The sequence below is a fragment of the Nicotiana sylvestris genome, chromosome 5 (genome assembly GCF_000393655.2).
Source record: "Nicotiana sylvestris chromosome 5, ASM39365v2, whole genome shotgun sequence".
Taxonomy (NCBI): Eukaryota; Viridiplantae; Streptophyta; class Magnoliopsida; order Solanales; family Solanaceae; genus Nicotiana; species Nicotiana sylvestris.
Window position 1 is genome coordinate 93,262,215 of NC_091061.1, and position 72,089 is coordinate 93,334,303.

The following is a 72,089-nucleotide window of genomic DNA, read 5'->3' on the forward strand; positions in this document are numbered from 1 at the left end:
ACAAAGGCTATATTTATACTCAGAAGCAACCGTAAAAAAAGGTGTAATAATGGAAACGTCATGATGGAAACTATCACTTTGTAATTGGTGTAGCCGCAAAAAAAGCCCTAAAAGACGCTGAAGAGTTGCAGATCCAATCAGAAGATGCCACGTGTCACGAGCATTAAATGAAAGTGACATATGAAGTGTCAGTTCTGGAGAGGGTATAATGGCGGCAAAAAATCCCGCTTTAATGAGATTCACTTCCCAAATATTCTATTGTTGAATAAATGGCAAGTGGGGGGACTATCTGTATTGGGAAAAATCAAGTTAATATATCGAATTAATTATGTGATAATGTGTCATGACACGTGGATCAGTAAAGGAATGACAGTTGGCGAAGAATAGATGAAGAGGCACGAGCTTTAACAGAAAAGGGCAAAGATCCAAGAAAATCAGAAGGAATGGGTACTCGAACCTCTTGATAATTTGAAGAAGCATCGGAAGAATGAACCTAGATAGCAAAAGAGTATAGATACGTATTATATGTAGTTAATGAGCATTAATTACAGGAAACGTTATAGAATCTGTTCTGAACAGTTACGATTGCCAATTATAATGTTACATTAAATGTCATTAATTGCTCATAATAACTCCATTCTGGAAGAAAAAAAACGTATTATTTAGAAATAGCTATAAAAGGTGAGGGATAAACATTTGTAAAGACACGAAATACTATTGGAATACACTGATTTACTTTGCTTTCTATCCAGCTATCTTTTATATCAATTATTCTTATTTCTATTTGATTATTAGTAACCCGAGTTCTTCTAAAAATAAGCTTTAACCGAAATTCTTATCTTCTGATTAAACATTTATGTTATTTTAATTAGTTACCCCACTAGCTAGTTCACTCTCCCAGGACTCATTGTAGAACATACCTTGAAAGAAAATTGATTATCATTTTCTCTGCATTTTCTTTCTTTTTAAATTTTTGCTTTCTATTTTCGTGGCAATTCCAACGTGGGATTCGTTACACCCTCCTACCATAATCATCTTCTTCCACGTTATGGTAATTGCTATTAAAACTAAGAGGGGTTTTCCGTATCTACCAATGCTTCTCCTCAAGTAAGTACAGTTGTAATTAGGAGGAACGAGAAATCATTCTAAGGCAAACCTGTGACCTGCGCTGCTACCTGTAGGACTAGGAGTATAAACTAAGCTACAAACTATCGCCTACTTTATGGGTCGTTTCCATATCTTCACGGTTTTGTTGATGGGTTAAAGCGCTGCAGTTACATCAAAATCCATTGTTATTATTCTTTTTCTGCCTTTGAAAAATCTGCAAATGGGTACGACATCATTTCCAACAACACCAATAGTTTGACGCTCGTTCGGTAGTTCTCAACTAAAAAGAATAAACCCTCGCAAAACCTTGAGAGATTCAACCACGTAGCTCACTTTTTTCGTCACGGGATCGATTAGTGAGGAATTGAGATATCCTTGGTTGCTGGAAAGAAAGAAAGAACCATGAAGAAGAGAACGAAGGGGAGAGGGAAGGTATACTATTTTGTGTTAATTTTTCTTTTGGTATTTTACACGTGTCACTTATTTATTGGTTCCTCTTTAATATTAGAGCGCTTAGTATTCACTCGCTTCATTATTATAGCTGAGGTGTTTAATAGACACATTTTGACGAGAGTTAAAGTGTCTAACAGTCACTAAGGCTCGTTTAAGTGCCTAAACGAGAAAACTTAGTTTGGTTGGAATATGATTTATGCCGGTATAAATTATATTGGGATAAATTATACTGGGATTAGTTATATTGGAATTGTTATTTATTCATTGTTTGGTATGCTATATTAAGAATGACAATTGCATAATTTCTAAAAAGAAGATATAAGTTATACTAGTGTTAATAATCTCACCTTATATAAGGTACTCCCTCCGTTTCAATTTATGTGAAACCATCTCACTGGGCACGGAGTTTAAGAAAAGAGAGAAGACTTTTGAACTTGTGGTGTAAAATGAGGCACATATATTTTGTGTGGCTATAAATCATTACATAAAAGTAAATTGTTTCCAAATAAGGAAATGGGTCATTCTTTTTTACACGGACCAAAAAGAAAATAGGTTCACATAAATTGAAACGGACGGAGTATGAGTTATCCCGGTGTTAAAATTAACACCGGGATAACTTACACCTGGTTTGCTAACCAAACAGAGTATTAAGATGGTATTAAATTTTTATACCACCCTTATACCTTCTCATACCTTATACCAAACGATCCCTTAAGGGGTTAACTGTTTATGTATTTGGCAGCCCTTTAACCACTCGTATATATTTATACTATATGCTGGTTTGCATGTACAGCCTAATATGACCCCAAAATGTTGATGGACAAACACGACAGACATATAAGTCAATAACGAATCCGAAATATGGTAAACCCTTTATAAAAAATCCACATCAATATGTTAGGAAAGATCATGAAAAACTAGATTACATCTCATACGAATGGAGCTAACATTATTGCACAACATACAAACTGGAAGAAAATGCCAAGTTAATGGCATCTATGACGAATCCAAGACGTCATAGCAACAATAAACACAATGACCCTATACTTAGCCTCTACAGAGGATTTAGAAATTGTTGGTTGCTTCTTCATATGCCAAGTGATAAGATTAATGTTATTAATTAAGGGTAGACTCGAAAAGTTATAGATTCATTAAATGAGCTCAATTTGCCACCATTTTCATGTTATGATGCATTCATTACCTATGAAATTTCACCTATTTCTTGATATTTGGAATATAGTTCAACAAATGATAGAATGATATAGCAGACAAAAAACAGTTATAATAACAGCTTCTACTGGCCGAAAGTCCAATGCCAACCTACAAAGAGTGAACTTCTAGGTTAAATTGACAAAAATCATGCCCTATTACATCCTACAAAAGTAAGTCTCATATAAATATTTGTCACACAAAGGGATGGTGAGCCTAAAGTTCCAAGTAGGCTAAAAAATAAGCCTATAAGGTACAGGAATACACCGATAATACAACCGAACTAAGTCAAGATGATGGACCTTGCTCTTTATTAGATTCTTCTCCACGCATAGAAATATTGTTTACTAATGCAGAGATTCTTGAGCTATGTATGGAGTTCAGTGATACCGTGTTATCCACAGGAAAGGGAGTAGAAGAAGTAAAATTGTGACTTGGCCTATTGTAAGCTTCAGTAGTTCGTTCTTCATAAACGGAAGTAGTTGCAGGAATAGCAGCGAAAGTAGTTGCATGCTCGAACCTCTGCTTCTTGGGCTCCTGCTCTTGCTGGTGACCAGGAATAAAGCTCCCAATAACAACCTGATCAGTTCAAGATGTTCAGATTGTATTTCAAATAATGTTGAGTTAAAGTCATGGAGTACTGTTAAAGAAATGAATCTTGGGCCTAACTCAATCTCAAAAGCTAGCTCATGAGGGAAGGATTGTCCAAGCCATATAAAGAGACCACCAATCCCTCTATAGACCGATGTGGGACTTTTCAACGCCCCTCTCACGCCCAGGGCTGGACATCTGAAGCGTGGGCAATTTAATATGGGGCCCAACATCGAGAAAGAGAATTGGAATGGGTCATGCTCTGATACCATGATAAATGAACTTTGGGCTTAGCTCAACCCCAAAAGCTAGCTCATGAAGAGAAAATTACCCAATACCATATAAGGATACCCATTTGTTAACTCCCTCCCGAAGTGGGACTCAACACCCCCTCTCACGCCCACGACTGGACATATAGAGCGTGGACAATGTAAATAGGGACCCAACATCGTGTAATTGCAATGAAATTGATACTATGTTACAGAAATAGACCTTGGGCCTAACTGAATCCAAGGAGCTAGCTTTTGGGATTGCTCAAGCCATATAAAGAGACTACCCATCCCTTTATGGATCGATGTGGGACTCTTCAACAAGTACTTAGATACCGACCTGAATAGGACCAGCTGCTATCAACATGCCGGCAAGTCCACCTCCAATAACTCGACCGTCAGGGCCTGAGAGGGACACACTCATCCCACCAGTTCTGGTTTTTGTTACTCCATTATCACTAGACATATACGATCCTGTCAGAGAGAGAATTTCAAATCGACCCTGCAAAAAGCATGAATGATAAGTTAGATTACTAGGCATTATCTAAGGAAGAAAGATTACCCATAACTATTTCATTGGATTGGTTCGACGGGGATAAAGGAACAATACTTCTCTATGCATACTATAGAAATTAGACAACATGTCTCACCAAAGATGAGTGAACTCTATATTTTACATGTCAATGACAAACATCAATACAAGAATGTTCAAACTAAAAGGGAAATGATACAGAAGCGGCAAAGTGCCTTCGCACAATAATAAATTTAATCCATATCGACCTGGATGTCAAAGCTTCAAAACAGCCTTATTATAATGCCGCACAAGGCTGTATGTTTCGAAGAATTCGCAGAAATGCAAACATCTAGAGTATTTCGCTTCCCTTTTTAAGACGAGGAGGAGATCAAGCAGAATGCCAATAGCTCTTTTCTATAAGAAGAATGCAGAGAATATACAATATATGCAAACAGTTGACTACGAATGAAGTAGATGCATACATGCAAATCAAATTTCTCAAAGTAAAGTGTCACACCTCATAGGTCAGAGTTCCACCAGATGAATTTGGCTGACCAAGTGTAACATTTGAAATTGCGCCATTGGCAGCCAACACACAAATAGCTCTAGACCCTTGCTGAGCAAATGAAATGATTTTCATTGCGACATCCTGATACATAAAATTCAAGAATGAAACAGTTTGGATTTTAAATTCACTCACAGAAGTAGAAAATCCATGAAAGAACAGTAAATCGACTTTCAATCAAATAAACACATCTAGCTGCAAGAATACTGAGCTGCCAGAATGTTTGCCAACAACAAGTTGACATTTTTCTTGTATACAGGGCATAATTCGTTAAGCGTGTTTTCATCAAGTAGATAGTTGAGCGTGGATCTTATCACCCACACACCTAATGCCCAAAGTCAAACGAGAAAGGGATAGAACTCCCAAATTTTCTGAATGACAACCATCAACCTAAAGCACCACTGCAACAAATGCACATGGTAAATACAGATAATGATTACAAATTTCCAGGTAGTTACAAACTTATTATTATTTTGATAAGCAGGTAGTTACGGGGTTGTTGTTGTTGTTGTATAAGCAGGTAGTTACAAAATTAACAAAGTTAACAAACGTGAGAATTAGGAAATAAGTGCAGTAATGGTGTTATTTAGGGGTGGCATTTTCAGCCCAAGCCCAACTAACCCGCCCAACTAACCCAGCAAATAATGGGTTGGGCTGAAACAATTTTATTAATGGGTCATTCTGGGCTAAACCCATTTCAACCCGTTAAAATAGTTAGCCCAACTCTAACCCGTTTAGGTGCCCAAACAAACCCGTCAAACTCCCAAAACCTAAACACAAGACAGACGCTTTCTCTTCCACTCTCTGTGCACTCAAAAGAACGACCAGTTTCTCTCTGAACTTCAAATACGATCTCGGGTCTCTGTCTTTTTTCCGGCGACTTCCATTTCTCCGACGTATTCCTTCTCTCCGGCGAACTCTTTGCTGGAGATTTCACTGGATCTCGAATTTTCACGCATAATGTATTGATCATAAATTGTACTATCATCTTTGTTACTTGGTTGGTGTCCTTATGTTTATTTGTGTCCATGGTTATATAATAAGCATCAAAATACACCGACACTCATACATCAGAGACTATTTGGGATTTTTTCTCATTTCTACAACGTGCATTTATTTTGTTTCAAACGTTTGTCCTTTCTGCTCCAACAATAGCATTATTTCTCTTTATTTTAGGATTCTATTGTTGTTTCATAGTTTATGAGCTATTTAAACTGAATTAGAAACTAAATGTATGGTATTTAATCTACTGTAGGATCTCATTGTGTAAGAAGATGTCGATAGAGCATGATGATGTAGAGTCCAATGAAATAAGTGTTTCAAGTTCAAAAAGACAACGTAAAACTACTTCTGTTGTGTGGGATTTCTATGAGAAGTTGCCATTGGATATGGATCCTGATAATAGACTTAGAGCTAAATGTAAGAAATGCGGAATAATATTTTTGGCTGACTCAAAAGCTGGAACAACAAATTTAAAGCGACATCTAGCTAAACACAAGATTGAAGCATCAAAGCAAGGTACGTCAATTGATCATAAAGAATATCGTGAAGTTGTAGCCAAGGCTATAGTTAGACATAACCTGCCATTTAGTTATGTAGAATATGAAGGGATTAAAGAAGTGCATACGTTCTTGAATCCTACGGTTAAAACCATTTCAAGAAATACCGCAAAAGTTGATGTGCTTAAATTATATCATGATTAAAAAGAGATGGTAAAAAAAATGAGCTTGAAGCTATTCCAAATAGAATCAGTTTGACATCTGATTTATGGTCATCAATCACGTCAAATGGATATATTTGTGTTACTGCGCACTATGTTGATTTGGATTGGATTTTACAAAAGAGAGTTTTAATCTTTCGTCATGTGGCTCCTCCTCATAGTGGTGCTATTTTGGGTCCAAAGTTGATTAATCTGTTGAAAGAATGGGGAATTGAAAAGAAAATATTTTCTATAACTTTAGATAATGCAAGTTATAATGACGGTGTTGTGGGTTGCTTGATTGAGCATTTTAAGCTGATGGATTCTTTGCTTTGTGATGGAGACTTTGTCCATATCAGGTGTGCAAATCATATTTTGAATTTGATTGTTAAAGCAGGTTTGAAAACAATAGAGAGTGCTATTTTTAACATTAGAGAAAGTATAAAATATATTAAAGGTTCTGAGTCAAGGATTGTAAAATTTGTTGAGTGTATCAAGAATCTTGGTTTAAAGTTAACAGGAAAAGTGCGCCAAGATGTGTCTACAAGGTGGATTATACATATTTGATGCTTGATAGCGCTTTTCCTTATCGTCGAGCATTTTCTGACTTCAAGATACTTGACAAAGATTTTACATGTTGCCCTTCAGATGAGGATTGGGTTAAAGCTGAAACAATTGCTAAGTTTCTAAGGCCTTTTTATGAAATCACTACACTATTTTTTGGGAGCCGTTATCCTACAGCCAATTTATATTTTCATAAAGTTTGGAAAATCCATATGTTGATAAGGGAAGAGATAGGTAGTGAGGATCCTAATATTAAGGCGATGGCTATGGAAATGGAGAAGAAGTTTACAAAATATTGGCAAGACAACTATAGTCCAATTGCTTCTATGGCGGTCGTACTTGATCCTCGATATAAGTTAAAATTGATAAAGTTTTGCTTCTCAAAACATGATCCTTTGACTTGCAATGAAAAAGTTAAGATTGTTGAGGATAATTTGCATAGGTTGTTTAAAGAATACATAACAATATCTGATGTTGGGATTGTTGGAAGTAGTAGTCATGGATGTTATGATGAAACAATGGACGAAATGAATGAATTTGACATGTTTGAAAGTCCGTCTGAGTATAGTTCAGAAAAGACACAGTTGGATTTATACTTGGAAAAGCCTGTATTAGTTCGCAAAGGAAATGAAAATTTAGACGTGCTTACATTTTGGAAAGATAATAGGAGTAAGTATCCTGAACTCTCATTGATGGCTCGTGACCTGTTAAGTATACCTATCAGCACAGTTGCATCCGAGTCAACTTTTAGTGTTGGTGGTCGAGTTATTGGCAAATTCCAGAGTTCTATTTTACCGGAGAATGCAGAAGCTAAGTTGTGTTCTAGAGATTGGATTTATGGACATCAAGGTACACTATAATTAGTATCATGTGATTTTTATTTTATGAACTTTCTTGTAGTTTGACAACTTTTTAAATTTTCTTATTTTTAGCTTGTGATGATTCTGAAGAGGAGGACATTGCAATAGATGTGGAGAAAATTGCTGCTACACTTTCAAAAAAATTGAATCTTGGTATGGTTCAGGTTTTTCACCTGATTGTATATTAAGTTCTCCATTTATGCACACCTTCCAAAATTGTGATTTCTCATTTTACTTCTGCTGTGTGATGCTTTGACAGGATAATTGTGGTGCTAGAAAAAGGAAGAGGAAAAGTTTGTGTTGAAGAAGATGTTGACTTGAATCTTTACTTGGAACTGCAATTAATTGTATGCACGGCAATTAATTTGTTGATAGTAGTTTAGATAATCACTCATCTAGTATACACTAATTCGTTGTAATGAATTTGATAACCACATGTAAATGGGTTTAGTGCATCCCAAATTGGAACTGGGTAATGGAATATCAAATCCTTACTTGGGAAATACTCTGTTACATGATATTTGGCAAGATATCTTTGCATATGAGATAGATCTAAAGTTTATTCTAAACCATTGGTAGTTGATACTTGATAAAACACTTATGTATTTAAACAGGGAAATTCTTATAAATTTACTAAGCAAGATGAGTCAGGTACTTTGTATATATCAATTAGTTACCATGATTCCCTTGTACAAGTTTTGTCACGTGAAAAACTAGTAAGACTTAAAAAAATAAAAAATGAAAGAAAAAAGAAAGAATCTCAAATTCTCAATCTAGCTGAGAAAGCAGAAATAACTTATCATATGTCAAACATATCACGAAACAGATTTGCAGGAGTCACACAAATTTTCTATTTTATGCAAGTATTTGAATGTGAAGAAACAAAATATTTGGGTCAAGTTGGGCGGGTTGGGATATGACCCATTGTTTAGCCCATCTTGACCCAGCCCATCTTGACCCAAGTAAAATTTAGGTTGGGTTGGGCATTGACCCAATTATTAGTGCAGCCCATCTTGGCCAACCCAAACTCAGCCCAAACAACCCATTTGCCACCCCTAGTGCTATTAGCTTCTGGTTCTGCCTAATCCAGTGTTTCATTTATTGCCAGTATGATGCTCCACAAACAAGGAGGAATGAACATTCCATCAATTAATATGAAATCTCCCATTCCACCCAAATTTCAAACTCAAACTTTTGTATTGACTATCCTATTTAGGTTCCTGGATACCACAAAATTACATTAGAATATACATAAAATAAAGAATATATACAAACTCTTGATTAAACTTCTGGTATACTAGTTCCAGATTGAAGAATAATTGTTGTTGTTGTAGATTGAACAATTGGATTATCACAAGATGCCTATCTCCAACTTTTATGAGATTGAACCTAGTGTCTTCTTACCTCAAGGTTGTACTTCAAAAACCTCCCATGAGGAAATAATTAAATTAGACTTTAGCAACCACACGCTAGTTCCATCTTAAAAAAATAGAAATCAGCAATAAAAACCAGCTTCTTTACAACCTAAGAACAATGTCCACTTCCACATGTTAAGATATCTACCAGTTGTACATCTAACTGCTCAGTCTGATAATATAAGAGCATTCCTATTATATATGCAGATGCATAATTGAGAAAAGTAGAAAACTTACTTTTTGATGATAGCAGCCAGAGTTAAGCACAAGTTAGTTATTTAATTATCAATTGTGATATGCTATCACCAATAACAAACACAAAGTAATAACCACTGTTAGAGTATCCATTTTTTTGATAAGGCACTGTTAGAGTATCCATTAAAAGTTTAACACTACCGCTCCTAACTTTTTGTCCTCTTCGACTTTACCTTTTCCTAAAAGTTGGCATTTTCGGCAATATTTTTCTAGAGGAATCTAGGCGTGTCCACTCTATTAGGCTTAAAATGAAAAGTACCAATATATTTCATTCCAGTTCAGCAGTGTAAAATCACCATCACAATCCAGGTACAGCCTAAAGGGCCCAAAGCTGGCATTGCAAGTTGCAACAAGGTAAAAATCATAAAATTTGTCTGAATTTAACTTATGCCTTAACAGAAAAGGGCATTTTACATCACACTTCATATTGCTTTGTGCATAAAGACAGACGCAGAAACTGGGCTTGCTGGAGTCTGAAGAACTTTCATCCTTGGATGAGAACATCTGTAAGAGATGAAATATTAACTACAGAATCTACTTATAACATGCGAGTATTATTGTCCTCTACAAAGAGGCAGCCATGTATATTGGTTCTAGTAGAGAATGTCAGCTGTCAGTATGCTACTTTACATTTTTGTCCCCAATGCATTTGAAGAAGCCATGGAAGCTAAACGTGCAATCATTGCTACAACAAAATAACTACATCCAAATTACTTTGAGGTTTAACAGGTAACTTAACGGCAGGGATAGGAGCAATTTCGTCTCTTCGCGGACATGGTGAATTAAATTTATGCTGTGAAGCTGCCAAATATAAAGCAAGCTTTTCAAAGTGGTAGTAATGCAGTACAAATATATGAACTAATAGATAAGGCATACCTCGCCAGCATTAACAGTGATCACATGTGGTGTAAAGTTTGCACCACCAGAGTATCCAATATGTGGTGAAAAATTTGCCGCAGCAGAGTATGGCACCCTCTCCCCTAAGGAAATTAAATACAATTGCAACAATAGCTCAAGCAAACCGAGATCTTCAAAATAATGCTAAAATGAACAGTTAAACGAATAATATCAAGCTTCCCACAAATAAAATGAGGATGATATCTATATAGACTACTTCAGAAGCTGAATATCACAAAGAGGTCAATTTAATTTTTTTAATTTAATCAGTTCCCACATCCACTTGATGTTCTAGTCTCCAAATTCAAATATCTTTCTATGTGTTGCATAATGATGATTGTCTTGTTATCACTATTAGAGCACGGATTATTCTCAAATACACTGCCAGTGAAAGTAAATGTTGGCATCATTAAACTTTGGAAGAACATCCTTTCTAGGAAAATCAGGTAGTAAAAGGATATTACTTTTATCAGGCGAATTGACTATCTGCAAATAAGTCGTTCATTAATGAGGAGCAGAATCTTTTCATTGTTATTAGTTTACTAGTTAAAAAAGTAGTCTCTGACATCAGCATCAGAATGTCTTATAGGATAGTAGACGACTGAATCTTCTAAAGTGTATCTGCATCAGATCCATGCTTTGTTATATCATTTGTTGAATCCTACAGCAGTTTGTGTTCCATAGCATCATTAGATATATCATAGTATATTTCAACCTACTTTCAAAATCTGTATTTCTTCCGTCTTGCAAAATAACCAATGTTAAAACCGAATATGTAGATATCATGCATCAAGTATCACATTACGCACTGCCATATCCTTTTAAAATAGCTAACGAGCTTTTTCATTATTCAATTAGTTCTTTATTCTATTTCACCTTGTTTCCTAAAAATATTGGGGTAAGGACACATGATTGTGACCACATAAGCTTATAAGAACTCATACCAAGTGGTATACTCTGTTTGTTGACCACATCATCCTGCTTCTCCACCAGATAACTACTGAACTAAAAATGCGAAGAAATATACCCCACATTCAGCATCATAAATGCCAAAGAACGAGATCAGTTTTAGATACGGGACCCAAGTTGCAAACTTTTTAAAAAAAATTCAACTATAAGATAGAATGCAGAACAAAACAGAACCCAGAAAACCTATCTACACCAGCAAATTCAAAATTTTGTACATTAATGAGCACAAATAACTATTCAACAGTCAGAGAGAGTGTGTTAGACCATTTTAAGCTTTTATAGGAAGCACATCAAAAATCCAAACTTCAGTTCAAGATTCTAAAATAAATCAACAGAATAGGGATAATGTTACCTGGACTTGAAAGCTCAAACTTCTGCTTCTTTTGGAAGGACTCAACCGGGCGGCTTCCACTGTTTTTCCAACCTGAAAAATCTCCTGAAAGTGGGATTGAAGCTGATATTGGCATTGGTGATAATGCAGTGTTTACAGAACCATCTGGTCCATATTTCTTAGGCCTTCCCCTCTTCTTCTTCACTTCTGTAGATGGCGTCGCCATACTCACTGGATTTACTGGTGTGACCGCAGCCACTAATCCACTAAATCCATTGGTAGTTTCATTCCTTGGGGCCATTTTGTAATTTTCAGAAGCTTCATCGCTTCTAATTGTAAACCCTGAACTATTAAGCCCTTCCTTCTCCTCCATTCATATACACAAAAATAAACCCTCAAAACCCCTAAACCCTGAAAACTGTTATAAACTCAAATCCCAAACTAGAAAAAGATCAAATCTTTCAGGTGCTAAAAACGTCAGAACAAAAAATCACAGTAAAAATACAATCTTTACCAAAAGCAACAGATCAAACAACATACTAACACCTCTAACTGTAACCCCAGAACTATTAACAAGTAAAAAAGCCAAAACACTTAAAACTTTGAAGTACTTAAATCCCAACTAGAAAAAAGTTACTTTTTTTTAGCAAGAACTGAAAACTTAAGAACAACAGCAAGATAAAAATACAATCTTTACCAAATACAACAGAAGAAAGAAAACTAACACCAACTAACTCAGTAAAATCTTCAACTGCTGGAATCAGTTTGTATGTTTATGAATATAATCTGAACAGACAAACTAATTTCTGTGGTGAAAATCTAGAATGCATACTGACACTCTGAACTATGGCTAACTCTCTGCTACTGCAGAGCAAAGTACAGCAAACTAATTTTTAGAAATGAGAAAAAGAGGGTAATTTTTCTTGCTTTCACAATTTCTTGAGGAGTTGTGAAATTAGGGTTTTGCTAGAAAAAAGTTGAAGGACGAAAATAATAAAGATTGAAAACTGGGGAAAAGATAAATTTTAATTTAATTTAAAATAAGGAAAATTTAACTTGCAGCTGTATTATTTAATTGCAAATTCAAAGTATTAATTTCGGTTAATCAAATGGTTTGACGTCCGTCTTGGAAATTTAAGTTAATAATAAAATAAATAATGATACCTTTTAAAATTTGCAACAATAAATGAATTGAAAATTTGGGAAAGGAAATTTCCAATTATTTTCAGAATGCAAATTCAAAGCTGTAAAGTTAACATTGGAGCCATCCAAATATTTCCAACCTCTGACATGTTGTTTGGTGTTGACTGTCAAAATTAAAAAGACACCTTTAATTTCCGAAATTTTACTGACGATGCCATTGTTGAAAATTGGAGGACATAAATTTTACTGATGATGCCATTGTTGAAAATTGGAGGACGTATAGTTGAAGCATACTGCTAAATAGCAAGATATTCCCAAGAATCCAGGAGTATTGAGTCAACTTGGGCAGTAGTCAGAAAGTATCCGTAGGTTATGTCATTGTCTATGTGGCACTTTATAACTGTGATTGTTCCCACGTACAACATCCTTAAACCTCTCAGTATGTTGGATATGGAGAGGCAAATAGATTCTGAGTTTCTACTTTAAATGTAGAAAAGAAGGTGAAAATTTCATGGGGTTAATTTTCAGAAGCTTAATTCTAGAAATGGTTTTACATATCCAAAAGTACAGTTACTTTTTAGACACCAAGCCTAGGGTGAGTTTCTCCTCTTTAAATAAATTTTGGTAAACAAATGAGTAGAGTTATTCAGTATTTATATTAAGTGGGCATTTGGACATAAGAATTGTAAAATTCCAAAAAAAAAAAAGTAAAAAAAAAATTCAAGTGAAAATTGAAAATTTTATAGCCAAACGTTGATTTCGAAAAAAAATAAAAAATTTCCTATGTCCAAACGGGCTCTAACAGAGGTAGTAGATTATTGCAATTCACTGTGTAAAAATAAATTAAGCTTTAGAATGAAGAAGGTGAAGTCGCTGAGAGAGAGAGAAGAAATATAGGAGAATTTCATTTCCAATAAACATACAGAATAGTAGAGTATAAACTGACTTTATGCACACTCCTTAACAGTATATTTTCTAACAACTTAACTAGTTCCTAACTCTACTAACAACTAACAATAACTAACTCTGTAAAGATTTTTGTACTCTTAGGGGTCGTTTGGTACACGGACTATATTATCTCGAGATTATAATTCCTAGACTAATTATCCTATCTGGGAGATGGAATAAAATAATCTCAAGTTTGATGGGATAAGGTGGGATAAGGTGGGACAAGGTGGGATATCCAGTATCAAGCCTGGAATTAAATTATACCATGTTTGGTTGATGGTATAAATTTAATCACACGATAAATTTTTAGATAGCGTTTGGCCATGGATTCCCAAATTTGATTTGAGTGAAGTTTGGTTTGAAGATGAAAATGTGTTTGGACATCAGTTTTCAAAACATATTTCTCGAATTTATTTTGAAAAAATATGAAACATGACTTATACCCACAAGTTCTAAAAACTGTCACAAATACCCAACAGTACAATTATCAATAACATTCATTATATTACCACAAACCATAGTCCTGAACATAAATAAATTTGGTACAAAATTATCATTTTTATAATGAACTACATGATACACTATCAGATGACTGAGAAGACAAAGCAACATTATTACAAAATAATAAATGGTGGGCTCTTTTATAAAATATAAAAGTTTGGGGCAATTTTTAAAAAATATAATAGTGATATTTTGGCCCAAAACCAGCTATTGGGATTTGGGATTTTGTCAAAATGTAGCCAAAATCTATGGTCAAACATGTGTTTGCCAAATAAAACACAAATTTATTTTGGCAAAATTTATGGCCAAACGTGTCCTTACTATCAACCAAATATTGTATAAATTTAATCTCTTACCTTATCCCATTTTATCCCGCGGACCAAACAACCCCTTACATTACTCAACACCCCCTTTCAAACTAGGTGGTGTAAAAATATTTAAAACACCTAGCTTGGAATTTAGGTACTCATGTTGCACTTTAGTAAGTCCTTTTGTGAAAATGTCTGCAGGTTAATCTTTTGTAGCAATATATTTTGTAGTGATAAGTCTCTATTGAATTCTTTCGCTCACAAATTGATAATCGATTTCAATATGTTTGGTTCTATCGGGGTAAATTGGGTTTGTAGCTATTTGTATAGCTGTTTTGTTAACTCTGTATATAACAATACGTAGTTTGATTTGTGTATCAACTTCTGTCAACAAACCTTGAAGCCAAATTAATTCAGCCATTGTTGTTGCTAGACTTTTAGTTTCAGCTTCCGCAGAACTTCGACATACAATAGTTTGGTTCTTAGATTTCTAAGAAACTAAAGAATCACCCACCTTTACTAAGAAGCTTGTGACTGACAAGTAACCCAGTCTGCATCACATAATGCAATAATTGTGTTACTCTGATTACTGGATAGGAGAATTCCTTGTCTTAGATGGTACTTAACATATTTTACAATCCTCAAGGCAACTTCTATGTGTTTCCTTTTAGGCTGTTGGAGAAACTGACTGAGTGTCTGAACTTCAAATGTTATATCTGGCCTAGTTACTGTTAAATATAAAAGTTTTTCTATCAATCTCTGATAAGAAGTTTGATCAACCAATGAGTGCTTTTCTTCTGTGTTTTATGTCTTTCCGACATAATCATCACATTGTTTGGAAGTTAATTTATTATTGATGTCAATAGGAATTGTTGCTGGTTTGGTTGCAGCCAGTCTAACCTCTGAATAAGTTCTGATAAGTTATGCATTTTTTGTTTTGATGATTTGACAAACTTCATGAGAGAACCAGATAAGGAACCAGATACAATTAGTTCTCTTGTGTTCAGAGTAACCAGTTAGATGTCTGGTTCAATTCTCAACAAAATCAGATAAGGGAACAACAAAGGGAACATATATGGATCAGTTCCACTGGTCGTCATATAGTTAACTCTACAGCTTTAAACATTCTCAAGACCTTAAGATCACAAGGTTCCAGGTTGAGATCCAGTTTGGGATATGGATCATCTTCAGAGTCAAAGGAACAGCCGAGGGAACAGGTACCTACTAGTTTCCGAGGTGATTGTACAAAGTTAACTCTCGAGTTGGAAAATTGTTGCCTGCACAGTATAGGAATAGTGCTGCAGTCACCTTATGTGAAAAGCTTTTTACCTACCTTGATTATATCATTGTAAGTGATGTCACGCATGTATTATTAATATCAAGGAAGGTAAAACAATCACTTGAACACTTGCAAATGAAAAGAAAATATTCTCTCAAGTGCTAGCCACCACATTTCTCAAGAACAAAGATACTGCAACCTCAAGGACTATATCCAAAGATTGAAAATATCTTAAGTCCTTAGGTTTGTTGAGTCTTTGTTATTTTGTTCTTCACTTGTAATTCCTACTTAGCTTAGGTAGAAGCATTGTGTAGGAAACATTTTGTAAATTATAAACTCTTGTGTTTGTGTCTTGGCTAGAGTTAGTCGAATTGTGAAGTCTTTGTAATAGAGTTATTACGAAGTAGCTTGTAATAGTGTTGTTATAAGTTAGTGTGTGATTAAGTTTTTGTAATAGAGTTATTATAAAGTGGCTTGTAATAGTGTAGTTACAAGTTAGTGAGAGATTAAGAGGTTAATTCCTAGGTTATAATATAAAAATTGCTCAGTAGTGAAGTTGAAATCTTACAAGGGTAGGTCATGGTTTTTAATCCCGTTGAGCTGAGGGTTTTTCACGTAAAATTCCTCTGTGTCCCTTATTTACTGTCAATTTACTGTGGGAACAAATAGAGAACTTGGTTCCCTATATTGTTTGGTTTTACAGTTTGTTGCTTACGATGGTAACTGATAGAGAACCTGGTTCTCTATAAAGTTTGGTAGACGCATAGTTTCTAACAAGTTCCAAAGCATATTTCCTTTAGTACATAGTGATTCTTTGCTTAGATCAAACACAATACCTAGGAAATACCTTAGCTCTCCTAGGTCTTTCATATTGAAAGCATTCTGCAATGAGATTTTAGTCTCCTCAATAAGTTCTAAGTTGTCCCCTGTAATCAACATGTCATGTACATATACTAAAATTATAGTAACTCCCCAATAAACAATAAGTGACCAAATTGGCTCTGTATAAAATTGAACTTCAGTAAAGTTTCACATAGTTTTGCATTCCACTGTTTATGAGCTTGTTTAAACCCACATAGAGATTTAATAAGTTTGCATATTGCATTCTCCCCTGACTTTTAAATCACTGAGGCAACTCCATGTAGATTTCATCAAATAGATCATCTTGAAGAAAGGCATTATACACATCTTTTTGATGTATATGCCATTTTCTTGCAGCTGCTAAAGCTAGGATAGTTCTGGCTGTAACTATTTTCACCACTTGTGAAAAAGTTTCTTGACAATCAATTTTTTCTTTTTTATTATATCACTTAGATACTAATCTAGTTTTGAACCTTTCAATCTCCCTTAAGGCCTTATATTTGATTTTGTGTATCCATTTGCAGCATATAGATTTCTTGCCTTCTGGTAGTTTCACAAAATCCTATGTATGGTTGTTCTCAATTGGTTTTATTTCTTCATTCATTGCTTTTACCCATCTAGGATCTTTGATAGCTTTAGAGTATGTAGTAGGTTCAATTACAGAGGATGTTGCGTCTATATATGCTTAGTATTTAGAAGAAGTTTATCATAGCTAATATATTTAGTTAGTGCATAAGGAACATCTTGATGAATATTGAGAGACACAAAGTCTTTCATCTAGATTAGATGATGCTTACCTCTTCTGGACTTCTTAGTTTTAGGTAGTTGTACGTGATGCTGATTTTTCACCGTCACAGGAGGCACCTCTTGTAGAATACAAACATTTGGTTCAAGGTATGTGTCTGTCTGTTCTATATGTAGATCTGCAGTTTCTCCTTCCATTGTACTCTGATTTGCATCATTTTCAGCTCTCTCAAACCTATCAAATTGACTGATATTTGAAAATCTTGTTCTAGGTTCAAACAAGATCTCATGATCCACAAATATAGGTTATGAAGTTAACTATTTTCTGGTGAAGGAAAAAATGTCTTCCCTGAAAGTAACCACCCTGCTGACAAAGAAGGATTGAGTAGAAAGATCATATAAGATATAACCTTTTTGAACTTCTGAATAGCCCATATGAACAAGCATTTTTGCTCTTAGCAATAAATTGTCATGTTCTTGCAGTATTTTCAAAGCACACGCAGCCTAATACTTTAAGATGTACCAGGGAAGATTTTCTTTTGTATAACCTCTCAAAGGAGACATATTACTAATAACTGGACGAGACATTCTATTTATCATATAAACTGCAGCAAGTATGCAATGTCCCCAAAATTTAAGGAGTATTTGTGCTTGAAACCTGATAGCTCTTGTAACCTCTAGTATATGCTTGTGCTTTCTCTCAACTTTTACTGAGGGATATATGCATAGGTTCTCTGGTGTATGACACCCATTTTTTTAATAAACTTTCACACAGAGTTTACAAACTCCGTTTCATTTTCAAGTCTAATAACCTTTACTGTTGTATCAAATTGAGTTCTGAAAAAGCTGAAGAAATGTTGTAGTGATACACAAGCATTAGATTTTTGCTTTAGTAAAAAAACCCATGTCATTCTAGAATAGTCATCTAAAACAGTCAGAAAATATTTGTTGCCATCCAAGATAACTATTTTATAAGGGCCCCACAAATCTACATGAATTAGAACAAAGCACCTTCTACTTTGAATATTGCTTGCAGGAAAGGGCATTCTAGTTTGCTTGGCACAAGGATAAACTGTGCATTTATTTATTGTATCTTTTATATTTTCACAGTATGCTAAAAGTAACTTTTAAAAACTTGAGTGGATACATGTCCAAATCTTCTATGCCAGAGAACTATATCGAATTTGTTAGCTTTAGTTGTTTTATTTTCCCTTGCCGCTAGAGTAATAGCTTTGTTCCTCTCAGTTGTAGTAGTGTATAATAGATAGAGTTCACCATCCTCTTTACCAATCCCCTTCACCTTCCTAGTGTAGAGCTCCTGAAACACACAAAAATCAAGAAAGAATATGGTTGAGCACTGCAATTCTTTGGTTAGCTTAGAAACTGACAGTAGATTGTATTTAAATTGAGGAACGTGAAACACATTTGTTATGGTGATGCATTTTGAAATATAACTAGATCATGTATGTGTGACCACTATAATATCACCATTTGGTAGAAGTACTTTATTTGGATTTCTTGTTTCACCAATTGTTACCTTATCCAATAAGCCAATATTAGAAACCATGTGATTTGTGGCTCCTGTATCTAAGATCCAATGTCTAAGATAATTGGAAACTAACAAAGTTGTATCAATACCTGCTACATTAGTTATTGATGTTGTATTTAGCACAGAATCAACATTTGCAATATCAGTTCATATTGGCCTTTTGTGAGAGCATAGTTTTTCAGTTGATTTGCATAATTCTCCACATTTGAGTTTGCACTTTGAAAATAATTTCCACTTGTATTCTGTTCATATACATTTGTGTTTTTCCCATAGTTGAACGCGGGTATAATAGTTGTTGCTTATTGATGATCTTGAGCAGATGAGCTGTGAGTAGATGAGTCATTTTCTGTTAGTACATTGACATTACAAGGTGCATTTGTCCCTACATTTTCTCTTCTTTTGTTCTTGAAATCTGCAGGGTATTCTACAATTTTGTAGAAATTTTCTTAGTTATGACTCTTCATTTTGTAGAATTCATGCTGCGCATTATAATTCCTTTAGAACCTTTGATTGTAATTTTGGTTACTTCCAACTCTAGAGTACATTGCAGTTTCATAATTTCCCAACTGAGCCATAGGATTAGATCCTAAAATTCATGTAGTTGCAGCAATAAATTCTTGACTTTTATCACTGACAATCAAAGCATATGCCTGATTTACAATGGGAATAGGACTTTAATCAAAATCTGGCTCCTAGCTTGAGCATAGGAATCATTCAATTCCATTAAGAATTGATATAGCTGCAGTGTCTGCAAATATACCACAAAATCTTTGATTTTGGATAATCGCACTCAGGTGCTACTACTAAAGCCTCAAACTCTTCCCATAGATTGTAATGACCCGATAGGTTGCTTTGAGTACTATCTCCCAATTTTATGTTTTTAGACCACCCATAACTCTATTTGATGAATTATGACTTGCGTGCATGATTCGTGTCGATTTCCGAAAAGTTTAAATGCAAATTGTTAAAGAAATATAATTTTTTTCTTTGAAAATGGCTAGAGTTGACCACGGTCAATATTTTTGATAAATAATCCCGGGTCAGTATTTTGATAAATTTTGGTAGGTTCGTATAATAATTTTGATCTTATACGTATGTTTGGTTGGGGTACCAGGTGCCCGAGGCTGTTTCGCGCATTATGTGGAAAGTTTGAGTTTGAACTTTGAAAATCTTGAGTTTTGATGATTGATTCTTGGGTAGCCCGGTGCACTAAGCTCCCGCTATGAGTGGGGTCCGGGGAAGGGCCGGACACAAGGGTCTATCGTACGCAACCTTACCCTGCATTTCTGCAAGAGGATATTTCCACGGCTCGAACCCGTGACCTCCTGGTCACATGGAAGCACAGGGGTGGCATGTGGGCCAGTTCGGGCCCTAAATTGGCCACGTGGGCCGATCTCGTGGGCTGCAGTCCCGATCCCGAGCCGGTCTCAATTAAATAGGCTTAGCAGTCTGGGGCTAAACAGTCTTTTTGTAGGAACCGGCCTAGGACCGGCCCCACAAACTCATGGTCCCAGGCTAAACAGGCCGGGCCTGCGAGCTAAGTGGGACCAACGACTAAATATTAATTTTAAAAAAAAAATTAATTAGAAATTAGAGACAAAAATATGTTAAAAATATATCTATGGTAACGCCTTGTAAATTTATTATAGAATTGTGACCTAATTTTTTTAATTCAAATTTAAAGACAAAAACATTGTAAAGAGATATTCAAAGCAATGCCTTGTAATTTATTATAGCATTAAAAAAATATGGTAATATCTTTCATAATCTACCTCCCCCCATGGAATGAGCACAATGAGGTGCTAATACCACTATTGAGAAGAAAAAGAAACTAATCAAGATGTGCCAAAATACAAGTTACATAATACATACTAATTTTTGATCATACAAGTTACATGGTATCTCTTACAAACTTCATAAATCCTTTAAGGTCCGGAGGAATTTCCGTTGGTGGTTGCTGAAAAGTAGCTTGGTCATTGCCGTTTCCATTATTGGGCAAAGCAATATCCTTCGCAAGTTCAGCTAACATTTCTTTGTAAGCTTCGTCTTCCTCTGGTTATGATTCAGCAAGTCTAAAATTTCTTTTTTCTGAACGGATCCAATCTCTGAAAAGTACTCATTTTTCAAGCTCTCCCTCATAGACTCTCTATAATCACTGATTTGAAGTCGTGCTTAACTGAAAGCGCTCTCCGATGCCACTTTTGAAGCTTGAATAGTTAAAACATTTCGGGTCATCCTTGAAAGAACTGGAAAGTATTTTTCTTTGTCCTTCAGCCATTTCAAAAGATTAAAGGAGCCGTCAGGATTCACTTCCTCAATTTGCTGCGACAAATAAACTTTAGACTCATTGAGTTGTGAAAAATCATTACTACTAGAACCAAAAGAACCCTTAGACCCCGCCCAAGCACTAAGTGCTCTTACTCTCGCTGTTCTTTTAGAAGATTGAGAATTAGAAGAAGAAGGAGTTGGAATATTTGGTCTAGCATTATTTAATGCAACTTGATAAGCATTATAAATAGTTTGAGCATTTATTCTAATTGAGGCTATTGCTTCCGGAAGTTTAGGCAACTCATCATCCTCAAGTGCTAAACCATTATAAACAGTTTCATGCCAAAATTGAAGACCTCCTAATTTCATACAAGGATTTAACAAAGCAACAATACCATAAATAGCAGGAATAGGGAAAAATATTTTTTAAACTTTTTTCTCATAGAATCACTAGCAAGTTTATAAATTTTTCCACCCTTTAAAAAATGAGCAAACAAATTTGCAAGTCTGCAATATAAACTAAACAAATAGAAATAGTAGGATAATATTGCCTAGAAAATTCATTTGTAGTAATATAAAATTTTTCTAAAAAATCAACAAGCATTTTAACATTAGCTCAGTCCCCATTCGTAAGGTGCTCATCATCATCACTTACATGTGCATTAAACGTTGAGTTTATGGGGTTTCTAAATTCATATGCAACAACCAAACTTTCATACATGTAATTGCATCAAGTTGGACAAGGTTTAGGAACCTTCCTTTCTCTTAGGCCACATTCATCGCATATTTTAAAATATTCTCTAACTCTACTTCTACGGTTTAGATGAAAAAGCCAGTTAAGAGCCATTTTAACCTTTTTAATTTGAATATTTAAAATTCTCATACCATCACCCACAATTAAATGGTAAATATGACAAATGCATCTAACATAAAAATATTACTAAATGTACGATTTAGCGTAGTGGTAAGCAAGTATATAACATTTGTGTTATTAGTAGCATTATCCATTGAAACCGACATTATTTTATCACTGATGCAAAAATATCTGCAAATATCCGTAATTGTGCTAGCAATAAACTTCCCAATGTGACGTGAAGCAATTATTCTATAAGCAATTATGCTCTTTTGCATTATCCAATCCTCATTAATCCAATGACAGGTAACTATAAAGAAATCATAGTCGCTACCACTTCTACCAATATCAGTTGTAATAACAACATGATAATTTATATGAGTAAATAAATAGTGCAAATATTGTTCATATTCATGCTTATATTTATAAATATCATTCTTTACAGTTGTGCGAGGAAAACCTTTATAAGTAGGATTAAAAAAAATTCTAATATAATGCACAAACGAAGAGTCAGAAGGAAAACTATATGGTAAGCACATAACATGTAACGACCCGACTGGTCGTTTTGCTTTTTAGAACCCCGTTCCCCTAAATGAAACTTCCCACGCTTGTTTTGGAATTTGGTTCGGGATTTGGAATAGTTTGGGTTGGAATAGGCTCATTTGATTCCTTAAGATTTTCTTAAAAAGCTAAGTTTAACCTTGGTCAACATTTTTAGAAAACGAACCCGAATTTGTATTTTGACGGTCTTAAAAGGTCCGTAGGAAAATATGGGATCTGAGTGTATGCCTGGAATTGAATTCCGAGGTCCCTAGCGCCGAGTAATAAATTTTTATTAGAAATTGTTAAATTGAAATTTTAAGGATTTAAAGAAATTAAATAATGATTGATCACATTTGTATCAGACTCGTATGTTGGTTTCGGAGCCTAGTACAGGTCCAATATAACATTTAAGAATCGCCCGCAAAATTTGGTGTCAATATGAGTAGTATAAGTACGTTTCGGAACGTTAGAAGTGAATTGAAGAACTTGAAGTTCATAATTTTGATCCAATTGGTTTTGGGGGTGATTCTTAGATTTAGCGTTGTTTTGGGCATTCCGAAGGTTCGAGTGGGTCTGTTTCATGATTTAAAACTTGTCAGTATGTTTAGGCGGAGCCTGGGAGCCCCGAGCGTCAATCGGACGAGGCTCGAGTAAAGTTGGAAAATTTGAGAAGAGCTAAAGCTTCAGGTTGCTATCATAACTGCACCTGCGGTTGGTCAGCCGCAGGTGCGAGACCACAGAAGCGGTCATCCTCTCGCAGATGCGGCCAAGGCAGGCCAGGCCTAAAGTCCCATTGCCATAGAAGCGGCTCCATTGTCGTAGAAGCGGCTCCATTGCCGCAGAAGCGGCTGCGCAGAAGCGACTTCAAGATCGCATGAGCGGTCCCAGCCCACTTAGCCAATTCTGCAGATGCGTCCTTTCTCTCACAGAAGCAAGACCACAGATACGGTCCCCTGACCTCGGATGCGGAAATCACTAAAGCAGTGAGCTTCATTTATTACGGGCTCTAAGTCATTTTGGCCATTTTTCACTCACCCATTGGGCGATTTTGGAGCTCTTGAGAGAGGACCTTCACCTAGAATCTTGAGGTAAGTTTACCCTACTTATTTCTAGTTTAATACTTGAGTCTTGGGTAGATTAACACACAAAGATTAAGGTAAAATCATGGAGTTAGAGTAAAACCTAGTGTTTTGATAAAAGTTAGATTTAACCACGAAATTTATTATGAAATGCATTAGAAATCATGTATTATTCATCCTTAGGTTATAGAGAACAACTTTCTTCAAAATTTTTTGAAATCCGGGCATGTGGGCCCGGGGTCGGATTTTAGGAAACTTGTGTTTATGGTTGGTAAATTGCTTAAATAGTAAGAATGCAATCTTGTGAGCTTGTATTGACTAGTTCCTACCTCGTTTATCTAGTTTTGGATCGTTCGGCTCCAAATTGAGAGTTTGAGCTCGTTCTTGGTATTGAAAGTACGCTTCGGAGCGAGGTGAGTCTCCTATCTAACCTTGTGAGAGGGAATTGTCCCCATAGGTGATATAATCAAATAATTTGCCATTAAATGCGGGGGCTACGTATGCACTAGGTGACGAGAGTCCATGCGTAGCTACTATTAAGCTAAGTCCGGGTAGTCTAGGACCCAAAAACATGCTTTATGTGATATTCTTGAAAATTTATGTTTAATTTGGATTGTTTAAATCATGGTGATTATGGTAAATGAGACTGGTAAGAGGAACATTATCTTTCTTGGCCTTTTTTAAGAGAAGTTGATATTTTTGTGAGTAATTGCTCCCTAGTTATATATTCATGTCTGCTTGTTGTTATGTTTAATTACATTTGATCACATCGAATGTTTGATTCGCGAGTGGGGTAATAGATGCATCTATGGTTCGCGCCGTTCGACCCTCGGCAGTGCACAATTTACTTTTATGTTGGATCGGTCCGTACGACCTCGGCACAACTTGCGCATGCTTTACTCAGTATTTTTCTAGGAATTGAGCTTTATTATTTGCGCTGGAATGAAGTGTCCAACTGTGATATTATCTAGGAGAGGACCTGTTATTTCTTGCTATAAACTACTAATTATTTGTTTTATCCATGCTCAGTATAATTCATTTCTCATATTATTTGACCCTAGTAAGAGTCAAGTCGACCTCTCGTCTCTACTACTTCGAGATTAGACAGGATACTTACTGGGTACATATTGTTTATGTACTCATACTACACTTCTATAATTAATTGTACAGGATCTGAGGCAGGTACATCTAGTTACCAGTCCGGTGTGCATTCTTGATCAGTGTCCGAGACTTCCACGGTGAGCTGCTACCTTCTTGTGCCGTTCAGCAGCATGATGGAGTCTCTCTTTATTTTGGCTGTCTATTCTATTTCAGACAGTAGGATAGATTTATTCTTTTGTATATTCTACTAGTTGCCCGTTGTGACAGCAGGTCTTGGCACACACATTAGTAGACTATTCTTTCGAGAATTGTATAACTATTACTGTACATTGCTAATAATCACATGCTTTTAACTGCAAATTTAGAAAAATTCTGTACTTGTTTTAGTAAAGAGAAAATGAGAACTTGTTAATACTTCTGCGTTGGCTTGCGTGACAAGGGTGTTGGGTGCCATCATGACCTATAGGAGAATCGGGTCGTGACAACATGGTATCAGAGCACTAGGTTCACGTAGGCCTCACAAGTCATGAGCAAACCTAATAGAGTCTTGTAGATTGGTACAGAGACGTCTGTATTTATCTTTAAGATGCTATAGGGTGTTAGGAAAACTACTCTTTATTCATTTCCTATCGTGTAGTGGTTGGTATACTAAATTTTCCTCTTCTATTCTCTCACAGATGGTGAGGACACGCACGACTGATGCTCTATACCCAGGAGGAGCTACTTTTCCCGTTGCTAGAGGTCGAGGCAGAGGCCGGGGGAGGGCACCGACCTGAGGTAGGGGACGAGGGCGTTCCAGAGGCGTCCCAGTAGCACCACCAGTAGATCCTGCGGGAGATCCTATCGTTGAGGAGCAGGGCAAGGTGCTCGCAGCCGAGCCTACCCCGACAGACTTTATGACAGCACCGGGTTTCCAGGAGATCATGGACCGTATGATGCGGTTCATGGACACCATGACTCAGGCTAGTTTATTACCAGCAAATCCAGCTACATCACAGGCAGGAAGGGGAGCACAGACCCCTACTGCTCAGGCTCTTAGTCATGCAGCTGCAGTGTATCAAACTTTAGGTGCACTACCCGCATATGGGGCTCAGCCAGTTGCTGTAGTAGTGCCCTAGCCCAGACCAACTGCGGATGGTGACCGGTAGAAGTTATTGGATAGATGGACTAGACTTCACCCTCCTGTCTTCGGGGGTGAGCGTTATGAGGATGCCCAGGATTTCATTGATAGGTGTAGGGACAGACTGCACAACATGAGGATATTAGAGTCGCATGGGGTAGACTTCACTACTTTTCAGCTGGAGGGCAGGGCCCGTAGATGGTGGCAGTCTTATGTTCTTGGCAGGCCAGCAAGTTCTCCTCCTCTCACTTGGGATCAGTTCACACAGTTATTCTTGGATAGGTATATTCTACCCTCCGAGAGGGAAGAGTTGCGGTATCAGTTTGAGCATCTTGAGCAGGGTCAGATGTCTGTGACCGACTATGAGGCAAGATTTTCTGAGTTGTCTCGCCATGATCTCATGATACTTCCCACGGATGTAGAGAGAGTGTGGTGATTTGTTGGGGGATTGCACCCCGGTATTTGAGCTAGCATGGCCCGAGAGGTGGAGATGGGTACTGAGTATCAGCTAGTAGTAGAGATTGCTCACAGGATTGAGGGTTATCGCTAGAGGGGTAGAGAGCAGTTTTAGCAGGACCAGAGGGCTCGGTTTTCTAGAGAGTTTAGAGGTGCCCCAGCTAGGGGTAGGGGGCACTCCGGGAGGGTTCAGCCCAGCAGTCCCCCGTATTCAGCACCACCACCACCTCCCTGAGGTGCTCCAGTGAGACCTTATTTCAGTGCAATGCCAAAGAGTCCTTACCATCCACCAGCTATTGTGAGTTCCTCCGGCAGGTATTCTGGTCATCATGGTTCTTCCAGTGCTTACTTTAGTGCCATGCCAGAGAGTTCATATCGCCAACCAGCCATTCAGGGTTCTTCTAGTGGATATTCGGGGTCAGTAGGCTCAGACTCCAAGGTAGTAGGCTATGGTGCCGAGGGGTTGCTACGAGTGTGGAGATTCGGGTCACATGAAGATGACCTGCCCCAGACTTTGGGGCAAGGCAGTACAGTAGGGTCAGCAGCCTATGATTTCAGCACCGGTTGCTCAGCCTCCTAGAGGCAGGGACAAACGGGTAGAGGCCACCCTAGAGTTGGAGGCCAGGCAGGGAGAGGTCAGCCAACTATTGCTCAATCAGGTGGAGGCCAGCTAGTTGGCGCTCCAGCCAGATTCTATGCCCTTCCAACTAGGGCAGATGCATTATCCTCAGATGCCATCATCACAGGTATTATTTCCGTCTGTTTTGGTATTATTTAATCCAGGGTCCACCTATTCATATGTATCATCTCTGCTTGCTCGTTTCCTAGTTATCCTCCTGTGCCTTTGGGTGCTCTTGTTCATGTGTCCACTCCTGTCGGCAATTCTGTTGTTGTGGATTGGATCTACCGGTCCTATGTGGTCACATTCTGTGGTTTCGAGACTAGAGCGGATCTCCTATTGCTTGATATGATCGACTTTAAGATCATCCTGGGCATGGATTGGTTATCTCCATATCATGCCATCTTAGATTGCCATGCCAAGACTGTTACATTAGCAATGTCAGGGTTGCCAAGGTTGGAGTGGAAGGGTTCCACAGTCGATACGTCTAGTCAGGTTATCTCTTTCCTGAAGGCTCAGCATATGGTCGAGAAGGAGTGTTTGGCTTATTTGGCTTATGTTCGAGACACCACCGCAGAGTCTCCGACGATTGATTTAGTTCCAGTAGTTTGGAAGTTCGCCGATATGTTTCCTTTTGATCTTCCTGGCATGCCACCAGATCGTGATATTGATTTCTGTATTGAATTGGCTCGAAGAACCCAACCTATATCTATCCCATCATACCGTATGGCTCTGAAGGAGTTGAAAGAGTTGAAGGAGTAGCTTGAGGAGTTGTTAGCAAAGGGGTTTGTTAGACCCAGTGTATCGCCTTGGGGTGCACCAGTGTTATTTGTGAAGAAGAAGGATGGGACTTTGCGGATGTGCATTGATTACCACCAATTGAACAAAGTCACCATCAAGAACAAATATCTATTGCCTCACATCGATGATTTGTTTGACCAGCTGCAGGGTTCTAGGGTGTTCTTTAAGATCGACTTGAGGTTGGGACACCATCAGCTGAAGTTCGGGACTAGGATTTCTGAAGACTGCATTCCGGACTAGATACGACTATTATGAGTTTTTGGTGATGTCCTTTGGCTTGACTAATGCCCAGCAGCATTTATGGACTTGATGAACAGGGTGTTTAGACCTTATATTGATTCCTTTGTCATTGTCTTCATTGACGACATCTTGATATACTTACGTAGCCTGGGGGAGCACGAGCAGCATTTGAGAGCAGTGCTTCAGACCTTGCGAGAGCAAAAGCTATATGCTAAGTTCTCCAAGTGTGAGTTTTGTCTAGAGTCAGTGGCATTCTTGGGGCATGTTGTGTTAGGAAAGGGTATTAAGGTGGATCCCAAGAAGATTGAGGTAGTTTAGAGTTGGCAATGTCCTACTTCAGTGATCGAGATCAGGAGTTTCCTGGGGTTAGCAGGCTATTACAGACGATTCATGTAGGGCTTTTCATCTATTGCATCACCTCTGACTAGATTGACCTAGAAAGGTGCTCCTTTCTGTTAGTCCGATGATTGTGAGGCAAGCTTTCAGAAGCTCAAGACATCTTTGACTACGATACCAGTTCTTGTTTCGCCTTCCAGTTTAGGGATGTATACGGTATATTGCAATGCTTCACGTGTTGGATTGGGATGTGTGTTGATGCAGGAAGGGCAAGTTATTACTTATGCTTCATGTCAGCTGAAGATCCATGAGAAGAATTATCCTGTGCACGATTTGGAGTTGGCCGCGATTGTTCATGCTCTTAAGATATGGAGGCATTATCTGTATGGGGTGTCATGTGAGGCTTATACTTATCATCGCAGCTTACAGCATTTGTTCAAGCAGAGAGATCTCAATTTGAGGCAGCGTAGATGGCTTGAGTTACTGAAGGATTATGACATCACCATTCTTTATCATCCGGGCAACGCAAATGTGGTCGCGGATGCTTTAAGCAGGAAGGCAGAGAGTATGGGTAGCTTGGCATTCATTCCAGCAGAGGAGAGGCCACTAGCTTAGGATATTCAGTCCTTGGCTAAAAGACTTGTGAGGTTGGATATTTCAATGCCTAGCCAAGTTCTTGCGTGCGTTGTTGCCCAGTCTTTATTATTGGGGCAGATCAAGGCCCAGCAGTTCGATGATCCACATTTGGTGGTTCTCAGAGAGGCAGTGCTTCAGGGTAGTGCCAAGGAGGTTTCTATTGGCGAGGATGGTGTTTTGCGACTCCAGGGTCGCCTATGTGTTCCTAATAGTCATGGTCTGAGGGAGAGGATACTAGAAGAGGCACATAGTTTGCGGTATTCCATTCATCCGGGTGCAACGAAGATGTATCGTGACTTGAGAAAACATTATTGGTGGCGGAGAATAAAGATGGACATATTGGGGTATGTGGCTAAGTGTTTGAATTGCCAGCAATTTAAGTATGAGCACCAGAGGCCGAGTGGCCTACTTTAGTAGATGCCTATACCATAGTGGAAGTGGGAGCGCATTACTATGGACTTCGTAGTTAGGTTGCCCCAGACTTTGCGGAAGTTTGATGCAGTATGGTTCATTGTTGACAGGTTGACCAAGTCGGCGCACTTTATTCCAATTGTGACTACTTACACTCCAGAGATATTGGCCCAGATTTACATTAGGGAGATAGTCAGGTTGCACGGTGTGCCTGTTTCCATCGTATCAGATAGAGGCCCTCAGTTCACTTCCCACTTCTGAAGAGCCGTTCAGAGTGAGTTGGGGACCCGTGTAGAGCTTAGCACAACATTCCATCTTCAGACCGACGGGCAGGCGGAGCGAACAGTTCAAATTTTGTAGGACATGATCAGAGCATGTGTGATTGACTTTGAAGGACAGTGGGATCAGTTCTTGCCTTTGGCAGAGTTTGCTTACAACAACAACTATCACTCCAACATTAAGATGGCTCCATTTGAGGCTTTATACGATCGGCAGTGTCGTTCTCCTATCGGGTGGTTTGATCCTGGTGAGACTAAGTTATACGGTACAAATTTGGTGAAAGATGCCTTGGACAAGGTAAAGTTGATTCAGGAGAGGCTTCGCACAGCTCAGTCGAGACAGAAAAGTTACGCGGATCAGAAGGCGCGTGATGTATCATTCATGGTTGGCGAGAAGGTCCTCTTGAAAGTCTCTCCAATGAAGGGTGTTATGAGGTTCAGGAAGAAGGTCAAGCTGAACCCAAGGTTTATTGGCCCATTTGAGGTGTTGAGGCAAGTTGGGGAGGTTGCTTACGAGCTTGTTTTACCCCCCCTCCCCCCCAGTTTATCGGGAGTTCACCCAGTTTTTCACGTGTCATTGCTTCGGAGGTATCATGCCGACTTGTCCCATGTGTTAAACTTTAGTATTATTAAGCTAGATGAGAGTTTGAGTTATGAGGAGGAGCCAGTTGCCATTATTGATAGACAGAACCTCCAGTTAAGATCCAAGAGGATTTCAGCGGTGAAGGTCCAGTGGAAGGGCCAAGCAGTCGAGGAGGCGACCTGGGAGTCCGAGGAGGACGTGCGGAGCAGATATCCACATTTATTCAGCACCTCAGGTACTTTTCTATGTCCATTCGAATACGAACATTTGTTTAAGAGTTGGAGAATGTAACGACCCGACTGGTCGTTTTGCTTTTTAGAACCCCGTTCCCCTAAATGAAACTTCCCGTGCTTGTTTAACTAATTTAAGACCCGCGTGGATGGTTAGTTCGGATTTGGAAGAGTTTGGGTTGGAATAGGCTCATTTGATTCCTTAAGATTTTCTTAAAAGGCTAAGCTTGACCTTGGTCAACCCGAAGCTTCAGGTTGCTGTCATAACCACACCTGCGGTTGGTCAGTCGCAGGTGCGAGACTACAAAAGCAGTCGTCCTCTCGCAGATGCGGCCAAGGTAGGCCAGGCCCAAAACTGCAGAAACGGCTGTGTAGAAGAGGCTTCAAGACCGCAGGAGCGGTCCCAGCCCACTTGGCCAATTCCGCAGATGTGGCCTTTCTCTCACAGAAGCGGGACCGCATATGCGATCCCCTGACTGCAGATGCGGAAATCACTGAAGCAGTGGGCTTCATTTATTATGGGCTCTAAGTCATTTTGGCCATTTTCACTCACCCATTGGGCGATTTTGGAGCTCTTAAGAGAGGACCTTCACCTAGCATCTTGATATAAGTTTACCCTACTTATTTCTAGTTTAATACTTGAGTCTTGGGTATATTAACACACAAAGATTAAGGTAAAATCATGGGGTTAGAGCAAAACCTAGTGTTTTGATAAAAGTTAGATTTAACCACGAAATTTATTATGAAATGCATTAGAAATCATGTATTATTCATCCTTAGGTTATAGAGAACAACTTTCTTCAAAAAATTTTGGAATCCGGGCACGTGGGCCCAGGGTCGGATTTTAGGAAACTTGTGATTATGGTTGGGAAATTGCTTAAATAGTAAGAATGCGTTCTTGTGAGCTTGTATTGACTAGTTCCTACCTCGTTTATCTAGTTTTGGATCGTTCGGCTCCAAATTGAGAGTTTGAGCTCGTTCTTGGTATTGAAAGTACGCTTCGGAGCGAGGTGAGTCTCCTATCTAACCTTGTGAGAGGGAATTGTCCCCATAGGTGATATAATCAAATAATTTGCCATTAAATGCGGGGGCTACGTATGCACTAGGTGACGAGAGTCCATGCGTAGTTACTATTATGCTAAGTCCGGGTAGTCTAGGACCCAAAAGCATGCTTTATGTGATATTCTTGAAAATTTATGTTTAATTTGGATTGTTTAAATCATGGGGATTATGGTAAATGAGACTAGTAAGAGGAACATTATCTTTCTTGGCCTTTTTTAAGAGAAGTTGATATTTTTGTGAGTAATTGCTCCCTAGTTATACATTCTTGTCTGCTTGTTGTTGTGTTTAATTACATTTGACCGCGTCGCATGTTTGATTCACGAGCGGGGTAATATATGCATCTATGGTTCGCGTCGTTCGACCATCGGCAGTGCACAATTTACTTTTATGTTGGATCGGGCCGTACGACCTCGACACTACTTGCGCATGCTTTACTCAGTATTGTTTTTATGAATTGGGTTTTATTATTTGCCCTGGAATGAAAGTGGCCAATTGTGATATTATCTAGGAGAGGACCTGTTATTTCTTGCTATAAACTACTAATTATTTGTTCTACCCATGCTCATTATAATTCATTTCTCATATTATTTGACTCTAGTAAGTGTCAAGTCGACCTCTCGTCTCTACTTCTTCGAGATTAGATAGGATACTTACTGGGTACATATTGTTTATGTACTCATACTACACCAGATCTGAGGTAGGTACATCTGGTTACCAGTTCGGTGCGCATTCTTGATCAGTGTCCGAGACTTCCACGGTGAGCTGCTACCTTCTTGTGCCGTTCAGCAGCATGATGGAGTCTCTCTTTATTTTGGCTGTCTATTCTATTTCAGACAGTAGGATAGATTTATTCTTTTGTATATTCTACTAGTTGCCCGTAAACTTGTGACACCAGGTCTTGCCACACACATTAGTAGACTATTCTTTTGAGAATTGTATAACTATTACTGTACATTGCTAATAATCACATGCTTTTAACTGCAAATTTAGAAAAATTCTGTACTTGTTTTAGTAAAGAGAAAATGAGAACTTGTTAATACTTCCGCATTGGCTTACGTGACAAGGGTGTTGGGCACCATCATGACCTATAGGAGAATTGGGTCGTGACATAACAATTACCATTTTTGCCAATTCTTCCCGATCTTTTTTTCGATCATGATATAAAATACCACCGGAAACAGTGTTAATTCCCGGCTGAAATTGATTTGAACCGGTACTAAGGTCAGCCTGACTAGGACTAGATACACTTTTTCCCTCGGCCAAAGCTTTCAAACGTTCATATCTGACTCTATCTTTAAGGTGTTTTTTTAAGTGTCTAGTGAAAATCCCCCCCCCCCCAGGCGATCCAAAATATTTAAAAGCTAACTCCATACTACAAGTTTTACACTTAGCCTTATTATTTTGTTGAACTAGTTGAGTAAAAAATGGCCATACAGGAGATGTTTCCATCCATTTGGTAGGTTGTCTAGAAAGAGTAGGGGCAGTAACAGGAGTATCAGATGGGTCATCATTTGGATTAGCATCATTATCACTAGTTGGGTTAACATCAGGATCAGGACTAATGGGTGTATCATCATCCGATTGAGTTTCATCAAGATCAATTTCCTCATTATCATTTTCATCAATAGTATTCTAATTATTAGAATAAAGAGCATTCATTAATTAATGGTCTAATTGTTCACCAGCTGCAATATTATAGCATAATTGACTCTCGGTAAATTATAATAAACTATATCGCTATCAAGAATAGAAGGTGTAGGATGGATATGGGGTTTGGTTCGGGAGCCGGGGTCAGGGGAGGAGGAACAACATGACCACTAGATTCACTGCTCTTGGATTTTTCCTTATTCTTATTTTTACCAAAAATATTTTTTAAGGAAGACATCTTAATAAGTCAAGTAATAGCAAATAAATAAAACAAACAAAACTATAATATTAAGACTTAAGAGTTGGAACGAGTTTACAGAATTGACAAACAACTTATTGAAAATTGATTATCATTGAAGACTTGAAGACTTCAATTCACCAACTTCACAATTATTTTCACAAATTGTAACAACCTCAATATTTTTTTTACTATTTTTTGGAATAAATAACCAATAGTAGCAAGTATACAAGAAAACTAGAGAGAGATTGTGATAGATTGATATTGATTTTGTAAGAAAAATAAAAGAATGAGGGGGTATTTATAGTTAAAAATAGGAAAAAAGTATAATTATAAAAAGTCTGGGGTTAAAATAAAGTTGGGAAGGTTAAATTACTATTTTTTAAATAGCCAATGCCTATTTTTAAAGCCCAGCGGCTGTATTTTTAGATAGCCAAATGACTACTTTTTTTAAAAAAAAAATTAGCCAAGGGACCGGTCTGGTCCCGGTCCTAACGGTTCAACGGCAAGAACCATCCCAGGAGATCGGTCCAAGCCCACCTCTAGCGGTCATAACGTTCTCGGCCCACTCAGCCCAATTGGCCCGCGGTCCCGGGCCAGAACCGGGCCACTTGCCACCCTTATAGCAGCATGATAATTGATTCTTGATTTTAGATATTATTGTGATGATTTAAACTTGACAGAAAGTTTGTATGATGTTATTTTACTTGTGGGAATGTTCGAATTGGATCCCGGGGGCTCGGATGAGTTTCGGATAGGTTGCGAACTGTATTGCATAGCTGTTGTATTTGTTGGTGTTGTTGGTCTGCAGATCTCGCATTTGCGAGGTTCTATTTGAAAAAGAGAGCCTCGCATTTGTGAAACAATGCTCGCATTTGCGATGCTCGGCAAGGGCAGGAAAACTTTGCTTTGCAAAGTCTTGGTCGCTTTTGCGAACTGGAGGGTTATCGCATTTGCGATGGTTGTGCCGCATTTGCGATATTGGGCAGTGGTTGGACAACTTAGGATATGTGAAGTTCTATTTGCAATTTCGGAGGATTAGACCTTCAAAAATGTGAATGTGTATCCCAATTGCGACATTTAAGAGGCTCAGGAACTGGTCGCATTTGCGAACAGTGGTTTGCATTTGCGGATGTCACCTGCAGCTAAGTAAAATGTTGGGATTTCAGGACTTAACTTATTTCACACCATTTTTTATACCTAGACTCCACAAAAGTGATTTATGGAGAGCAGTTTCTTCCCAACTTCATAGGTTAATAGCTTAAACTTATTTTCATTCAGTTTTCATTACTTTTTCATAAATTTCATTATCAAATCTAAAATTTCATAGGATAAAACATAAGGCTTTGGGTAGTATTTTGGGATTTTATAAAATTGAGATTTAGACCTCAAATTGAGGTTGAATTTCAAAACAAATCACATATTTGGGCTCAGGAATGAATGGGTAATAGGGATTTGATCTTAATCTCGGATTTTGACCACGTGGACTCGAGTTGACATTTGGTTGACTTTTCCCTATTATGTTAAAGATTGAACCTTTTTCATACGAAGGTAGTTTCTAAAGCTTGTTTTGATTTGTTTGAATAGTAATTGACTAAATTTGGGTGTTTTGGAGACTTATTCTTAAAGAAAAGCCGTCTTGAGTTGTTAATCTTGTTCCGAAAAGAGGTAAGTATAATGGTTAACTTTTATTTGAGGAAATTAGGACTTGTTGGTCTATTTGGTACGTGATCTATGTGTGGGGACAATGTATATGTAGAATGACGAGTGTATATGCATTGTCAAAGGTTTACACATTCGGGGGGTATTACTTTATTTTACATCTTTAAATATACCATATTTTCTTCTTAGTTCATGTTATTATTGTTAGGTGCTCATACGTGATATATGCTTTACTTGATATATGTGTCCCTTTTTGTTACATGCCCTTAATTGTTACATGTTCTACCTTATTTCATACTTTTATTTATTATACGCCTTTATTTCCTACGTTCTCTTAGATGATTGATGATAAGCTAGGAACTCATATTTTAAACTAAAATTGCGCACTCTAATTGCTACACTTTGATTGTATTTGAGTCTAATTATTAGTACTTTATAATTATTACGTGTGATATATTGTGTAGGATGTGATTTCGAGTGAAGAAGCAAGTTTGGAGCTAAAATGGATGGTTTGGAGCTTTGAAGTCTGAGTAGAGGCCAAAAAATTAAGCTGGGATCACGTTTGGGGGTCAAGGACCAAATTTGAATGTCAAAAAGTAATAAAAATACACTACTGTGCCATGGGGCATAAGGTGCTAGTGCAAAATTGCTGCAGAGTAGGAAACAAAAAAACTACCTTATGAACTTTCCCACTAGCGCTGCGCCTGTATATTTTCCTTAAGAGTAATTTTACACTTTGGCTTGGATAGGGTAGTTCCATCCGGACCCGCTTCTACATGGTATAAATACACCAAAAATATATTTTGAAGGGACTTTTGACCTACAGAAGATTGGAAGAGCATTGGAGACTCAAAGCACAAGGATTCATCATTCTTTCCTCAACTCAACACCCGAGTTTGGATTGAATTCATATTTTTTTACTTTTCAACTTTATTTGTGATAGCTTTATTCATGATTATGGAGTAGCTTGCTTTAGGGTTTTATGAATATGGTATTTTGATTGATATTTATGGATTTTAACTCTAGTTCCTTGTATGAATTCATTTATAGAGCTTTATCACGACCCAAAATCACCAGTCATGATGGCACCTAACTCAACCTGCTAGATAAGCCAACTAATAGATAAAAACCACTTATATGAGATTATAAGAAAATAAAGAATAGATAACTGAACATTTACAAATTTATCTAAGACCTGGTAGTACGACTCGTGAGCTTCTAAGACTTGGAATTTACAAAGCTGGTATGAATAAATACACGTTCAGTTGAAAGATACATAAACAGAATAACAAAACCTAAGCTACCAAGGACAAGAGGCAGCTATATCCGAAATGCACGAACATCTTTAAAATCAGCGCCCGACATCACCGTCAGCTCAACTTTAGAAATCTGTACATATCGTGCAGAAGTGTAGTATCAGTACAACCGACCCCATGTACTGGTAAGTATTTTGTCTAACCTCATCGAAGTAGTGACGAGGCTTTTAGTTAAAAGATGCTTATTGTTATAACCTATACATTAGATTAGTAGTAAAGCAATTCAAAGCATAACAGATAAAAATACCATATATAACTATACGAGACAGTCAACAATTACTAAAGGAATCATAGTAGTAGATTTAAAATCTTTCCTGGTATAAGAAGTATATCCAAGATATCACGTCAAACGGCACGGTAATACTCTTCGTGCTTCTATCTCTGCCTCTCTCTCACACACAATATATATATATATATATATATATATATATATATATATATATATATATATATATATATATACATACATACATACATATATGTGACAAATCAATTAGAACGGCAACACCCTTCGTGCGTTCAACTCATTCTCCCAAACGTACGAGTAACAGAACCAACCAGATGATAGAAATATCGATAACAGGAATTACAAAATAGGAAATATGCAAGTACAACAATGGACAAGGATACACATGTGGGCAACAGTAAAAGAGTAAACGAAAAGCACGTGAGTAATAACAACAAATGAAAAATAAAGAATATCAACTTCAATTAACTAGCATATTAGAGACCTAAGTACAAATAAAATAAATAAGACGGAAATACATGATTTTTACAAGTTGACAAGTAAGGGCATGAATGGCTAACATGGTAGAAGGCTTATACTAAAGTGCAACAGAATAGATACAACATGAGTATAATTATAAAAAAGGAAATAGGCATGGTATTTTCAATCTAAGCAAGTAGAAGGTATGAGCAACACAACAACAATTGAAATAGAGAACAATGACAGAATAATAGCAATAAGTCACATCAGATCTATAATTATGGCAATAATAGTTAAAGGTAAAGACATGAATGTATACACAGAAGACTGATATCAAATATAATGCATGTCCCTCATCCTCGCCTGCATGAAAACACCCATCGTGCCATGACCTCACGATAACACACAATCATACCAATATAAATGAAATGACATGGCATCATCCTTCGTGCTTTTACTCTCAAATGATATGGCACTACATCACCCTTCGTGCTTTTACTCTCAATAGCATGGCACAACATCACCCTTCGTGCTTTACACTCTTCCTCACATGATAATGAATATAAAATGGCACGACATCACCCTTCGTTCTTTACACTCTTCCTCACATAATAATGAATATAAAAGATCACGACATCACCCTTCATGATTTGCACTCTTCCTCACATGATAATGAATATAAAATAGCATGGCATCATCCTTCGTGCTTTACACTCTTCCTTACCAAGCATATGAATATCAATAAATTGGCAAGACAGGAAGTATAAATAACATCGAGGAGAGTGTTCAACGAATATTCCAAACAAATTCTCAATCACTATTTCACAGGCCAACAATGATTCAATGAACCCTCAAGGGCCATATAATTCAAGTACTTCCACAAATCCCAAAATTTATCAACAACACAAGTATGGAATCTAGCATCTCAAATATTGGCCATAACAATGTATTAATGACTATGCATAGAGATGACTGAATTAGACGCATCAATGTATTCTCAGAACTCTATCAAATTTGATCAAGTTATATTAGGCTAAGTCTCGATTCTAACATTTAATACTATATTCTCAATATCTAGAAGTCATGTGAGGTATGAAGCAAGAAGGTCACAAAATTCTACAAACACAAATGTAACATAATCTACCCCCCGAGCATGATAACCTTGGCACATACATATACGCTCGTCACCTCATATATGTATCACCCCCGCATGTAGCAAACAATGACAAATAGGAGGAATTTTTTTTTCAACAAAGTTAGGCAAAACACTTACCTCGAACAAGCCAATAACAATACCGAGCAAGTCAAGCATTGCTCCAAAAATGCCATCACACGTGTAGTGACCTCCGAACGGTTCAAAACTAGCCAAAAGAAACTCAAATACATCAAATAAAGCCCAAGGAAATAACTCCAAATGATAAATATCGAATCCTAAATCAAATCCCAAATTCGGCCACAAATCACACCCGGGCCCACGCCTCGGAAACCCAACAAAACTCACAAAATCCGACAACTCATTCAATTACGAGTCCAACCACACTAGTTTCACTCAATTCCGACTCGAAATCGATGTTCAAAACTCAAAAATTCATATTATGAAACTTTATGCAAAACCCCCCAATTTTCTCTTTAAAGTCATCAACCAAAAGCTAAAATTGAAGATAGATTCATGGAATATAACCAAAACCGAGTAGAGAACACTTACCCCAATTCATATGGTGAACATTTCCTCAAAAATGTCCAATTCCGAGCTCCCAAACTCAAAATATGTTAAATGAATAAAACCCTCATTTTAACATTGTGCTGCCTCATTTCTTGTGACAAATGGTTTCGAAACTCGCCTTTGATGCCTCCAATGGATTACTTGTGAAATTTTAGTCAAGTTAGGCTCTTGAATCACTTCATTTGACCTTATATTGAAGGAGATATGTTGGTTTCAATATTTGAAAATAGTGTAGATTTTTAAATACGAAGTCAATGACAATTTCGTAATTAATCTGAAAAATCTGGCAACCTAATTCTTAGTAAAATGACCATAAACTCCTTGTACGATGTCTAAATTCGATGATTCTTTTTGTTATGGTTCCGTAATTACGATACGGATCCAATACTTCAATAAAAACAGAAATTGAAGCTCATTTGCTTAATGTAGTACCATTTATGCTTGAAGAAATAACGTCCAAACATTTAAAAAATGAGCCCAACACAACCCAAACCTATCTGAAACTCACCTGAGCCCCTTGGGACCACGTCCAAATATACCAACAAGTCTCATAATATAACACGGACTTACTCGAGGCCTCAAAACACACATAACAACATCGAAACGATGAATCACACCTCAATCCAAAAATCAATAAACTTGAAACTTCAAACTTCCACAACCGATGCCGAAACCTATCAAATCACGTTCGATTGCCCTCAAATTTTGCACACAAGTCACATTTGACATTACGGTCCTGCTACAACTTCCGAAATTGAAATCCGACACCGATATCAAAAAGTCCACTCTCGGCCAAACTTTCCAAAAAATTCAACTTTTGCCATTTCGAGCCAAATTCAAATACAGACCTCCAAATCACAATCTGGATGCGCTCCTAAGTCCAAAATTACCCAACAGAGGTAACAGAACCATCAAAATTCCAATCCGAGGTCAAATACTAAAAAGTCAAACTCGATCAACTCTTTCAAATTTAAAGCTTCCTAGTTGAAAATCATTATTCCAAATCAGTCCTGAATAGCCTGAAAACCAAAACCGACGATTCACATTAGTCAAAATACATCATACAAATCTACTCACTCTCGCAAACTACCGAGCGAAGTCCATATACTCAAAATGACCAGTCGGGTCGTTACATCCTCCACCACTTAAACACATGTTCGTCCTCAAACGTGCCAGGAGTCGTTCCAAAGCTATCAAACCATGGTGTAACCCTACTACGCATAAACTCGGGGGTGATCCCATTTCACCCTGATCCACATAAGCTCGCCAATCCAACATAATTAGAAATCCTTATTTCAACCTTGGTCCTTAAACCTTAGAACTCAATCTCTATCATCCAGAACTCATTACAAGATTGTAATCCCACAACCACACACTATATAGGTCTGAACAAGCTGTATCAAGTCACAACCATAACAGAAGATGTAATCACATGATATACCCCATCACTTCGACACTCACGGTAGGAACTGTTGACCACAATTACGGCCCAAAACAAATCCGGTGCCGGTAGCAAAACTCATATCGATTAGAACCTCGTTCGAAACCTTCATACCCTACCGATGATGAAAGAAACACGCATACCTGCTTAACCACTCATCTGATCAATAAGCCAAGAAACTCATTCGCCCAACCAGGGCCATTGTCCACATCCTAAATAAAATATAGTGTTATTCTTCCAAACCTTCATCATCCCAATATAATAGGGAAAATCTAAGGTCTAGAAATCTCATCTCAGCCAATACGAGCAGCCACACCGACAAACATCAACAATAATCATATAAAGCCACACACAACCCGGTTCCGTACACTAACAAGTAATAATTCAAAAAAGACAGATAACAGTAAGAAAACTAAATAAGAAAACTACTAAGCAAGTTAAGCAGGCAGGGAAATTTTAGCATTTTACTATGAACTATTCTCAACAAGGTGAAAGCAAATAAACGAAATAGAAATAAGGAGCCACATTTCATCACTGTACCATTGCGGCGTGCAACCCGATCCCATCATATCAATCCATATAGGGTACCCATCGAGCCATAATACTCGGGCTCACTAATCACATTTGCATCAATATCAAGCACAACCAAGTGCACAAAAATATAACTGTGGGAAAAATTATTAGGAACAAACAATACTGAGAAAGACAAGCACAACTATGGTGCAATGAGTAAATCAACATCAAAAAGGCCATCTCGCCCATAATGTCATGAGTCCTAAACTGAATCACAATATGTGTGTGAAGAATCATGTAATCCCGCCATATTATAAGAGAGAAACATATAACATAAACCAAGGCACGAATGACATCCATTCCACTTGATGATATACATATGGTAACAACTGTGCAAGAACAAACAGGTCCGATCTGATACAGAATACACATTCTCATTAGGCTCAAAATAATCCCCAAATCAAATTCTGATCTTCTTTAAACATGTAATAAACCTTCCAAAAGTCTATAACAACCTTTCCATAACACCTACCATCGATCATCCAATCCTTTACATTTCTTCTCAACTCGCAATCAAGGAATAGTCTGCCAACAAGAACATTTAGTCTTTGAGCCTCACGAATACCAGAATTTTCATACTCAATCTCAACACCGCTACTCAAATAGCTGACATGTAATTCGTACTCTATCATCTCACGGAGAAACACCCATATGTCGAAACACAATGTACCTGCCAACATCGAACTCTACTTCGATGGGAACACATAGTGTCAGTAAGACCTTAAACACCTAAAATTGTCCGAGACATCAAGAACTCATATCCTTCTCTCCGAAACTCTCTACAACCTTGCACATACAACTTTTTAACCCCACATGGCGCATCGCCTCTAACATGCTAACTCGCAACAATACGAAAATCTCATAGTTAACTCTGAACCTTACGCAAATTGAACACGTCATCAACCGAGAATCTTTCATTTATCTCAGTCCAGGAGAACACCACCATATGCAATATAGCTTCTATACCTGTAGAAAACATCAACTCCGACCGTAGTCATAACCATGATAAATTCTTCGGAACTCAGTAACACATAATTGAGTAATCAGAACCAATCGCCTCCAACTCAACTAAGTCACGTAGACCGCCAACCCGAAAGTAACTCAATTCGATATGACCGCCCTGAGGGAACTTCATGGGAACCTGAAGCCATTTCTTGCAATATTGACTTGTAGGCCTTTCTTGATAAGGAAATACCGCAGATCCGATTACCATTCGCTATTGTTTTCAAGCTCACCCATAGACAAATTCAAAAGTCCTTAAAGGCTACATAAGACTTGGAACTCGCTAGAACCTTCTCGATAACCACTCATCTTATTCTGCTCTTCAATACACAGCTAATACGCATCGAGCAACCCGTGCTTCACTAACATATGCCCATTCAAAGAAATAACTGAGCAATCTCTCGGTTCGGAAACTGATACGACCCATGATCCTACAATCTGATTGCCATTAGCAGCCTCCACCACTTAGCTCGAAGCCATAGAACACCTCATCAGCAACCTAAAGTACCATATCTTCACAACATGCCCCAATACTATTCAACTATTTAGCTAAATACTGCAAAACTAATGCAATGCTAATCATAGAACACCCTGAAGACTCTAACAATCACTTACCTATCGTTGCAATAGTCAAAAAACTTCCCTAAATGCTCTGAAATGATAACATTTGCACTCCACTGAATGGAAACCTCATATGAGACACAAGATCCAAACCCAACATGTAGGAGATGGCCCCCCGGTTATACTCAAATCGACACCTTGCCATGAACTTACCTTAATCACAATAGCCAGGCCACCAACCAATCCTCCCAAATCTGCGCTTAGCAACCATACATATGAACCCGTATCATACCCCAAATGAACGACTAGAAGATTTAACACTACATTTGGTTTTGAGGCTAGACAACACCCCGTAATGATAATCAAGCATCCATAGCCCATCGTAATCTATCTGCAGCATCACCGATCATCGGCATATAGCAAATATTGAGAGCACACCATTACATATGAGCGATCAAGAAAAGTCAAAGTCGTATCAAGAAGAGTCAAAGTCGTAGGTTTCAAGTAGAAACATGGCCCCATAATAAGGAAAGAAGAAAGGGAAATTTTTCCTAAATGTCCTGTAGCCTCCTGAAGATAGGTATGGATGTCATCATACCAATCCGTATGACTCTACTAGACACTTGTTCATGACTCGTAGAGACTACAAACCTAGTGCTCTGATACCACCTTGTCACGACCCAAATTACCAATCGCGATGGCACCTAACTCAACCCGCTAGGTAAGCCAACTAACAGATAAAAACCACTTATCTGAGATTATAAGAAAATAGAGAATAAATAACTGAACATTTACAAATTTATCCAAGACCTGGTAGTACGACTCATGAGCTTCTAAGACTTGGAATTTAAAAACTAGTATGAATAAATACACGTTTAGTATGAAAGATACATAAATAGAATAACAAAACCTAAGCTACCAATGATAAGAGGCAACTATATCTGAAATGCACGAACATCTTCAAGATCAGCACCCGATATCACCAGCAGCTCAACTTTAGAAATCTATACACATCATACAGAAGTGTAGTATCAGTACAAGCAACTGTCACGACCCTGGTTTGCCCTCCATGAACCATCGTGACGACACCTAGTCTCTATGACTAGGTAAGCCTAATTTGCAGAAGAAAAACCAAAATTTGCGGAAGTAAAAAATTTAAACAGAAATAAAGCAGTAACAGTGTTTAAATGTGCCGCTCGGCATACATCATGTTTAACTCTCAATACCAAACAAAAATCCAATATCTGGAAACCCATAAATCACAAGCTAAGATCAATACTACACAGCTCTAACTCCGAAATGTCTAATAAGAACAGGAAAGTACAGAAGGGCCAAATACTAAAGCATGAATAGAAAGGGACTTCTCGGTGTGCGAACGCGGCAGATGTAACTCGAAGACTCTAGAGCGGTCGTCTCCCTCAAGGATAGTAGACCTGATCAGCGGTACCTGGATCTGCACATGAAAAACATGCACAGAAGAGGCATGAGTACACCACAGTGGTACTCAGTAAGTGCCAAGCCTAAACTCGGTTGAGTAGTGACGAGGAAGGTCAGAGACCTACTGAGATTAAATAAATATAGAGAATATGAGAGATGACAATATAAGATAAGCAGTACAGTTGAAATTCTACAATAAGAATCTACACAGGATAATGAGGAGTACAATAACAGAAACAGAAATAATGGCAAACACCAGGAAGTACCACTCATAACAAGGATGATAACCGGGGATCTCTCAGTATCCCGAGGATCTCTTAGTACCCTCAATATATGCCAGGGATCTCTTGGTATCCCGAGGATCTCTCGGTATCCTCAATGTATGCTAGGGATCTCTTGGTATCCTCAATAAATGTTAGGGATCTCTTGGTATCCCGAAGATCTCTTGGTATCCTCAATACACATGTCATGGATCTCTTAGTATCCCGCACCTCAGTCCAGATCATAAATATGTACAGGGGATCTCCCGGGATGCCGTCCCGTAGTTCCAAATTAAAAACACATAGAAGCAACACAAGAATACACAATTAAATGCAAAATTTTGTACCCAGTAATAGTTAATTCTAGACTAACATACTTCACGTAATGCAATTAAGGCAGTTTAAGCAAATAGGCAATTAAATCAACTAACATGCTTTTCTAAACTATAATAGGCTAAATTCTCAAGTAGAATAAAGCAGGAAAAAGGAACTCAATTGAAATACTTAAAGTAAAACCTGATTTTTCAACAATTAGCTCAAGTACGCACTCGTCACATACAAGGCCTCAAGTACAAGGCATTTCAATTACCAAATATATCATATCTTAAGGGGAAGGTCCCCCACACTAGGTTAGACAAGCCATTTACCTCGAACCGGCTCAAAATCAACTCGAAACCACACTTTTGCCACGAGTATCCGACTCCAAATGGCCCAAATCTATTCAATTCAATTGCATATTGTAAATAACACCTCAAGTAACTGATTCTACAATTAAAGTCTAAGCTAATACGCGAAATTATGTAAAATGACCAAAACGCCCTTCGGGCCCACGTCTCGAAATCGGGTGAAATTTATATTTTCAGAAACCTCGTACTCTCACGAGTCTATACATAACAAGAACACTGAAATCGGAGTCCAAATGACATCTCAAATCTTCATTTAAAGGTCTCTTAAACTCAAGCCCTAATTATCCCTTTTTCCCAAATTTCTCACCATTATTTAAGTCTTTAATCATATGAAACGAGTTATAAAGCCAAGAATGTTACCTCCAAGTGATTCTCCTTTGTTTTCCTCAAAAATCCCTCTTAGAAGCTTCAAACCCAGATGAAAATGTTGGAAGAATGGCTCAATTTCGCAAAGGCAACTATTTATATGTTCTGCCCAGCGATTACCGCATTTGCGGCCCCGCTTCTGCGGATAAAACATCGCATCTGTGACTCTCACTAAAATGCCAGCTTCCGCATATGCGAAACTTTAACCGCAGGAGCGGTTGCGCTTTTGCGAGCCTCACACCGCATCTGCATTTTCTGAAGAATCGACCCAAAGCCACTTCTGTGGCCCTTTAGCCGTTTCTGCGGTCCCCAAGCCGCATATGCAAAAATACCAGAAGCAGCAATGCTACAGCTGCTGCAACACTTCTTCAACCTTCCCGTCAACCATCCGAAATCACCCCGAGGCCCCCGGTACCTCAACTAAAAGCACCAATATCACATAATACCTTATTCAAACTTGTACCAATCCTTAAAATGCCTAAAACAACATCGAAACCTTGGAATAATCAAGGATTTAAGCCTAAGAACTCCAAATTTTCTTCAAAATATACTTTCGATCAAAAACTCAACCAAACCATCTCCGAATAACCTGAAATTTTGCACGCACATCCCAAATGACATGACGGAACTACTGAAACTCTCGGAATTCAATTCCGACCCTCGGATCAAAATCTCACTATCGGACTGGAAACTTCAAAAACTCAACTTTCGGCATTTCAAGCCTAAATTAGCTACATACGTCCAAAACATACTCCGAACACGCTCCCCACCCCGAAATCACCCAACGAAGCTAACAGAACCATCGGATTTCCATTCCGAGGCTGTCTTCACACTATTCCGACTACGGTCAATTTTCCAACACTTAAGCTCTCATTTAAAAACTAAGTGTCCCAAAACTCTCTGAAACTTAAAACCGAACATACCGACAATTCAAATTAGCAGAATTAAACTTGGAGGAAATCAGATAATAGGGGATCGGGGCATTAATTTTTAAGACGACCGGCCGAGTCGTCACATCCGACCCCATGTACTGGTAAGTATTTTGTCTAACCTCGTCGAAGTAGTGATGAGGCGTTTAGTTAAAAGATACTTATTGTTATAACATGTACATTAGATTAGTAGTAAAAGAAAATCAAAGCATAACAGATAAAAATACCGTATACAACTCTGCGAGACAGTCAACAATTACAAAAAGGAATCATAGTAGTAGAGTTACAATCTTTCCTAGTATAAAAAGTATATCCAAGATATCATGTCAAACGACACGGTAACACCCTTCGTGCTTCTATCTCTGCCTCATCACACACACACACACACAAATATATATATATATATATATATATAATAGTATAAAAAGTATATCCAAGATATCATGTCAAACGACACGGTAACACCCTTCGTGCTTCTATCTCTGCCTCATCACACACACACACACACACACACACACACACATATATATATATATATATATATATATATATATATATATATATAATTTATTTGTGACAAATCAATTAACACGATAACACCCTTCATGCGTTCTAAGCATCCTCCCAAACGTACAAGTAACAGAACCAACCAGATGATAGAAATATCAATAACATGAATTACAAAATAGGAAATATGCAAGTGCAACAATGGACAAGGATACACATGTGGGCAACAGTAAAAGAGTAAACAAAAAGCACATGAGTAATAACAACAATTGAAAAATAAAGAATATCAACTTCAATTAACGGGCATATTGGAGGCCTAAGTACAAATATAATAAATCAGACGGAAATATATGATTTTTACATGTTGACAAGTAAGGGAATGAATGGCTAACATAGTGGAAGGCTTATACTAAAGTTCAACAGAATAGATACAACATGAGTATAATTATAAAAGCAAGAAATAGGCATGGTATTTGCAAGCTAAGCAAGTAGAAGGTATGAGCAACACAACAAAAATTGAAATAGAGATCAATGACAGAACAATAGCAACAAGTCACATCAGATCTATAATTCTGACAATAATAGTTAAAGGTAAAGACATTAATGTATACACGGAAGACTGATATCAAACATAATGCATGCCCCTCATCCTCGCCAGCATGGAAACACCCATCGTGCCATGGCCTCACGATAACACACAATCATAACAATATAAATGAAATGGCATGGCATCATCCTTCGTGCTTTTACTCTCAAATGATATAGCACCGCAACACCGTTCGTGCTTTTACTCTCAATAACATGGCACGACATCACCCTCTGTGCTTTACACTCTTCCTCACATGATAATGAATATAAAATGGCACGGTATCACCCTTCGTGCTTTACACTCTTCCTTACATGATAATGAATATAAAAGAGCACGACATCACCCTTCGTGCTTTACACTCTTCCCCATATGGTAATGAATATAAAATGGCACGACATCACCCTTCATGCTTTACACTCTTCCTTACCAAGCATATGGATATCAATAAAATGGGAATGCAGGAAGTGTCGCACCCCCTTTTTCTCGCGAAATCGGGCTTGTGACATTTGGGAGGACAACTCGTTCCCTTTTGGGAATTGGGTTTTTGGAACTTGAAGAGTCGCCACCTAATGATTAAGTGCATTAGGACACTAAGAAGGGTTTGAGTTTGAAGGACTAGAGTTCGGGTAAGGGCTAGAAATTATCTCGAGGGGAAGGTGTTAGGCACCCCTCAAGATCCACTAGTGTGGTTCCCGGCCATGTTACAATAGTGACTTCACATAATCAAACAAGCAATTAAGGGCTCAAATAGAGGGGCTTGCATGGAAAATAAATTGAAAACTTTTGAGGAACAACAAAGAGGGCAGAAATTTATGAAAGATTTAAGAAATTCTAAAGAAAGCCGATAAGGACATGTAAAGGGGAGGGGGGGTCCTAGGTTTATGATTAATATGGATCATATCAATGCAATACCCGACAATCGCTCCTTAGGAGAGGTTGCACGTGGTATTAGCGCACCTGTCATCATATTCATATCTACCATTTCCCATCCCGTTAAGGTATTAGGCACGGAATAGTATCGTTACTTATTGCATGCTAGTACCCGCTCCAATCCCATTAGTCCCAGAGGCATTTGGGACTACTAGTCCTAAAGGGAAGGGAGATCTGATTTTCAGAGTTTTAAAAGGACAAAATTCTTGGGCGACAATCAAAACATATAAGGCAGGTATGGGGATAACACATAACAGTTTAAAGGGCTCAAACAAGCCTCCTCATTTAAAGGCAGATTGTTTAGCATGTCTTGCATGTACTGGTTATGGTCTGAAATCAAATTAAAGCGTGGGATAGGCTGATTCATCACATATTTCTCAGATGAGGAGTCCGAATTAACCTTCCCTGGTTGTAATTTATCAAAGACTGATGCAGTTAATTAATTACCTAATGGTTTGCCTAAATGAGACATATAGGCATGATATCTAACAGTGCTTGCTCTGATTTTAAAGAAAACTTACTGATTATAGAAAAAACAAAAGTTCCGCAGATTTTAGACAACATTGCAACTGATTTTAAACTTGCAGATGACATAAGTGAATCAGATTCAAAGGTTACTCTTATAGGCATGATTTCTAGGCGTTGTTGGTTTTAAAACGATTATGAAAGTGCAGGCATCCTATAGACATGGTATCTAGAATGCAATTGATTATTACGCAACCTATAACTGTTTGCCTAATGATAGAGGTAAAATGCAGAATCCTATAAACAAGTTATCTATATGATAAGCGGAAGTGAAGAAAACCTATAGACATGATCACTATATATGCAGAAGTGCGGAAAACCTATAGGCATAATTTATATATGAAATGAATAAGTGCAGAATCCTATACTCAGGATTTCTATATGAAATATAGAAGTGCAGAATCTTATAGTCAGGATCTCTATATGAAATGTAGATGTAAAACAGGCTGTGATTGCAGGAATAAATACCGAAGATCATGATGTCTACCCGTATGCATACATAAGTGACCCTCCCTTTTTCACTAGAACCCCATAAGTTATTACAACATAGTACAGACCAGAATGAATTAAGAAAGGGTGAAATTACATCAGAAATTAAGCTACAACCAAGGAGCCTATTCAGACTTAAAGTCCAACAATATGAGGTGAACTAACTTCCAGGAACAGATTTCCAAAGCCTTCTCTTATTTGGGATGTGTCAAAGTTCCCTAAGAGCCTCGAGTGGACTCCGGGCAGTGCTTACAACCAAAATATATTGCAGAATTAAGATAGTGCAGTATGGAAATGCCAGCCCTCAGATATCCAAGTTCAGAGGGAACTCAAGGTCCCAAAGCAAGGCTCATAAGAGGGGGGCAGAACTTAGAATCTAAGAGAGAGTGTAAGTGCACAAAGGGGGAAAATCAGGGAAAGCCATGGCAGCTGGTGGTCATGCCCAACAATCAGGAGTGCTAGCACACTCCTAACTAGCCTATTAGCCACATTTTGAGAGTTGGGATCCCTTGAGGATCAGGTTCAGACCTAAGCAGCAATTCAGATGCTGTCAGACCATGAACCTTAACTCAAACACATAGGGGGGAGTGGGGGTATATGGAGTTCATAACAAACAACAGATGCAAAGAGAGAGTAGCATATTCAATACAGAACATGAACAACAAAGTAGAAAAGAGCGTAGCAACTATAAAATAAACACATAGGGATGGTATTGAAATCGAAATTAAGGCATACCAGTTTCAGGGAAACAAATAAGTGAAAGCTGAAGTCTTGTAAACCAAATTGCAAGCAAACAATACAAAAGATCTCAGAATAGAGTAGAGTATTGAAATTGAAAGGTGTGTGTGCAAAGTGTTGAATTCGAAGAATTGAACTGAAGGTTCCAGGTTGTCTAAGTGAAGAAGGGTCGTGCCCCTTTTATAATGCAGAAAACAAGTAAGAAAAGGTAAGAGAATAGTTTGCAATCAATCACACAAAATCTCCCTTCAATTAAGGGATTATGATTTCAATGGGCAGAAGATAATTAAGGAAAGAATTGGATTAAAATCTTTTCCAAAGTAGTACAAGAAGGGCAAATACATAGAAACTATTTAAGGAAAGAGTTTGATATCAACACGGTTTGTGCAAATAAGGAAAGACAAACAATCAACAACTAGTAAAATCAGAAATTGAGTTTTGGTATGAATGAATCCAACCAGAAAAGGTGAAGAAAGGTTTAATTAAATAAAATCAGTAACAATCAATTGAACCTTATTAAAAAAGGTATTCTGAATCAATCACAAATTGGAAAACCTTTTTTGAAGGAAGAATTCTTCATATATAAAGCATACAGACATGTCAAACAGGAAGGAACTGTCATGCTAATTAGAAAGATCTAGTGTAGAAAAGTTCAAAGTCATAAACAAGGAAATTCAAGTTCAGTACATAGAATCGAAACGAGTATGAGAATGCCTAGAGTTCCAAAGTAGAACCCTAGTCCGAAGACCAGATCAGAACTCGCCCAAAACCCCCAAATCCTAGGGTTTCCAACTCGAGTAAGATACAAAGAGGAGGAGGCAAGTAATTGAAACATGCTTAGGAATATCTTTCATTGACTTATGAGAAAAACAAGCAGATACAATAACAAGTTCGAGGCAAACATAGCGAAGAAACTGATTTGAAGCATAAAGACATATTTTAAGAAAAGCTCGGAACTTAAACAGGTTCAGAGGAGAAAACAGGTAACATAGCACTTAAGAGAACAGTAGATGAAACATGTTTAGAAAGAACTCGAACAAAGTCCAGAAGAAGGCAAATAAGAACTAAGAGCTTAGTAGAAAATACAGTAAAGAGACACAGGGTTAAACAAACACATAAGAAAAATGTGTGAAAGCATGACATAGAAACCAGTAGAAGAAAAACAGAGCATAGTAGAAGAATATGCATAATAAAGCAAACATAAGAACACAAGGGAGGATGATGCGAGGCATAAAAAGAAAACATAAGAACATAACATAGGCAGATACACACAAAGAAAAGAATAAGAAGAGTCAGAAAACATTTTGAAACTTTTTCAGAAACCATAAATCGAAGAGAAACAAATTTTGAAAGACAAGATTGGGGAAAACGTTTTAAAACAATAGTAGAATACAGATATAACATGAATCTAAGAAAACACACAGAGAAAAACCTCGAATAGCTAGGGCTTCAGAGAAACCCTAGAAATGAGAAAGGCTTGGAAGAAGGTCCGATCTTGAGTCGGATGAGGTCAGAAAAGGCTTCTAGTACTTGAATATGCCGGAGCATGGCCGGAGAAGCCATAGAACTGTAGATCTGAGAGGATCTGAAGGAGAACCATCTGAGAGGATCTGAAGGAGAACCATCGAGTCGGGCTTCAAATCATCGAATAGCTTAGGTTTGATTGTGAGAAAGGGTGAGTACAGGCCATCCATGGCCTGAGAAGCCATGGATTCTGGTGAAGTAACGGTTGAAAAGGGTGGAAGTCGACTAGGGTTCCGAAGAACCTTCGAGAGAGTGTGAGAGACGAAGGCATTCAAAGGCAGCTAGTTAGGTGAAAGTGATTAGGGTTAGGGGTGTTTGGGAAATTAAAAAGGAAAGATGGAATTATGGCCGTTGATCAAAATGATCAACGGCCTGGATCAAAAGGGAATCCAGGCGGGTTTTTTAATTGGGTCATGGGTCGGGTAAAAGTTGAAATTGGGCCGGTCCAGCTAGGGGTTAGGATTGGGTTAATTTGAGGGCTAAAATTGAAATGTAAATAGGATGTAATTGAAATGAAATGAGGCTAAATGTTAAATAGCCAGTTTTCCCTTTTATTTTATAAAAAGATGGTAAAAATGATTTCAAAAGCAAATTGAAAGTACTGAGCCAATTAATAATGTATAAATATTAATTTAAAATACTGGAACAAATTTTACAATTAAAAATGCTATTAATCTTAAAATAGGCTATAATTGCAATTGTATGAAATTTGTTTTTTAAATGCCAAATAAATTTGTAAAAAATGTACAAAAATTATCTTAACTATATTTTGGTATAAATATGGGAATAAAATAAATCATTCACCAAATTGATGATTTTGGGAATAATTATGGATTTTGTACTACTAAAATAGACAATAAATTGATTTTTAAAAATCTTTAAAAATTAGGAAAAATACCAGAACTCTTGGGCATGCTTATTTATGCATGTACATGCTATTTCAAAAGTATTTTGTATATAAAAATACATAGGGAAATATTGGGTATCAACTGCTGCCCCTCTTTAACCGGGAAGGATGAAAGAGTTGCCGGGTAAAGATATGATGGCCAATTTTGACCGAGTGAAATGCTTTGAAGAATTTTGATTGAGCTCTGGTTTCTGAGTTGCCTGCATATCCCTGGTCTTACAGAAATCAGGCCATATGTAGTTCAGGATCCATTGGCGGACTATACCGGTGGAGATTTCAAAGAGCGAATGCGATGTTCGGGTTGAGAAGGATGGTCAAAGTCTGATAGGCTGCGGGAACTGGAGCGAGATTGCCCCTGCTGAGACGGCCGTTGCTAGTCGGTTTACCTGCAAGTGAGCATACATTGTGCATAAATTTAAACGTGATGCAAGTTCCGATTGGACCATGAATGCTGTCCTCGAATGGTTAGGATAACATCCTCGGACTATGACGTCCTGGGCTATGAAGCGTATGATAAAGGATTCGCATGCTATGAAATGATGTTCTCGGGGTATTAGAATGATGCCTCCGAACTATGATGCCTTTGAATAATGATATGCAAGAGATAAAATGAGGTCCTCAGGCCATGGCATGGCGTTCTCGGGCTATGAAAATGGTGCCTCCGTACAATGACGCCTTCAGACAATTTGGCGATCTTTCAGCCCATGAAATGCAGAAGGTGGCGATATTTTAGCCGATGCAAGACGTAAATAAAAGGTGGCGATATTTCAGCCGATGCAAGAGCGATAAAGTGGCGATATTTCAGCCATGCAGGGTGGAGACAATGGTTAGTCTCGGAAGGCAGAGCAGTAGCCTTATGCAATACAGAGCAATGCAGGATGGAGACAGTGCTTAGTCTCGGAAGGCATAAAGGTAGCCTTATACAATACAGGGAAATATAGATAGAGGTATTGATTAACCTCGGAAGGCAGAAAGGTATCCTTATGTAATGCAGGGAAATGCAGATGGAGACAATTCTTAGTCTCGGAAGGCAAAAAGGTAGCCTTATGCAATGCAGATAAATGCAGATGGAGGTAGAGCTTAACCTCGGAAGGCAGAAAGGTAGCCTTATGCAATGCAGAGAAATGCAAATGGAGGTAGATCTTAACCTCGGAAGGCATAAATGTAGCCTTATGCAATGCAGAGAAATGCAGATGGAGGTAGAGCTTAACCTCGGAAGGCAGAAAGGTAGCCTTATCCAAGGAGTAAAGGGTAAAGATGATGATAGAATTTTCTTAGCTAGTAGCGGATCGAGATATTGCAATTGCTAGGGATACTGTGTCTGCTAGGAGCATTGTATGCGGATAGCAGCTGTGAGTAAGTGCAACGGTTCCGAGAGTTATATTCCTGAGCAATGTGAATCTCGTGAGTGTATAGTATATTTGATAATTTTGCAACTCAAGTGCCTGCATCCAAAGAAAAATCGTGAGTTTGTAAAGGGAGAAAAGTTAGTTCGTATCTCCGCTGGCTTTACTTGACCTGATCGGCTTTGATCTAGTGATACTGTACGTATCATTGGGGTAGCGTTGCTAAACAAGGCAATTTTAGTAATGAACATGCATGATTTAGTAAAGAAATGTGACAATAAATACATAATTAAAAATAGTTTTCTTTAGATGAACTGACGACGGCGATGTGGTCCAAGATACTACAACTTCTCTTACTCTGGAATTTTGAGGGTCCTCCTCAAAATTCTTCCCCAGTTTAACGGGTTGCTGCTTCCGATGGCTGCTTGCATTGAATGGCTGAAATCACTTTGGAATTTTGAGGGTCCTCCTCAAAATTCTGCCCCAGTTTCCAAGTGTGTGTGTGTGTGGGGGGGGGAGAATGAAAATTTTATTGAATTATGACCGAACCCATAGGGCTGCCGACGTATCCCCTCTTAAACGGTAATTAGGTCAGACATAGTTCAAATTACATTATAGAGGAAATCGTAAGAGTTACACATAGTATTGCTTCATTGCGCCTGAATTGATTGGCTTCGGCCAAACTTCACTGTCCATTTCTGCAGGTATGAGGGCTCCTCCGGTTAGGACCCAGTGAACCATGTATGGACCCTGCCAGTTGGGAGAGAACTTCCCTTTGGCTTCATATTGATGCTGGAAAATCTTCTTTAACACCAGTTGCCCTGGTGTAAACTATCTCGGCTTAACTCTTTTGTTGAAGGCTCTGGACATTCTGTTCTGATAAAGTTGACCATGGCAAACTGAATTCATTCTTTTTCCATCTATAAGAGCTAGCTGCTCGTAGCTATTCTCTACCCATTTTGCATCGTCAAGTTCGGCTTCCTGTATGATTCTTAAGGAGGGAATTTCTACCTCGGCGAGAATGACTGCTTCTGTACCATAAACCAACATATAGGGAGTTGCCCCAGTTGATGTGCGAACTGTGGTGTGGTTTCCCAATAAAGCAAATGCTATCTTCTCATGCCACTGCTTATGCTTCTCTATCATCTTCCTTAGTATCTTCTTGATATTCTTATTGGCAGCTTCTACAACTCTGTTCATCTGAGGTCTGTAAGCTGTAGAATTCTTGTGTTTGATTTTGAAGGTTTCACACATGGATTTCATCAGGTCGCTGTTGAGATTGGAACCATTATCAGTGATGATTGACTCTGGAATTCCGAACCGACAAACAATACGGTCGCGGACAAAATCTGCTACCACTTTCTTAGTCACTGCTTTGTACGATGCTGCTTCAACCCATTTGGTGAAATAATCAATTGTCATTAGAATGAACCTGTGCCCGTTTGATGCGGCAGGCTCGATAGATCCGATAACATCCATTCCCCAAGCGGCGAACGGCCATGGCGAGCTTGTTGCGGTGAGCTCGTTTGGAGGCACCTTTATCATGTCTATATGCATCTAACAATGATGGCATTTTTAGACATACTAGATGCAGTCCATTTCCATAGTCATCCAAAAATAACCAGCTCGGAGTATCTTCTTGGCTAAGACAAAGCCGTTCATATGCGGACCGCAGGTCCCTGCATGAATTTCTTCCAATAGCCTGGATGCTTCCTTTGCGTCGACACACCTTAGTAACCCCAAATCAGGAGTCCTCCTATACAGGATTCCTCCGCTATGAAAGAAGTTATTAGATAGTCTCCGAAGTGTGCGTTTCTGAGTAGGATTTGCGAGTTCTGAATATTCTCCTTTCGTCAAATATTCTTTGATATCATGAAACCAAGGTTTTCCGTCTGCTTCTTCTTCTTCATGAGTGCAGTAAGCTGGCTGACCATAGATCTTTACTGGGATAGGATCAATGAAGTTCTGATCTAGGTGCTGTATCATGGATGATAGGGTAGCCAATGCATCGGCAAACGCATTCTGAACTCTGGGAACATGTTGGAACTCTGTCTTTGTGAACCTTTTCCTCAGTTCCTATACATGATGCAGATAAGGGAGTATCTTGGAGTTCTTGGTTGCCCATTCTTTTCAGACCTGATGTATAAGTAGGTCTGAATCTCCAATCACTAGCAATTCCTGAATGTTCATGTCAATGGCCATCTTGAGCCCTAGGATGCAGGCTTCGTACTCGGCCATGTTGTTGATGCAAGGGAACCTAAGCTTGGCAGATACCGGATAATACTGACCGATTTCTGATACTAGGACTGCTCCTATGCCAACTCCTTTGAAATTTGCTGCTCCATCGAAAAACATTCTCCAACCGTCATAGAATTCTGCAATGTATTCTCCTATGAAAGATACCCCTTCATCAGGAAAATACATCTTTAGAGGCTTGTATTCTCCGTCCACGGGATTTTCAGCAAGATGATTTACTAGTGCTTGTCCTTTGATTGCCTTCTGAGTCACATAAACGTCTAATTCACTCAGCAGGATTTGCCACTTGGCTAGCTTGCCAATGGGCATGGGCTTCTGAAAGATGTACTTCAAAAGATACATTCTTGATATGCGATAAGTAGAATAGGCACAGAAATAGTGCCTCAACTTCTGAGCTACCCAAGTCAGGGCACAACAGGTGCGTTCCAATAGAGAATACCGGGCCTCGTGCGGGGTGAACTTCTTGCTGAGATAATAGATGGCCTACTCTTTTCTTCCCGTTTCATCATGCTGCCCCAGAACACAACCGAAAGCTCCATCCAATACTGCAAGGTAGAGTAATAGAGGCCTACCCGGCTCGGGCGGGACCAAAACTGACGGCGTTGATAAGTATTCCTTAATTCTGTCAAAGGCTTTCTGACAATCGTCAGTCTATTTGTAGCGGCGTCCTTCTTCAACATCTTAAAGATTGGCTCACAAATGACAGTGGATTGAGCTATGAACCGGCTGATGTAGCTAAGTCTTCCCAAGAAACTCATAACCTCTTTCTTGTTCTTCGGTGGTGGCAATTCTTGGATGGCTTTGACCTTTGACGGATCCAGTTCTATTTCTCGACGACTCACAATGAACCCGAGTAGTTTTCCGGTAGGAACCCCGAATGCACATTTGGCGAGATTCAGCTTCAAGTTGTACCTTCAAGTAGCTCTTGGATTTGATGATGACGTCGTCTACATATACCTCGATCTATTTATGTATCATGTCATGGAAAATAGCAGTCATAGCCCTCATGTAGGTGGCCCTAGCATTCTTTAACCCGAACGATATCATCTTGTAACAATACATCCCCCACGGCGTAATGAAAGCCATTTCTCCGCGTCTTCCTCATCCATACATATCTGATGATACCCAGCAAAAAAATCAACGAACGACTGCAGTTTATGCTTGGTGCAGTTGTCAATTAGAATGTGTATGTTCGGCAAGGGGAAGTCGTCTTTTGGACTGGCCCGGATCGTAGTAGTCGACACAGACTCTAACCCTCCCATCCTTCTTCGGCACTGGCACAATATTGTCTAACCATGTTAGATACTCTACTACCCTGAGAACCTTGGCTTTGACTTGCTTGGTGACTTCTTCCTTGATTTTCAAACTCATGTCAGGTTTGAACTTCCTGAGCTTCTGTTTTACTTGTGGACATGTCAGATCGATTGGCAGTTTGTGAGCTACAATAGATGTACTGAGACCGGTCATGTCATCATAAGACCAGGAGAATATGTCCTCATATTCCCTTAGAAATTGTGTGTACTCTTTCTTTTTTGATGGTGACAGATGAACGCTGATTCATGTTTCTTTGACATTTTCTGCATCTCCTAGGTTGACAATCTCAGTTTCGTCCAGGTTAGACTTAGGTTTGTTCTCAAAATCATCGACCTCTTTAACAACCTCTTCTGGTATATCTTCTTCTGAGTCCATATCCGTTTGTTGCGTTGCCTCATCGCACGTCACAATCGTCGATTCATCAAGATAAGTAATAGTAATGCAGTGTAAATAAAGTAATGATAAAAAGTAATAAGAGCAAGATTTATAAGAAACTAAAATTCTTTGATAAATTTTTTATAATTGTTTGAACATTGGAGCTCATATTTCAATATAAAAAATGTGGAAAGAAAGTCAATTAGCGAAAAATAAAGATAATGAATGGTGCTTTGTTCAGCCTTGCTACCCCGAAGCTTTCCGGCCCCTGGTGGTTCTGATGGACCAATTGTTGAGGCATGCTCCTCAGCTCACAGCTTGTATAGAAGGGCCTTCCTCCCCCTCCTACTCGAAAATGACACAACAGTCCATATTATTATCTTCCAAAAACAAATTCCTCATCGCCGCCAGTGCTTCCTCTTCTTTCGACCCATATATGACATCAGCTGGCTGGAAGTTCTACTCTAAGCGAGGTATCAGATGCTCCAGTGGGTAGTATGAACTGCGCCATGGTGGCGACCAGTGGTTAAACTCCTCCCAAGTGTATTCATATCCCAAACCAAAAGTGGTACCATGTTTTTTCAACTTGATAGGCTTAGTGATTCCTTGGAGATTCTTGCCAAGTCCCTTGCCAGGTTCGTATCCACACCAATTCAATATACTTTCAATTTTGTTATCCCACCATTTATCCTTGTGTACGGCGTTGACTCGCTCAATGTGATGGTAGGTTTCTCCGCCTATATTCCTTCTTCCTCCGATTGCTGGGATGGTCTGGCGACTGTATATGGGATTGCTACCGTCGCCGTGAATAATTACCTCTTGGTGATTTCACTCGAATTTCACTACTTGATGTAGAGTTGAGGCCACAGCCCCAGCGGCATAGATCCAGGGCCATCCTAATAGCAAGTTGTAAGATGCTGGGATGTTTATCACTTGAAAATCATCGTCGAACCAAGTCGACCCCATTTGCAGACATAAAGTGATTTCCCCAATAGTGGACCTTTGGGATCCATCGAAAGATTTGACATTGATGGCTCCATCCTTGATCTCATGAAGGCTCTTTCCTAGTGTTCTAAGAGTCACCAATGGACAGATATTGAGGCTGGACCCTCCATCAATCAGGACTCTGGTGATGAAATGATCTTCACACTGCACAGTGATGTGCAAGGCCTTGTTGTGGCTTAGCCCTTCAGGTGGCAGCTCATCTTCGTGGAAAGTGATTTTGTGACTCTCCAATACTTGCCCCACCATGTTTGCCATTTCTCCTCCAGTTATGTTGCTGGGTACATATGCCTCGCTCAACACCTTCAATAAGGCATTCTTATGTGCGTCAGAGCTTTGTAGCAGAGCCAAGATAGAGATCTGGGCTGGCGTTTTGTTCAACTGATCAATGACCGAATACTCTTTGGCTTGTATCTTCCTCCAGAGATCATCAAGCCTGGTTTTAGTGACGGTTGGTCATCTAGAGGCCTACTTACTGGACTCGGCTACGTGTTCTAGGGTATAAACCCTGCCGGTTCTTGTCATACCCTGTGCTGCAATTGCTTCTCCAGATTTAGTTTTCCCTTTCCTTCTCACCTCGGCGGTGTAATCCCATGGTATGACCTTTGGGTGGAATGGTGTTACGGCTGTCATGGATACCGGGATGGGTACCTTGGCCTTGGATGGTAACACATCCACTTCGAATAGTGCAGGTGTCTTTGGAGACCCAAACTCGACCTCAATAGGTTCTGGCGTCTTTACAGAAGAAGGTGCTTCGAATTCAAGTGGCATGGACATGTTTACTTCAACGTTTTCAGAAGGCTGGGTCTGGACCACAATCGGATTAAGTGTGACCATTGGTTCCTTGCGCTCGTCACCTTCAGCGATCAATCTGATCGACCCTTTGGGGTCCCAATCATCCTCTATCTCAATCATGTGAACGCCCCCACCCTTGTGGTCAGGCAGAGGGTTGTTACGGACATTCAGAGTTGGCTCTTTTGCTATGATGATCTTGTTGTCAATCAAAGCTTGGATCTTATCCATCATAGAGCGGCACTCATCAATGGTATGCCCCTTCATGTCGGAATGGTACGCACAGGTTTTGTTTGGGTTGACCCATTGGGAGGGGTTTTCAGGGTTTATGGCAGGGATAGGGGTGATGTTACCAGCAACTTTGAGCCTTTCATACAGCTGGTCGATAGGTTCGGCGATGGCGGTATACTGTTTGGGGGGTCTGCGGTCAAAGTTTGGTCGGGGTCTAGGAAAGTTTTGGCGGGTGGGAGGTGGTTGATAGACATGTATGGGTTGGGAATATCTGGGCGAAGTGGGCTGATATGTGGGAGGTGGAGGTGATTGGTAAGTAGGTGGTGGAGCTTGGTAGGAGGGTGAGGGTGTTTGGTACTTTGGGGTAGGTTGATATGTGAGTGGAGGTGTTGGGTAGGTTTGGTATTCAATTGGGGATTTTGTTCTTTGTGCAACCATCACGGTGCTCACGTCCCTTTTATTGGACGTGCCACCAGACTGTAGAGCCTTGTGGTGGCCTGCAAAGCTTCAAAGTTAGTGACCATAACACTTTTGATACCTTCCTCGATCCTTTCCCCTAGCTTGATGATGTCGGAAAATTTTTGGTTTTCAATCAGCATTAACCTTTCATAGTACTGTTGGTGTTGAGCTCGAACGAAAAAACTGTTCATTTGTTCTTATTCTAAAGCTGGTCTGACCTTAGCGGCTTCTGATCTCCAACGAGTAGCATACTCGCAGAATGTCTCCGAGGGTTTCTTTTTTAAGTTCTGGATGTAGAACACGTCTAGTGCATTTTCCGCATTGAACCTGAACCTGTCCATGAAATCGGAAGCCATACTTACCCAATTTTACCACTTCCTAGGGTCTTGGTTGATGTACCAAGACAAAGCATCTCCTTTCAGACTTCTCATAAAGAGTTTCATGCGAATCTTTTCATCTCTTCCTACTCCGACCAACTTGTCGCAGTACGTCCTCAAATGGACTCTGGGATCCTTTGTGCCATCAAACATCTCGAACTTAGGAGGTTTGTACCCCTCAGGAAGTTCGACATCTGGCTGAATGCAAAGGTCCTCGTAATTCAGTCCCTCAATCCCCTTGCTTCCTTCAATACCCTGAACTCTACTATCCAGCTTCTTGAGTTCCGCAGTTAGATTCTTGATAATAGAGTCTTTGTCATCAGACTCAGGTATGCTTGAAATAGGTTGAGTATAGTGTGGTATGGTTTCCACATAGATGGGGGTGTTGTGGAGATGATCATTTGTGGAGTTTAGTGGTTCAGGGATGAGCAGTGAGGTGTTGTCCGAAGTGTGGCATGTGTTGCTGTGGTGATGGGGAGCAGGTTGGTTTTGTGGTTTGGGGATGCTTTGTGGAGGTATGGGGTTTTGAGTGTTGGCGAAGTTGACATTTGGGGTAGTGAGGGAAAATGACAAATTCGCCAAGTTCCGAACTGGGTCCAGTTCTTCTTGAAACTTCAATAACTTCTGTTCGAGCTGGGAGGCACTTTCCTTGGAGACCTGAATACCCTGAGGAACCTCTACCCTTTCAACTGAGTTCTCCTTTCTGTTATTGCTCAAATATTCTATCTTTCCCTTGTTCTTATTTTGGATAAGACTCGGAGGAGGAGGAGGTGGAGGGACCTTAGATCTTGTGGAGTATGATGATGATGCCAGAGTTCACGAACTAACCTTTGGGGAAGGGAATAAACAAAAAGTAAAAACAAAAAGGTAGCAAGTTAGTGTGGATTAGGAGAAGAAAACGTTGCAATATTTAAACACATAGTGTATAAATTGTGTCCTAATTTGGGAGCCTCGTTGTGCCCGACGTAGGCCTAGCAACAAGTTAATTTGGAGAACTTATAATGCTAAATGCCTCATTTTATTGATAAAAATAAGACGAGTCCAAAACGACACTAAAATAGCAGAAAAATAAAATGTCACTAATGGCCGTTGGCCTTATTACATTTTTAAAGAAAAAGAAAAGACTGCTAACTACTTGATCCCAGAAGGACCTTCCCCAGACTCGACATCTTTAGCTCCATCGAACAGTTTTACTAACTTACGCAGTCCCCGCAACAAATAGGCTCTAGCCTAGTGTCTTCCTTCACTTCCCTCAGCATTCTGGCAGTTTTCAATCCTCTGGATGAACTTTCTTTCCAATTCCTCTAAACCCCGCTCCAAATACCCTAGTCGCTTGTTGGCGCTGAGAGCCATATCTTTCCATTCTCCAATCAACTTTTGATGGGCTTCTTGAATCTCCCGGTGCTTACTTTCGTATTCCCGTATCCTCTTGCGCAATTGGTAGTACTTGACCTGTGCTTCAGCCTTTTCATCAATGATCCTGTGACCTCGAACAAACCCATGTTGGCCCAGACCATTGTGATTATCCTCCAACCATCCTGAATAGTATGGGGTGCAGCTAGTATGGTATCTGTCTGGCTTGATAGTATCTATTCCCATGATAATCTTGCAATGCCACATATGCTGAGCTTGGCACTTATAAGGACTGTCATCAGCTTGGAAATCAGTCTGGAAGTGACTCATCTTGTCGACCCTTGGTATAACCTGCTTCCTACCAGCCTGTCTCATGACCCGGAGGGGTACATAAGGGTAAGTTCCTCTTAAGTCGATTAGTATCAGAAACAGCGCGTACCTAGATCGGGCGATGAACTCGTCAGTAGGGAACCATTCGAACATCAATTGTATTTGATCCTCAGTCAGATTTTCAAACAGCTCCACCCATCCTTTGGCATCTTTTGGCTGAGCAAACATGTCGGGCATGTAGTTCATTCGCCTTGGTTGATGGAAGGATATATGATCGTCCCAGTCTCTCCGCTGAATCTCTTGCCGGTATTCACCCCTTTGGAGATGCTCCATGAGTCAGAGCTGGAGTAGCAAGTTGCAGCCTTCGAAGTGTGGGGCTCCTTGTTGACACTTTTCCAAGGCTCGATACATTTCTGCAAAGATCATGGGAACTATACTAAAGGGTTGCCCACCAATCCCCTCCATTAAAGTTTTAGTGACCATAGCTAGCCTGGTGTGAATCCTTGCTTTTTCCATAGGAAACACTATCATCCCCAAGAAGCAGAACATAAAGCCAAAGACCCTTCTGTGGATATTCCCTAATGAGGTGAGGGAGAATTCATCTAGGTAAGTGTGGTAGGACTTACTATGGCCGTACCTTTTGTACAGATAGTCAAAAGGAATGTAGGAGTCCTTCAAACAGGTCAAGTCCGTGTTTTTCTTTAGTCCCATCATTTTGAGAAAACCCCTACCCTTGCAATTTTCCGACATAAGCAAACCCGTAGTTTCCCACGGAATACCAGCTAGTCCTCCTATTTCCTCGAGCAGAGGTGTCATCTCAATCTCCCCGAAGCGAAACACAGACCTATCACAGTCCCAGAACAGAGTAGCAACTTCTATGATTTTGTTGTTGGGTTGGACCTCCAGGAGAGAAGGCAAATTTCCTAGGTACTTCCGGACAAGGGCCTGATCACTAGAGTGAAGATCCTCCCACCAGCTTAGCAACCTTTGGTAGATGTTGGTGACCATGCCAAATCTGGGGACTTCGTGCCTCATTTCTGCCAAACAAAGTGTTAGACCCTTACCCCGTCGGACTTGACTATTTAAACTAATAATTAGCATAAGCAACATTTAGTTCTCCAAATAAATTCATAGAATATGGTAACGTCCGTTTGGGTTCCCAGGGAACCCAGTGGACTTTGGACAAGGCTATCTTAAAGAGTCATTATGTGGACAACATAACTGACTCGGCTAGGTTTTGACAGTGATGCATGCACAATTGAACAGAGTAAGGTTTCTATAAGGTATTAGACTGGTACCCTTGAGCGGACAACTCAAGAGGGAAAGGCACAGAACCGTCGACTACACCGTTGATCGACTGGTTTTACCGCAAATACGCCTCTGCCAAATTTAGGGGGTAATGATATCGGAAGGGCGCAACCACTCATTATAAACATTTCTATGGTATTTTGTTTGGCACGAGTGGATTATGATGTTGAATATGCAGTTACAAGAATGAAACAAGTTGTCATATATTTGCATGTTCATAAAGTAATGATTACAATAATTGCTCATAATTACAACTGTATTAAAGGAAAGCAGTAAAGGAAAGCATTAAAGAAAAGAAACAAAGGAGCCAAATCAGTTTCGTAATAGAAGAGAAATAAAGACATTTAATAAAGGCAATAAAGAAGCAGTAAAGTCACAAATAACATGAAATGGTAAAAGCCTAAAGAAAGTCCCCAGCAGAGTCGCCACGCTGTCGCGCCCCCTTTTTCTCACGAAATCGGGCTTGTGACATTTGGGAGGACAACTCGTTCCCTTTTGGGAATTGGGTTTTTGGAACTTGAAGAGTCGCCACCTAATGATTAAGTGCATTAGGACACTAAGAAGAGTTTGAGTTTGAAGGACCAGAGTTCGGGTAAGGGCTAGAAATTTTCTCGAGGGGAAGGTGTTAAGCACCCCTCAAGATCCACTAGTGTAGTTCCCAGCCATATTATAATTGTGACTTCACATAATCAAACATGCAATTAATGGCTCAAATAGAGGGGCTTGCATGGCAAACAAATTGAAAACTTTTGAGAAACAACAAAGAGGGCAGAAATTTATGAAAGATTTAAGCAATTCTAAATAAAGCATATAAGGACATGTAAAGGGGAGGGGGGGTCCTAGGTTTATGATTAATATGGATCACATCAATGCAATACCCGACAATCGCTCCCCAGGAGAGGGGTTGCACGTGGTATTAGCGCACCGGTCATCATATCCATATCTACCCTTTCTCATCCCGTTATGGTATTAGGCGCAAAATAGTATCGTTACTTATTGCATGCTAGTACCCGCCCCAATCCTATCAGTCCCGGAGGCATTTGGGACTACTAGTCCTAAAGGGAAGGGAGATCTGGTTTTCAGAGTTTTAAAAGGACAAAATTCTAGGGCAACAATCAAAACATATAAGGCAGATATGGGGATAACATATAATAGTTTAAAGGGCTCAAACATGCCTCCTCATTTAAAGACAGATTGTTTAGCATGTCTTGCATGTACTGGTTATGGTCTGAAATCAAATTAAAGCGTGGGATAGGCTGATTCATCACATATTTCTTAGATGAGGAGTCCGAATTAACCTTCCCTGGTTGTAATCTATCAAAAACTGATGTAGTTAATTAATTACCTAATGGTTTGCCTAAGTGAGACCTATAGGCATGATATCTAACAGTGCTTGCTCTAATTTTAAAGTAAACTTACTGATTATAGAAAAAACGAAAGTTCCGCAGATTTTAGACAACATTGCTACTGATTTTAAACTTGCAGATGACATAAGCGAATCAGATTCAAAGGTTACTCTTATAGGCATGATTTCTAGGTGTTGTTGGTTTTAAAACGATTATGAAAGTGCACGCATCCTATATACATGGTATCTAGAATGCAATTGATTATTACGCAACCTATAACTGTTTGCCTAATGATAGAGGTAAAATGCAGAATCCTATAAACAGGTTTTCTATATGATATGCGGAAGTGAAGAAAACCTATAGACATGATCTCTATATATGCAGAAGTGCGGAAACCCTATAGGCATAATTTATATATGAAATGCATAAGTGCAGAATCCTATACTCAGGATTTCTATATGTAATATAGAAGTGCAGAATCCTATAGTCAGGATCTCTATATGAAACGCAGAAGTAAAACAGGCAGTGATTGCAGGAATAAATACCTAAGATCATGATGTCTACCCGTATGCATACATAAGTAACCCTCCCCTTTTCACTAGAACCCCATAAGTTATTACAACATAGTATAGACCAAAATGAATTAAGAAAGGGTGAAATTACATCAGAAATTAAGCTACAACCAAGGAGCCTAATTCAGACTCAAAGTCCAACAATATGAGGTGAACCAACTTCCAGGAACAGATTTCCAAAGCTTTCTCTTATTTAAGATGTGTCAAAGTTCCCTAAAAGCCTCGAGTGGACTCCGGGCAGTGCTTACAACCGAAATATATTGCAGAATTAAGATAGTGCAGTATGGAAATGCCAGCCCTCAGATGTCCAAGTTCAGAGGGAACTCAAGGTCCCAAAGCAAGGCTCATAAGAAGGGGCAGAATTTAGAATCTAAGAGAGAGTGTAAGTGCACAAAGGGGGAAAATCAGGGAAAGCCATTGCAGGCTGGTGGTCATGCCCAGCAATCAAGAGTGCTGGCACACCCCTGACTAGCCTATTAGCCACATTTTGAGAGTTGGGATCCCTTGAGGATCAGGTTCAGACCTAAGCAGCAATTCAGATGCTGTCAGACCATGAACCTTAACTCAAACACATAGGAGGGAGTGAGGGTATAGGGAGTTCATAACAAATAGCAGATGCAAAGAGAGAGTAGCATATTCAATATAGAACATGAACAGAAAAGTAGACAAGAGCGTAGCAACTGTAAAATAAACACATAGGGATGGTATTGAAATCAAAATTAAGGCATACCAGTTTCAGGAAAACAAATAAGTGAAAGTTAAAGTCTTGTAAACCAAATTGCAAGCAAACAGTACAAAAGATCTCAGAAGAGAGTAGAGTATTGAAAGAGTATTGAAATTGAAAGGTGTGTGTGCAAAGTGTTGAATTCGAAGTATTGAACTGAAGGTTCCAGGTTGTCTAAGTACAGAAGGGTCCTTCCCCTTTTATAGTGCAGAAAACAAGTAAGAAAAGGTAAGGGAATAGTTTGTAATCAATCACACAGAATCTCCCTTTAGTTAAGAGATTATGATTTCAACGGGCAGAAGACAATTAAGGAAAGAATTGGATTAAATTTTTTTCCAAAGTAGTACAAGAAGGGCAAATACATAGAAACTATTTAAGGAAAGAGTTTGATATCAACATGGTTTGTGCAAATAAGGAAAGGCAATCAATCAACAACTAGTAAAATCAGAAATTGAGTTTTGGTATGAATGAATCCAACTAGAAAAGGTGAAAAAGGTTTAAATAAAGAAAATCAGTAACAATCAATCGAATCTTATTAAAAAAGGAATTCTGAATCAATCACAAATTGGAAAACCTTTTTTGAAGGAAGAATTCTTCATATATAAAGCATACAGACATGTCAAACAGGAAGGAACTGTCATGCTAATTAGAAAGATCTAGTGTAGAAAAGTTCAAAGTCATAAAACAAGAAATTCAAGTTCAGTACATAGACTCGAAACGAGTCTGAGAAAGCCTAGAGTTACAAAGTAGAACCCTAGTCCGAACACCAGATCAGAACTCGCCAAAAACCCCAAATCCTATGGTTTCCAACTCGAGTAAGATACAAAGAGGAGGAGGCAAGTAATTGAAACATGCTCAAGAATCTCTTTCAGAGACTTATGAGAAAAACAAGCAGATTCAATAATAAGTTCGAGGCAAACATAGCGAAGAAACTGATTTGAAGCATAAAGACATATTTTAAGAAAAGCTCAGAACTTAAACCGGTTCAGAAGAGAAAACAGGTAACATAGCACATAAGAGAACAGTAGATGAAACATGTTTAGAAAGAACTCGAACAAATTCCAGAAGAAGACAAATAAGAACTAAGAGCTTAGTGGAAAATACAGTAAAGGGACATAGGGTTAAACAAACACATAAGAAAAACGTGTGAAAGCATGACATAGAAACCAGTAGAAGAAAAATAGAGCATAGTTGAAGAATATGCATAATAAAGCAAACATAATAACACAGGGGAGGATCATGCGAGGCATAAAAAGAAAACATAAGAACATAACATAGGCAGATACACACAAAGAAATGAATAAGAAGAGTCAGAAAACATTTTGAAACTTTTTCAGAAGCCTAAATCGAATAGAAACAAATTTTGAAAGAGAAGATTGAGGAAAACGTTTTAAAACTACAGTAGAACACAAATATAACATGGATCTAAGAAAACACACAGAGGGAAACCTCGAATAGCTAGGGCTTCAGAGAAACCTTAGAAATGAGAAAGGCTTGGAAGAAGGTCCGATCTTGAGTTGGATGAGGTCAGAAAAGGCTTCTAGTACTTGAATATACCGGAGCATGGCCGGAGAAGCCATAGAACTGTAGATCCGAGAGGATCTAAAAGAGAACTATATGAGAGGATCTGAAGGAGAACCATCGAGTCGGGCTTCAAATCATCGAACAACTTAGGTTTGGTTGCGAGAGAGGGTGAGCACAGGCCATCCATGGCCTGAGAAGCCATGGATTCCGGTGAAGTAACAGTTGAAAAGGGTGGAAGTCGACTAGGGTTCCGAAGAACCTTCGAGAGAGTTTGAGAGACGAAGGGATTCAAAGGCAGCTAGTTAGGTGAAAGTGATTAGGGTTAGGGGTGTTTGGGAAATTAAAAAGGAAAGAGGGAATTATGGCCGTTGATCAAAATGATCAACGGCCTGGATCAAAAGGGAATCCAGGCGGGTTTTTTAATTGGGTCATGGGTCGGGTAAAAGTTGAAATTGGGCCGGTCCAGCTGGGGGTTAGGATTGGGTTAATTTGAGGGATAAAATTGAAATGTAAATAGGTTGTAATTGAAATGAAATGAGGCTAAATGTTAAATAGCCAGTTTTTCCCTTTTATTTTATAAAAAAATGGTAAAAATGATTTCAAAAGCAAATTAAAAGTAATGAGCCAATTAATAATGTATAAATATTAATTTAAAATATTGGAACAAATTTTACAATTAAAAATGCTATTAATCTTAGAATAGGCTATAATTGCAATTGTATGCAATTTAGTCTTTTAAATACCAAATAAATTTGTAAAAAATGTACAAAAATTATATTAACTATATTTTGGTATAAATATTGGAATAAAAGAAATCATTCAGTAAATTGATAATTTTGGAAATAATTATGGATTTTGTACTGCTAAAATAGACAATAAATTAATTTTTAAAAATCTTAAAAAATTAGGAAAACTGCTAGAATTCTTGGGCATGCTTATTTATGCATGTACATACTATTTTTAAAGTATTTTGTATATAAAAATACATAGAGAAAAATTGGGTATCAACATGAAGTATAAATAATATCAAGGAGAGTGTTCAACGAATATTCCAAACAAATTCTCAATCACTGTTTCACAAGCCAACAATGATTCAATGAACCCTCAAGGGCCATATAATTCAATTAATTCCACAAATCCCAAAATTTATCAACAACACAAGTATGCAATCTAGCATCTCAAAATATTGGCCATAACAATGTATTGGTGATTATGCGTATAGATGACCGAATTAGACGCATCAATGTATTCTCAAAATTCTATCAAATTTGATCAAGTTATATTAGGATAAGTCTCGATTCTAACATTTAATACTATATTCTCAATATCTAGAAGTCAAGTGAGGCATGAAGCAAGAAGGTCACGAAATTCTACAAATACAAATGTAACATAATCTACCCCCCAGTATGAATGCACATATATATACGCTCGTCACCTAATATATGTATCACTCCCTCATGTTGCAAACGATGACAAATAGGAGTGAAAATTCCCTCAACAAAGTTAGGCAAAACACTTACCTCGAACAAGCCAATAACAATACCAAGCAAGCCAAGCATTGTTCCAATAATGACATCACGCACGTAGTGACCTCCGAACGGCTCAAACTATCCAAAAGCAACTCAAATACATCAAATAAATCCCAAGGAAATAATTCCAAATGATAAAGACCGAATCCTAAATCAAATCCCAAATTCGGCCAAAAATCTCATCAGGGCCCACGCCTCGGAACCCAAGAAAACTCACAAAATCTGACAACTCATTCAATTACGATTCCAACCACACTAGTTTCACTCAATTCCGACTCGAAATCGATGTTCAAAACTCAAAAATTCATTTTATAAAACTTTATGCCAAAACCCTCAATTTTCTCTCAAAAATCATCAACCAAAAGCTAAAATCGAAGATAGATTCATGGAGTATAACCAAAACTGAGTAGAGAACACTTAACCCAATTCATATGGTGAAAATTTCCTCAAAAATTGTGCAATTGCGATCTCCCCAACTTAAAATATGTTAAATGAATAAAACCCTCGTTTTAACACTGTGCTACCTCGTTTCTTGTGCCAAATGGTCTCGAAACTCACCTTTGATGCCTCCAATGGCTTCCTTGTAAAATTCTAGTCAAGTTAGGCTCTTGAATCACTTTATTAGGAGAATGTTGGTTTCAATTTTTTAAAATAGTGCAGATTTTTAAATACGAAGTCAGTGACAATTTCGTAATTAATCTGAAAAATTTGGCAACCTAATTATTAGTAAAATGACCATAAACTCCTCATACGATGTCCAAATTTGACGATTCTTTTTGATATGGCTCCGTAATTACGATACGGATCCAATGCTTAAATAAAAATAGAAATTGGAGCTCATTCGTTTAATATAGTACCATTTATGCTTGAAGAAATAATGTCAAAACATTAAAAAAAATGAGCCTAACACAACCCAAACCTATCCGAAACTCACCCGAGCCCCTCGGGACAACATACAAATATACCAAAAAGTCCCATAATATAACACGGACTTACTTGAGGCCTCAAAACAGACATAATAGCATCGAAACGACGAAGCACACCTCAATCCAAAAATCAATGAACTTGAAACTTCAAACTTCCACAACCGATGTCGAAACCTATCAAATCACGTTCGATTGCCATTAAATTTTGCACACAAGTCACATTTGACATTACGGGCCTACTCTAACTTCCGAAATTGAAATCCGACGCCGATATCAAAAAGTCCACTCTCGGTCAAACTTTCCAAAATATCCAACTTTCGCCATTTCGAGCCAAATTCAACTACGGACCTCCAAATCACAATCCGGATGCGCTCAGAAGTCCAAAATCACTCAACAAAGCTGACAGAACTATCAAAATTCCAATCCGAGGTCAAATATTTAAAAAGTCAAACTCGATCAACTCTTTCAAATTTAAAGCTCCCTAGTTGAGAATCATTCTTCAAAGTCAGTCCCGAATAACCTAAAAACCAAAACCGACGATTCACTTAAGTCAAAATACATGATACAGAGCTACTCACTTCCGTAAACTACCAAGCGAAGTGCATATACTCAAAACGACCAGTCGGGTCGTTACAAGCTTTGAATTAATTGCAATTTTGTTCACCACATTATTTAATCGAAAGAGGAATACTTTGTATAATTATCTTTGCATTATTTTGTTAGTTTAATTCAATGATTCTTTTAAGTAATCGAAAGAGCTCTTTGAATTGTTGATTAATCAATTTAGGAGAAAATTCGAGAGACGTTAGACTAGTTTATTAACGTTTTCTTGCATATCTTCACAATGCTTTATATCAGTTCACCTTGTAGAGTTAAGAGTTAATCTAGAGAGGAGTCTTGGCGACACGATTAAACTAATCATCGAGTGAATTCGTGAGAATCGTTAGAAAATTAGAGTAAATTGAACTAGAATTGGATCCCGATTAGCTATCTTGCACCTATCCTGTCACGACCCTTATTTCTCCCATTGATTATTTTGGTGTTGCTCAACTCTTGTCTTTATGTGATAAATTGTTAATTTCTTTAGTTTTAATATTTAGTTTAGTTCATAATCATTCCAACCAAAGTGATAATCATCCTGAATAGTAATTAAGCCAGAAATTACTTGAACATTGTTTAAATCCAATCCATGTGTAGACGATAATTGTGCTATACTATCTTTGGCTAGCAAGCATCAATTTCGTATTATGTTTTGCACTTGTTGATGATATTAGATAGATTCTTTACTTGTCTCATGTCTTTAGTTGTCTTATTACCTTATTTGTTTTCTATTTCACTCTACTATGTTATATCGGATTGTCTTAAAGAATTATGCATCTTAGTTCCCTTTTACATTATGTTGTGAAATTCGCCATATTTGGTTGTTATTATATATATTGGATTGGGTTTCATGCTGCAATAGTATTATTATATATTGCATCACAGGATTATCATATATTGGATCGGGTTGCACACCGCAACAATATCATTATATTGGATCAGGGTACACGCTACAACGGTATTATTATATAATTGGATCGGGTTGCATGCCGCAACAATATTATTATATACTGGATCGAGTTGCACCCACAACAGTATGATTATATATTAGATCAGCTTATATGCCACAACTGTATTCGCTTTAATATTTGGGATTGGGTTGTGCGCCACAACAGAAAGAATGTTATGTAATTGTTCTTGATTGTTATGTAGCAATATCGTGTTGTGTTATGAGGTTGCGACGTGATGTTATTCTGGGAACCTCTGTTATCTACTTCTTTTATTTAGTTCATTGCGTAATTATTCGTTTCTCTATGTTGTTATTATTTTCTGCCTAAAACCCGTATAGGCTTACAGTGAGTGACTTGTCATAGCCTCAGAAC

At 38.4% G+C, this 72,089-nt stretch overlaps 2 protein-coding genes across 2 annotated transcripts; one reads left to right on the forward strand and one right to left on the reverse strand.

Moving 5' to 3' along the window:
• Positions 1-2,839: 2,839 nt before the first annotated feature.
• LOC104216652 (AT-hook motif nuclear-localized protein 6-like) lies at positions 2,840-12,663 on the reverse strand. The gene is made up of 5 exons (XM_009766764.2): positions 11,720-12,663; positions 10,378-10,481; positions 4,661-4,792; positions 3,970-4,131; positions 2,840-3,348 (listed from the first exon to the last, which is right to left on the reverse strand). Exons 1-5 carry the CDS (start codon positions 12,069-12,071, stop codon positions 3,058-3,060), a joined length of 1,041 nt encoding a protein of 346 aa, XP_009765066.1. The 5' UTR covers positions 12,072-12,663; the 3' UTR covers positions 2,840-3,057.
• Positions 12,664-28,437: 15,774 nt separating this feature from the next.
• On the forward strand, positions 28,438-29,755 carry LOC138868987 (uncharacterized). Its single transcript, XM_070146571.1, has 5 exons — positions 28,438-28,476; positions 28,571-28,663; positions 28,712-28,837; positions 29,162-29,427; positions 29,605-29,755. Exons 1-5 carry the CDS (start codon positions 28,438-28,440, stop codon positions 29,753-29,755), a joined length of 675 nt encoding a protein of 224 aa, XP_070002672.1.
• Positions 29,756-72,089: the final 42,334 nt, after the last annotated feature.

What these genes read in the sequence shown, in the direction of transcription:
- LOC138868987 (XM_070146571.1), top strand. Translation starts at nt 28,438, where the DNA reads ATGTCCTACTTCAGTGATCGAGATCAGGAGTTTCCTGGG. An exon ending in GGAGGCATTATCTGTATGGG is followed by an intron (nt 28,838 to 29,161) that starts GTGTCATGTGAG and finishes TTATTGGGGCAG; the next exon opens with ATCAAGGCCCAGCAGTTCGA. An exon ending in ATAAAGATGGACATATTGGG is followed by an intron (nt 29,428 to 29,604) that starts GTATGTGGCTAA and finishes CATTGTTGACAG; the next exon opens with GTTGACCAAGTCGGCGCACT.
- LOC104216652 (XM_009766764.2), bottom strand. Translation starts at nt 12,071, where the DNA reads ATGGAGGAGAAGGAAGGGCTTAATAGTTCAGGGTTTACAATTAGAAGC. An exon ending in GTGGAACTCTGACCTATGAG is followed by an intron (nt 4,132 to 4,660) that starts GTGTGACACTTT and finishes TGCTTTTTGCAG; the next exon opens with GGTCGATTTGAAATTCTCTC. An exon ending in TAGCAGCTGGTCCTATTCAG is followed by an intron (nt 3,349 to 3,969) that starts GTCGGTATCTAA and finishes TGAACTGATCAG; the next exon opens with GTTGTTATTGGGAGCTTTAT.